A 71357-nucleotide genomic window follows, 5' to 3' on the forward strand; every position below is an offset into this window, starting at 1 on the left:
AAGACTAATCTTGACTTTACCGGTTTGTGCAGTTGTGGTGGAAATTGCAACTAAAAGAACCTTTTTTCAGCTAGTGTTTTTAAAAGAAGGCTTAGGAACGTTACAGCCAATGAAAGCTGTTTTTCAAAACGTTTCCTTCAGACCAAGAAGTTCAGTTAGCGTTGTGACATAGCTGATCTATTCCGGCATATTTAAAAGTTTCAAACGCGAAATAGAAAAGGTGTCTCAATCACAGTAAGCAAGTAACTCATGAAAATCATGTCAATCAAACCTATATAAATTGACTCTGTATGTCAGCCTCGATTTGATGCATAGTTTTGATATTACGTTTTTGGCACATCCAAAACATACATTCAAGGCTTGAATTTCCTAGTCTAGATAATAGAATTTACATTGCAAATGATAAAATTGGTATGTAAAAAATCATCATCATTCATCATCATTTTATTTCTTAATAAAACCTGCATTTTACAGATGGACTGGCCCGCGGATAGCTATGCTAGTCTAGGCGGGCCAGTCTATCAATAGTTACAAATGATTTATTATTATTATTACTTTTATTACTATTATTATTACCATGATAAATAGAGAAAAATAGAAAGTTAGAAAAAAAGTGAAAAAAGAAAAAGAAAAGTGGGAAAAGAATGTGATTTAATAGATAATATATTTTTTGTTTGGTTGCTTGATTGTTGGTTAGTTTTTTTTTTTACTACTGCTACTGGCATTTTAATTTAGAAACGATCCTGCAAACCTCAATTAAGGAATCTTCATCTTCGAGAACACTTAGTATTTTGTTTTTAATTCTGAGTTTGAATGATTTCTTTGGTAGTTCTAAAAATGGTAATGATTTCATCAGTGCGTATTGCTCTGCTTGTAATTGAACATAATGGTCACGTGATTATCACGTGACATAATTTAAGACTCAAAGGCAATGGTTAATTTGTTGTTGTATTACGAAAGCAAGACGCTAGGCATAGTAGTCCCAGAAGGCAAATAAAATTGGTATTTTGCATTGGCCTCGTTTCCATGTAAGGGCCTTGTATGCCATATTTTTGACATGCGCATTCCATGGTTCTGGAAGAAAATTTGGCATGGCTCTATATCAGGAAATATTTGTCTTATAGAGGTTAGTAACCCTGCCAAGTTTGATGCTTTTATCAAAAAACGAACAATTTTGTCCCTTAACAGCTGGACTATAAGCGCCCCCTTCGGAGAAGCGCCCGTCCTATCGGCCAGAATTTAAAATAAGCGCAACCCCTCAAATAACCGCCCTCTCCCGTCCCCCCATTTTGTGTACGAGTAATAAGAAAACAAAGTATGTGTAGTTTTCGTCGAGTAGTATTAGATTTGTGCATTGGTTTAGTTTGTGACCACGTTTAGCTTGGAAAAAAAATACAATTACTAACGGTGCCGCTATCTAAAGTTTAGGATCAAGTTTTTACGTCGATAAACAGCTTATATTGTTGGTTTCGCGCAGATGATTTACTAAACAAATGATCATGTCAGGCCACGATTTGGGAGAAATTAACTAAGCGCCCCCCCCCCCCCCTCCTCGATTAAGCGCCCCCCTCGAATAAGCACCCTTCGTCTTCTAAATTTGAAATAAGCACCCCAGGCGCTAATTCGAGGATTTACGGTACGCCTGTTCAGTCAACCAACTATGGATTTCTCAGTAGTAAAACGTCATCAGCATGATTAGCCCCGAATATTTCGGCTCCAGTGACAGACGTTCTCTCTCGAGCAGGAAATGGAACGAGCGCCAGACTGAAAATTAAGTTCTACCATCATTGTTATACTGGGAATTTTCCCTTTCCTCTTGCATGACTGGTCAAGAGATACGACAAATGAGTAATAGTTATCTGAGAAAACACTCTGCTTTCTTGAGTCTGCTCATGCGCATTAGCGTGCAAAACAATTCGGTGTTTCCGAATGAGTGTTTCCAACGAAAGCCTTGTTTTTCAGAAACAATAAGCTGTTTGCCAAATATTTCCAAACATTTTTTTTTTGTTTACTGAACCAAATTTTACGTCCGAAATATGTTTCCCGCGCGGCGAAAACGAGGAATGTTCTTATAATTTGTTCTTGTTAGTTAAGCGAACGGAAAACATTTTGCTTTGGGAAGCATAGTGAAGTATGAAAAACCTCCGCTTTAAGGGAATATTTCTGACCTTTTACAAAGGCATTATTTTCGCGTGCTTTCCCGACACAGTAGTAACTGCGCATGCTTTATTAGGAGCGGAAAACAATAAACCCCTGACTGCCCTTTGTTTAACTCTAGTAAGGAAATCAGGGACCAAATGCTTGCTTCTGCAAGTGCATGTGTGTACAACGCCAATAATCACCCGGGCTTCCGTAGGAAAACCTGAGAAACTGAGGATGAGAAGGCGACATCTCTCCGTATCGTGTGCTTGCTCCACGTGAACGATGTATTATACAGAATGGGGTGTTTTGTGATGAAATTTTTGGCTAAAATCACGCCTTATACCTTCATCTCTCATGCAAGCTTAAGGATGTCGATCGTTTTCAGAACGGGTCGGTCCACGAAGTATATTGCTTAAAAGCCTGCCAAGTAAGCAAAGTTCATGCTCGACTCGTTCTCACGAGATAACAAATGAGCCATGAACGAGTTCAAACAACGGAAACACTGAAAAAACAAAACAAAAACAAAACAAAAACAAAAACAAAAAAAACTATAACTACTGACTTAAAAACAAACAATGATGCTGAGGAGACGTGTACCTCAAATGTTGAAAAAAACCAAGTATCGTCGTAAACAGAACTTCGAAGATGAACATGAGATTGGATAAAGAGGACATTCGACGAAGCAACCTGAATAGTAAATATCTAAGCGTAAGTCTTGTGGTAAAGTACCCTGATTCTTTTATTTGTTTTTAGTGTTCAATCAGCTTATTTGTAAAGTACGATTTGATACTGCGGTACGACGCCTGAGTAAACGCTCGGAGAGATGTTTAAGAGCTTTCAAATTGAAATGAAGCTTATTCGTCCATTGACAAAACCAATGCTTCAGTTGATTTAACTTGTCAGGCCCTACAGATCAATAATTTACCTCTGCCTTCGATATCAGCAACTTAATTGCTAAAACTAGTAGTAATCGTAGATTAACTCGAGTTTTCGTAGGTTTGGTATGTTAAAAAAAAAAAAATTCTGTGGACAGCATTTTGTGCCTGAGCTGTTAGATAGGCGTGAAATTGGTCTCCCTTCAGCAGGGGTGAAAAGAAATGAAATGATCGCAAAGAACGTGCATACGAGAGGGTTTGTTCTCGTTTATACATGTATTATGTAATATTAGTTACGACCGGGTCAGTTAACTACATGGGCTGCAGCCGGTAGGCCGCATTTAGTCTGCAGTCCGCAATATTTAGTCCGCGTTTTATACCTATGTTCATGTTGTGTGCCCAATCCGCAGTCCGCAGTCCACAGTCCGCAGTCCGCAGTCCGCAGTCCGCAGTCCGCAGTCCGCAGTCCGCAGTCCGCAGTCCGCAGTCCGCAGGCCGCAGTCCGCAGTCACCAGTACATGTTTTATACTGACCGTGTAAATCGACACCAACCATGTTTGTTCCGTCGGTATGCGAGACGACGTGCTTTTATTACCAAAACTAGGACAACTATTTTGTTTACGAACACGACTTTGAATCGCCTTGGCTTTGGGGTAACAGCTACAGGGCATTTTCACTTCCGAAACAATGAAACGGGGGACATGTTGGTGTAGCGGAGCAATCCTGTGGGAGTTGAACTCTTTTCCTACGTAAACACTTTCGTCGCGCGTTGGGTTTATGTTATACATTTTGTGCACAGAAATCTAGGCGAAAGAAGTGAAACTACATATTTCCTTCTTTGATTTATTCAGCAGAAAGCAACGTTGGTTTTTGTCGAAGAGAAGAGGGTACACAACACGCAGCCAAACTACTGCTTTCTGTTCGTGCGAAAAGTCGTACGCATTTCGTGAAGACATGTCTGCAAGGTTTTTAAAGAGGGTCCACAATAGGGTTCTCAAATCCCGCTTTTCCCGCCCATTTTTTCCTGTTAATCCCACTTTCCCGCCCCTTTTTGCCTGAAAATCCCGATCCCGTCCACTTTTCAGACATCTCTGTGTTACTTATTAATTTGTTAAATTAATACTTTAATAATTGACACAGAAACCTTTTTTAAAACCATCAGATGAGAAATAGGCCACCACACCGGAAACTACGTCCCCTACTCTTTTCGATCAGTGTGTGGGTTCTTTTACGTCCCACAGAGTTAATGGTGAATAAGGTGTGAATATGGCGACGCAATTTATAATGTCACATAATTCGTTTGGTCAATCATTATTACCGCCATCCGGTGTGGCCATCCTGGCCAAAGCAAGCCAAGCGCCCAGTCAAGCGCTCTGGAGAAGGTCGAAAGACTAAGAAAAACTAGAAAGGATCGGGGATAGGGAGTGGTTAAGATTACAGGCGCAAGCGTCGAAAATGCCGGAAATGGATAGCCTGCGTAGCTTGACGGTTTTCAAGCAATTTGAGCGCGCTAAGAAAGCGGCGAAGCCACGATAACGAGCGCCAAAGCCGCGAGGAGCCAATGGACAGATGTCATTAATATCCGAGGCCAACACAAATGATTGAAATAGGGCTCAAAGACTTCATACAGTCTCATGATACTAAAGTAATCAAGCGATAATGAATACGTTTGACAGAACCTGACAGGGTAGAGAGTTGTTGCCATTCATTAGAAACCTGACACAGCTATATGCACAAAAGGTTCGTTTCTACCAGCTTGCGTTTTTTGCGCTGGTCAATTTATAGCCTGCGGACGCAGACGTATTTCCGGCTGTCGCTTGTCTCCGCCGAAAATAACGTCTGCGAACCCGAGCCAGGAAACGTTTCTGTGACATAATGAATTTTGTTCCTCTTTGGCCAATCAGATTCCATGATGGAATGAAACTCGAATGCTCCTCGCAGCGAATACCTCGCGCAGTAGTTCTGAGGCTTCTTGAGCTAAACTGTGATTTGCTTAAAAAACCTACGTCACAAAAATCGTTTCCTGGCTCGGGTTCGCAGACGTTATTTTCGGCGGAGACAAAGCGACAGCCGGAAATACGTCTGCGTTCGCAGGCTAGTCAACTTACGAGGTCATGTAAGAATTTAAATCCCGTATCCCATTCCCATAAAAACACGAAATCCCGCTCCCGCTCGTAATTGCAATTCCTGCTTCCCGCCCCTGTTTTCAGCTCAACTCCCGAATATCACGGCGAAAAAAGGCCAAATCCCGCATCCCGCCAAACCTATTGGGGACCCTCTTTAAATGCCATTAACACTGACTTCGAACTTTAAATAAATAACTTATCCGCTACGGTCTTCAATAAGCTGCCTCGAAAAGTCTTAAAAATTTCGTGAAGACATGTCTGCAAGGTTTTCAAATGCCATTAACGCTGACTTCGAACTTAAAAAGAACCAACTTCAGTATCCGCTACAATAAGCTGCCTCGACACTCGAAAGTCCACAATATTGCGCAACACTCGAAAGAAAGCACCTGGATGAACAAAGAGATGACGTCATTCCCTAAACCACACGGTCACGCTGACTCTTGTTCGAACTAGTTTTCATCCTCGAAGTTGTAATTCTGGAAAGCAATTGGTTATTTGCCACCGGCCAATAACAACATTTTGCTCACTTCGTCCAATAGGCCACTTTCGATGTTAAAATTCAGCTTGATAGTGAGGTCTTGAGGACAAAACAAAAGAAATTAAGAAACATGGTGATTCAATTTCTTTTGTTTGTGTCCTCTAAGCCTCGCTGCTAAGCTGAATTTTAATATATCGAAAGTGGACTATTGCTTGCTAAAAATCAACCCAGGATGCATTGCAGACATGTAGTTTATAGGCGGTCTCTCAAAAACGGACACCTTTGGAGTCAGGTTGGATAACTGCTGTTCGCACTGGGAAAGAGTTAGCCTACGCACACGGCCTTATGGCTCGTCACGCGATCTTTAATCTCCAGAGAAAGATTGCGTGACCAGTAGTAAGGATATCTGTGTAGGAGGCTAGGGATGAGTCCCTCTATGAGAGATTGGGTGCGAAAGATAAGTACCTATAAGCACTTCTGAACCTGGGATATGAATATAACCTAGAGTAGAGGGTCTGTGGATGGGAGTGCTGGAATCTGAGTTATTTGATCAATTTAGGCCATTTCTCAGCTACCAGTTAGAATTTCATCCCATTTCTCAGAAAATCTCGGATCTTGGCTATCAGTTAGCTCCATCCAGACCCACAGAATAATGTTCAGGGCTGTCACTAAGTTCTGAGGCAACTGTAGCGTTGATCTTCACACATGTAACAAACGTGTTACTTTCTGGGTGAATTTTATCAACTTTTGTCCAGTTCACCTGTAACATCAAGGGCCCATTGAACATACTCAGCCGTAGCAGGTGTTATGGGTTATGGCCCTTAATGACAGCTCTGATGTTCCTGTAACTGACTAGAATGAAAAAGGACAGCCATCCCACCATATTTTGATCCCCACTTGATTGTGTTCACGGAACGTGGCAGGCTTATAGATAGCTAGATTATGTTAAAGATGGAGTTCCTTTACAGAAACCTTTAAAGAAGTTTATTTACAGACTGAGATCAAACATTTCAATACATCATTAAATTAACCCGAGATCTGATCACTATGTTAACCTGCTGACCTTCAGCAAACAGAAAAACTAACTTGTCCATTCTAAACATGTTTGTCAAACTACCCACTTATTATTGTTTCAGTTTATGCACTAATATCCTTGGCTGTTCTGCAGGTTTTGATTACATGATCAAGAATAAAAGTTACCTAATGCCTCAAGTAAACAAAATATTCATTTTAACAGGCAGGCTTTACAATATACGTTTCATATCACTGGGTTTAAAATCGCCAATGTCTTCACCTTCATCGACAGGCTCACCCTTTGCAACAGCCTCTGCATAGGCGGCATCACGAGCAGCGACAATCTTTTCTGCTTCTCTTCTGGCCCAAACTTCAGGTCTACAATAAAGTACAGAGCCAGTTGATGGCAAAATGCAGAGCATTGGAAAATCAAGATACTTGCAAAATAGAAACTACATGTAGATAGCTAAAGTTGTTGACATTACATGGTGGATGGGAGTGGTGGTTGGGGGAGAGGACTTAACTTCCCTGGTTCCCTACCCCTCCCTAATGGTTTTCACCTCTTAGACCTGTTTCTGTCATAAAACACAGTAAAACCTCTGGTTGCAACCACCTCTCAAAAGCGACCACATCTCCTCAATGACCAGTTTTCCGAAATACCAAAAGTTTCCAAGTCAATTATTGTATTTGGAACCTCTTGTATAAGCGACCACAAACACTTTTAGAGTTAAAAGTTTGAAATTTTCTCTTGTTTTTAACTCCTTTAGGCGACCACATGACAGATAATAGAGGGGAAATTGGATAGTATATATGGGTTATTGACCAAGTGTGAAGTCAAGATGGCTGGATATTGGCCAAGTTCTGTTTTTGCGTGTTTATGGACCGAGACAGAGTCGAGGTCCATAAACTCACAAAAAAAGAATGAGGACAATATCCAGCCATCTTGAACGAACAACATTATGGCTTTTGGGGAAATTTTTCTTGCGGGACACGGACACAGGTAGTGCCGAGTGAGCAAGATAGCTCTATCTTGCCTGCTCGGGTAGCCAATCACAGCGCAGGATTTGATTCATCTTGCCCGTTCGTGGAGCTAGCCATATAATAAGGTGTTGTAAAATTTTTGCATTCCTGGGTAGTACAAGAGATGGAAATTTTCAATGGGAAGTACCAGATTTTTTCTTGAAAATGACTTTTCACTTGAATAAAACATTTAAAAGTTTAAAGAAAAAATGCACATACACTGTACTCTATCAGTTTTTTTTAAATGAGGCACAATCTTGACCCAATATGGTCTAAGCTCTCATAAGAGACCACCTCCATTCTTGATATTAGGTTTGATATTTTGGGTGGCTGCTTAAGGGAGGCTTGACTGTATCACACAATGTGGTGCTAACTTGTAAGTGTGTGGATGAAACCTAGTGTGACCATTCAAATGAAAGCTATTGAGCAGTACTTTCATGTGGTACTGTTTATTATGCTGTACAAGGTGGCTCTAACTTTTAAGTCTGTGGATGAAGCCGTAGTGTGTGACCATTCAAATGAAAGCTACTGAGCAGTACTTTCATGTGGTACTGTTTATTATGCTGTACAAAGTGCTTCTAACTTTTAAGTCTGTACATGAAACCCTAGTGTGTGGCCATTCAAATGAAAGCTATTGAGCAGTACTTTCATGTGGTACTGTTTATTATGCTGTACAAGGTGCTTCTAACTTTTAAGTCTGTACATGAAACCCTAGTGTGTGACCATTCAAATGAAAGCTATTGAGCAGTACTTTCATGTGGTACCATTTACTATGCTATACAAGGTGGTTCTAACTTTTAAGTCTGTGGATGAAGCCCCAGTGTGTGACCATTCAAATGAAAGCTATTCTGCAGTGTTTCCACATGGAATGGTTTATTTTGCTTTCTTTGTTTGTACATCAAACGGAAGTGAGAGCATTTAAATAAAATTTTGTATGCAGCATGTAAATGTGGCACTGTTTGTTACCCTGATCAAATAACATGGATGGAATTAACTTTCTTTCTTACATGTGAGCCATACAATAACCATCTCAAATTGAAATGAAAGCCGTCCAGCAACATTTCCTAGTGGTTCTATTTATCTTTTCGACATATTTTTGCAAGTGGAAGTGTTAGAAAAGTTGACAAACTTGTATTGTCTCACCTGGTCTCGGGTTTGTAGTAAAACAACACTGGCATCACAACAAAAATAAGAGCCCACCATCTATACCATGGCTCCTCCCAGTCTTCCCACTGTCTCTTCTCTCCTGGTTTTAGAGGCTGTCAACAGAGGATTAAAAATCATGTAACAAAGAAACAAACAAACAGAGAAAGAAAGGGATATAATATATGCACATTATCCAACTAGACTTTTTATAATTTTTGTCCACACCATTTCCTATGTTTTCCAAACTAAAGCCCTGGCCAAACGGACTCACAAGTATACTCAAGTTGAAAACTTGAGTCTACTTGCAACTCCGTTTCGTCAGGCCTTGTGTGTACTTGCGATGACTTGCGATGACTTGCACTCACTTTGATCGAGATCAAGTCAATGAAAGTTTTTCACCATTGTGCGGTTCCAGAAAATGTCCATACTCTGCCCACAGAAGGGATGGAATTTCCTGGTGGGTGGGGGGTTCTATGAGACCAAAAAATTTTAAGAAATGTATGAAGCTTGACTGGAATTTCCAGAGGGGTGGGGAGGTGTTAGAAAAAAATCCCTTCCCTGGGGGAGGTATGGATATTTTCTGGAACTACACATTTGGCCACACAACCCAAGTCAACACAAGTTAAGAGACATCCATTAACCTTTAGAGTGTGTGCATGTGACATCATCATATCCTCAAATCCAAAACTAAAGAGCCACTAAAGGTCTTATCCTCATCAGGCATAAGGGTACTAAATTTATATCTGTTTACAATTTTCCAGCTCAATAGGGTCTTTCATTTGGAAACCAGCGCATATTAAATGTCAGAGTTATGGCAGTGCGTGACATGAAGCCAAGATCACATTTGTCAACAAATATACACTTATCTCACGATTTTAGCCATTTTAGGAGTTAAAGTACTAGGAAAAGTACTTGTGTAAATGTTTTTTGGTTCGGTTCAGATAATCAGTTGTCTAGATAGCCAAAGTAAGTTCCAGATGTTTACACTATTTTCCAGCTGCCATGTTAGAGGACTAAGGAGGTCCTCCAACATGGTGGCTCCATACTAGGCTCTATAATTTTGCACCGAACATTTCAACGAATATATCAACTTTGGGACAACACACACACCTTAAACTTGAAGAACTGTCTTCTTTCTTTATCGTTTATAATATCACAATTTCTTGGCTTCATCCACTGAATGGTTTTTGATTCTAGTTTTTGTGTGACAATGCATGCACTCTATTATTGGCCAATAGGAAACACACAATGTGTCTGCCAGAATATGTCTGCCCTTGTCTGTTTGTTTGTTTCTTTTTGTTCTTTTTGCCGACTTGCATGCACATGTACTAGCAAGGAAACTTGCAAGTCCATTTGGCCACCCAACGCAAGTTTCTGTACAAGTTCAACTTGCAGCTACTTGCAACTACTACATTTCCAAGTCTGTTTGGCCAGGGCTTAATGATAGATGTAGCAAGTTCACACCAATTTCACTTGCCTGCTGACTTAAAGCCTAGACAAAATAACAGTCTCCTCGGGTATATACATATCAGAAATTGTGAAGTACAGCATTTGGGTTTTTCGAAAGTTGTTTAAAGCACACCCACAAAAAAAAAAGTGTGTTCAGAAGAGATAGTTTGAGACCACGAGTAGCTTTTGTTTAGCAACAGATTCTCTTGCTGTACAAATTACATGTATACATGTACAGTGTATGTACCCGTAAAACTACCACAGCCTGAGATCTAACCTGCACGTAACTTCTGAATTCAGTTTGGCATGTAATGTTCAAAAGTAAGGCTAGATTGTAGAACAACGGCCCACTCATTTGCATCTCATTGAATCTGAATGGTTTTTTTTGTTTCAGTCTATATGCTTCGTTCTTAGAAGCATTGAGAGATATGTTAATAAGTGGCCCGGTATTGTAAAATCACTTCAAAAGTAAATATGTCTCTACACTTCTGATCACCTATTTATGCCACAAAGAACGTATATAATTTCAACTTTTGGCATCTGAAAAATTCCTGTATGACCTGTATCAACTATTCCCGTGAAAGCAGGTGAAAGGTAAGCTTTCATCATCAAAATTATCAAGTCAACTTAAGCTTTAAATGGAAAATACTATCTAATCGTAAATTTTACTACATGTATTTAACAGAATGCCAAGAAATTCAGTTAAATACATTATTTGAAAACGAAAACAGATTTCTGGAAGAGAAACTCAGATCTTACAAAGGTTAAATATCAATCACTCGAGTTCGAATGAGCCATTCCATTTAATATCCGCACTCCCCCTATTGAGGTATTACTTGAAACCCCACTCAGATATCATTTATTGAGAGGGTACCCCCTTGGATTTAGATAAATTGGTTAACCCCCCCCCCTTCCCCGGAAATTTTGCGACTTTAATTTTCGTACTTGCAAACCTCTTCAGACGTCTTCAACACATCATTTATTGGGGAAAGTGATATAAATGATATCTGAGGGGGATTTCAAGTAATACCTCAATAGGGGGAGTGCGGATATTAAATGGAATGGCCCAATTCATCGAGCCTTGATATCGTACTATTAGCTTAAATTGTTAGGAAAACAGCAGCAAAACAAGTTACCTTCTCATTAAAGAGAAAACCGTTTGGAGGCTCCCTGTACCTTGTAAAAATGCTTTGTCGACGGGCAAATGTGGAACTCACTGCAAGATTTCGTCTGCAAAGAGAGGCAGCCCTCAGAAAACTGCGAGCCGCCATTTTGAAATGCTCAGCCTTTCCCGCAATGCCTTTCGGTAAGACACATTACCCAGCAACTCATGCGGGATGAGGGGTCTGGGGGATCTGGGGGATCTGGGCACGGTAAAATATTTTTGAGACGCATTTATGGGAAAGTCGAACCTCCGGTTGCGACAACCGACCAGTTTTCCAAAATACCAAACCTTTCCAAGTCAAATCGCTATATTTGGAACCTCTTGTAAGCGACCACCTCCAGTAAGCGACCGCGACCACTTTTAGAGCTAAAAGTTTCCTTTCCTTTTTTCGAACACCTCCCCACCCCTCTGGAAATTCGGCTGAACACAGTTTTTGATACCTGTGTTTCATTCGCTTTTTTCTCTAAAACCCTTGATCCCTCGGTCGCCAAAAATGGCACCAAGCAAGTTGACAACACAAACCTTGGTTTTTTGATGGTTAAGCTGAAGTATGTGCCGTTGCCATGGCAACATGAATAAATATAAACAAGCCTTTAAAATCGGTTTTGTTTATTTGTATTAAATATCGTCATTACATTTTCTTTATAATTTGCATGCAACGAGCTTGTAACGATTCTCACAAGTTAACATCATTTTGCTAATAATTTAACAGAGAGATCTTTAACTATCCCTTGTTGAAGGTTCACTGGAATATCTAGAATTTCCTTTGTTAAAGTTCAGTTATTTTCAATACTCCAGTTACGTATTTCCTAAAGTATTTTCGTGCCAAATTTCGTGAAATTCTAATGAGCGGTTCTCGAGAAATAGGCGTATTTCCGAGTGCAATGTCTCATTCAATCGCAATTTTTTTACTTACTACGCATGCGCTGCATTTAACTGGGTTCTTTCGGTAACAAAGCAAAAGCTGAGAATTGCTAAGTTCTTTGCATCGTTACCTTTTCTAACATAGCTTTGTAATAAAAGACTAAAGTCATCAATACACTGCGTTCAATTATAGAGAAAAATAACACAGATAGTGCGGGTGTTGAGTAAATAAAAGGATTTATTGATGGCATGTTTGTTTTTTGCAATCCTTGTGCGCGCGCTGAATTGCATCAGCAAAAGCGCGCGCGAAAACTGTGTTCGGCCACCTTAAACCTCCCATGAGCGACCACTTGACAGATAATAGAGCTGAAATAAATAATACTGGGCCACTTAAATAAGGTGTTGTAGTTTATCAGAAACGAACCATGATACTCTGAATAAATACCTTTCGAAAGCTTTAAATATTTTTGTAGCGCACGCCTAAAAGCTTTGAAATGGATTAAGATGGGCACTGACGCAGTGACGCATGGGACAAGTCTCTGCAGTTGCCATATGCTAATGAGGCAAAATTTTGACCCAATATGGTCTAAACCCTCGTAAACGTGTTTGACTTGTATTTGACACAAACTAATTTAAAAACGAGCTAATTGCATAAACAGTTTCACTAACACTTTGGAAAAATAAACGCATGAAAACAAATCAAGACAAACAACACTGTTTCCCACCCCCTCCCCCACCACCTAATCTCGTTGGGAGATCTGGGTTCGAGATAACCCACCACTACCATCACGCGTCGTTCTGATATAAATATTTATTCAGTTTATCTCTCATAACAGAAAGGGTTTGTTTCAGGATGTATGTCTGATGGAAAGCACTTTGAAAACGAAGTTTCTGTGATAGAAGTTACCTGTGATAAGCGTGGCAAAGACTTTTGTTGGCCTCACATACTGAGGCCTGCGAGAAGCTCTCTTCTCGCGCGTGTGTTAGCCCACGCGAAAAACACGCGAGTCTCGCAGCCAATATATTGGTGTACGAGTCATTTAGCCGGTCATCGTCCGCAAACTTTAGGTCGTTTAACGAATTTTCGAAGCTGCACTGCAAACAGAACGACTGAAATCTGGGCTAACTTTTAATCCACCGGATAAGTTGTAATCGGCTTTTCGGGATCGCAAAATGGTATCGTAAACACGAAGGACATGAAGTAAAAAATCGAAAGTACAGGACAGAAACAAGTATCAAAACGAAGGACTGTTGCAACCCGCATGGTCAATATTACATTACGATTACGATTTAAAACGCGTTATAAACCCATTTGATTTGATATGATATCGTTACAAAACGTTTATTGTAAAATGTGGGATTTAAAAGGTTTATCTTTGTGCCATACTACGTGGGATATCTATTTTTTTTAAAAGGTCTTCGCGGTTTGTGAATTCATCATTGAAAACTCAATTTCAGTTGTAAATAAATAAATAAATAAATAAATAAATAAAATTAAAAGCGCTCATGGTTTATAACAGGGCAATGCGGGGTCTCTTTAATTGTGATCAACTGAAAAGATAACATTTAACAGTAAATTTATTTTAGTTTCTTTCATTCAAAATATGCGTATAAGCAATCTAAAGAACGATCTTGAAGCAGCGAGGTTCATTTTGCGACCAGTCAAGACTCACTGTGTCCACAAACGAGTTCTTCCACAAGGTTTCTATCAAATTTCTTATGAAAAATGAATAGAGACTGACGTCTGTAACATCCTTGGGTGGTTTATTTACACTACAGAAAGCGGCAAATTAGTTTTCCCCAGACCAGGTGCAAACTGTCCCGAACTTTGTCAAAAGGAGACCCGCGGTGCGTTGATTGCAATAAATCATGCATAGCAAATGAGATGAAGTAGTGTGAAAACAAAGCCCATCGTTGACAGGAAAAGCAAACTGTCTGCGCTGATTTGAAGCACTAAAACTTCATCTCTTTCTTCAAGCACATTTTGCATATTTTACCAAGGACTCAGGCCTGCAACCGTGCGTACAAACAAACCCATTTGAGTGTTTACAAGCGAGTTATGGCGGACGTTGAATCGTCAAGACAAGGGGAGGCCGATGTCGAAGACGGCCGTGAGGTTAAAAAACCTCGAAAGAAGCGGTAGGTATCATGTTAGCGCACCAGATTGATCTTGAGTGTTTTAATGCGCTGGTTTCTGTGATAATTACCGAAAAGAGTCATTAGTGCGTGTAGGTCAGGGTGGTTTTCCGAGAAGGAAATTCGCCGGGCGCTCCTTGTATCTTTGTGAATTGTGACGGATAATTCTATTTACCAATGTTTGTACATATTAGAAAGTAGAATATGCGATTACAAGAGGAGCATTTAGCATATTGGTTTAACTAAACTGGTGCAGATATCACGACCGCCGGTAAATGTTTTTGAAAACGAGTTGCTAAACGTTTTATTGAAATGAGACTTGTCAGGTAAAAAAAAAAAAAATCAAATCTCGTGAGTTCAGCGAAAACGCGATGGAAATTTCAATACCACAGTCTACATTCAAAAGTCTGTTTATTATTGTGGGCTTATTGCTTTTTTGTCTTTCAAAATTTCCCTACAATTTGTAATTTTAAGTTACGGGAATCACATGGTCTACATAATTGACCTGTCGCGCAACAGTAACTCATATTTCGATTAATAATTCGCCAGTATTTCGTATTTATTAACTACTCATGACATTTTAGCATACTGCAATATGTTTACGAGGTGAGCTTTCGAACAAAGCCTTTGTAAACACAAAGCTTACAAAGATTGCGGGATTCTCAAGTCTTCTTATCGGATGAATGTCGCCAATTTATCTTATGGAACTAAATCTCCCTTCAGCAAAGCCTTGAACAAATTCCACGGTTATCAAAGAACTTTGGGCTGAAGATAAGTCGCGTGGAACAGGTTATTTCAAATGTGTTTTAATGAACGACGCCCGAGCGACTCGGTTTTACTCGATATGCTATTGAATTTGAATTAAGTAAACAAAATTACCTTTTAGCACCCATAAACAGTTTGGGTAAACCGCAGGTAAAACAATTAATTAACAAGAAAAAGTAATCATTTTCATCGGCTTCATCTACTCACACAATTTCCGCTTTTTATGAATCTTCCAAGATTTTTACCTTATAAATATGTGGATGAAGTCTGGATTATTGCTGACGCTTTGAATGCTTCAGGCTTGCAAAGAAAACGTCATTATAAGTTTTGGCTACAAAAATTGAAAATGATAATTTAATAGGTTAATAAGTTTTCTTATAATAACACAATTGTTTAGAATCTCCCAGTGCGGTGTAAAATATTCCAGGTGAAACGAAGAATTGTAAAAATTATTTTTTTCGGTGTCGTTTGTTTGGCTTATCTTTTATAGAAAATAAATGGTAAAATTATAACTTTGAAAACCGCAGAAAAGTTATCATTTGTGGGTTATTTCCGGTTTAAGTAATCGCGCGTGAACTCGCATTTTACCCGAGGACTCTCGAGTCACGCGCGACTTGGTCCGAATGCAGCATGCACACTTGGGGTGAAGCTAGAGGGGCCGGAAGGAAGAGGGTGCTTCGGAAAGGGGAAATGGGTATTCCTTTTTTGTCTTTTTACATGGCAAAGAAGCGTGCAGATTTCTGCAAGTTTCTCCAGTTTTATTCACATTATTTACAACTTTCGAAACTAGTGAAAAACAGTTTTGTGAAGAGAGTAGCGATATAGCTTAATTTTCTATTGGATTTAAAATTTTGTGGCTTGAGAGAGAGATCGTTTAGGGAAACCGTCAGAGCGACCGAGGATGCTGTCGTTGCCTGATCGCGCGAGAGACACGCTCGTTTTCGTGAACGCTGCAAATGACAGAAGTTCTTCTTCGATGAAATGGAGCGATTAAAGACATTACTGATGATATTCATTGCAAGTTTGTTCTAGATTGACATTTAATTCTAGTGTCACTGATAAAGACGTTAAAGAAACAGACACCATAGTATGCAATGCTTCAAACTGATAATGGGCTAACTGCTAACCTTTTGGACTGTCGAGTGAAATTTGCATATACAATCAACAACACATGCAAGAAAGAAATTGTAGCATTTAACCTTTACACTGATCAATTACGAGCGCGCAGACTTGCCGGCTGTTAATCACATCTAAAAATATCACCCTCGTATCAGACAAGACTGTTTTCCTATGTGAATAAAAATGACTTTCTGTCAACCGACTAAACCACATTTAGCTGAAATGGTAATTAGCCACCATATTTTAGGGCGATTTAACCTCATTCTCTTTTTCTCGTTGGCTCTCGAAACAGCAGCAATACTAAACAGAAACCATCGGATCTATTCGATTTTTTCATCAGTAGGGTATTGTGCAATAACGGCGCGTTTGTCTTGAAGATATTATATGAGCACTGACTAATTAGTCCATCATTTCGCTCCGCGTGGCGTGTGTGCGCCATTCTCGCGAATTCTGACCCAGTTATCTCTTTTTGCAAGCACCAATTGCAACTTTACCATCAGCTTTCGTGCAAGCAATCAGATACTAGAGATCTCCGATAGCATGCGTTTAGATTACATAGACAGATGAAGCGTACAAAATGAGACAGAAGAGTCTCTCCTGAAAGACAAGGATTAAGTCGCGCAAATAGAGAATGTTTCAAGCCACTGAAAACTCCTTTGGTATTCACGAGAACTTCTTTGAACAAGTGAATATTTTCCGATAGAATCTAAACCTCGAAAGTCACGGAAATGGAACTGGATAGCGCCCGAACATTTGTGTGATTCAAAAATAAAAAAGTAATAATAATAAAATAGATCTACAATTACGTAAAGCGGCCGAGGAAATTAAATAGTAGAATTTTCTAAACCAGCGAAAGATTGCCAAGCATCCCTTCATGCATGTTGCTAAAATTAAATGCAAAAAGTCCAAATGCCCCTGGCTATTTATTGAAAATGATAGATGGCAAATATTGATTTTTTTTTTTTTCTTTTCTCTTCTTCTTCTTTTTTTTTTTGTTTAGCACGGTTCAAAGCTAGCTTGCTGTCATTTTATTTAAAAATCCTCGAAACAATATAACACAAACAATGCTAGTAAAGCTTTACTTCCATTTCTTACAGATGTTCATAATTCCCAACATCATTTGCCTAATTAAACCTAAAGAAAATCAATTGATTGAAACTATTTCGAAATACAAATAAATCTATTTGTATGACGTGAACTGATAAACGCTGACGTAATGAAATTGATTATTAATAAGATCATCGACATCACGTTCGGGTCAAATATTTTATTCCTTCTTTTTTTTTGATCCCCTTGTAGCAGATATTTTCTAGTTTAGCGGTAGAACTAGAATACAACAATGCACGTGTTTTACAATTTTAATAAACTTGTTTCGAATAAACTCAATGCTAACACGATTTGACTGAAAATCTTTTTGGCGGTGTAGAAAAGCCATTTGAATGCGCGAAGCAAATAAGCCATTTCCGGTGAAAGAGTTTACTTGCTTCGAACGAAATTTGCCTATGTAACTTCTAGCATACTGCTTTTTTTTTCTTTTTTTTTTTCTTTAAAAAAAAAAAAAAAAAAAAAAAAAAAAAACAGTCATGCAATTTCGCAGCTGTTATTACAGGACAAAAAATATCTATACCAAACAATCATACGCATACTGATAGCAGGTAATCATTGTTGGCAAATACGAGTTTAAATCGGGATCACGCATTACTTTTCATGTGCAATTTTGAGAGCACAATCGGTGGGAAAATTTTGCGCAGATTGACGGAGATCAAGGGAAATCGAGTTTTTGGACAGTACTATTTTTAAACAGAATTACCGATTTTAGCTTTAAATGTGTTGTTCTGAAAATAATTTAGCCCCGACTTATGTAATTATGCTCAATTTAGCTAATTTCTTAATTTAATTCCTCTAATATTTGAAAATTGCTGTTCATTTTACGAATGTTCTGAGGTACAAGAAAAAATGTTATAAACAACATTAAATATAGCACCGATAAGATGCGAAATATATAAAAAAATATATTACACCAAAAAGGTTAAAACACGACTCCGGCTGGCAATTTGCAGTGATGCGCACAATAAATAATGACTTTTTCAATTTACATTTTATTTCTCGAATTACGTCAAAAACGCCCCGCACCCCACCCTCGATAGTACCACGCGTTCTTAACAACACATCCATGCAAGAAAGTATGCGACGGTTTTGAAGTCGAAGATTTATAATAAGTGTTGGTAAATAAGCGAAGATTCGAGGTGTGTTTGTTTAGCTTAGGTCGTGAGGCAAATGCTGCTCGTTCTTGTAGACAACCTGGCAATTCTCGCGGGCGACTTCGATGACTTGTTCTAAATGTTTTTCTAATTTCTCCTGCTCCAGAATGCCGCTGTTTGGGAAGAAAAAATTCGACGAGAAGATCACCAAGAAGTACGAATTTCGAGATGTTCTGGGGACGTAAGTAGCCTCCGAAGTTATCTTCTTTTGTGACAGATAAATTGACGTCGCTTTAAGCAACGTCGTATGACTTTACTGCGCGCCGCTTCGCATATAGTAGACCGTTTATAATAAGTTATCGGGACTCGTTTGCAGTTAATCCAAATATTTCGAGTGAACTTCGATTGTATTCCTGCTGAACCTGTAAACTTTTTCATTTCAGGGGCGCATTCTCCGAAGTTGTCATGGCCGAAGAAAAATCATCCAGGAAATTATTCGCTGTAAAATGCATCAATAAGAGAAACCTTTCGGGCAAGGAGGAAGCGGTTGAGAACGAAATCGCTATATTAAAGAAGTGAGTCAATTACTAATAAACAGTCTTTGCAATATCGTGATCAATAATGGCTATTCATTGAGCCAGGAAATATTTTCGTGTTGCACGCTTGCTCATGCGATATCGCCAATTCTGCCTGTTGCTCGATTACATGTTCTTTGCACAGTCATATAACTGATTATTTTATACTTTTATTGTGTCCTCAGAGTGAATCATCCAAACATAATTAGACTGTGGGAAATATTCGACAACAAGACCCATCTCTATTTAGTCATGGACTTGTAAGTACAGATAAGTTTCCAAATGTGTAAACGTTCTTAAACTTCGCATCGTGTTACGTTTCGTTTGGAATAATGGGTCTTTCATGATAAAATTGGAGAAGCATTCGTTCAATACTGTACCAGGGTTTAGGCAGCGTGGTGTGATAAAGTCAGTTGATTTCCTTGGCCGACTCCAGGGGCGGTTAAAAACCTGAGCGAAACAGTATGAAGGAAATTTTTTTTCTTTCTGACACCGCAGCATGTGTTCTGTTGACTCAATTCATATGATTTTTGCAGTTTCTTTATTTGCTCTGTTGTTGTGAAATTCTCGTGACAAAAAAGACAATTATGTTTTATGGATATTGCGGCATTGAAGGTGCGATCATCTCCGATTTGTCTCACTCGGATAGATATTTTTCGCACGCCAGGCCCGGTCGTATCGGATATCGAACTTTTGCAAGTAACACTATCCGCGCGGACACGCGTTCTTATGTCAATCGAACTGCACCAAAATGGTTTGAATGTGGTTACTAAAGTAAATCTGCCTTGAGATGGCTTCAGAATCTATTCATCCTTTGATGCCACTCGCTCCTTATTGTTTTCTTTTCTATGTGGAGTGAATAACTTTCAATCCCAAGGGGCCCTTGTTAATAGGCAGTTAATTTGGACGGTGAAATTCATCATAGGTTGAGCTGTCAAAAAAAAAAAATAGAAAAGTAAACACACGAGTGTAGAGCGATTCCAAAGTCTGCGTCGACGCGCCATCTAAGCTTCGAAGAATTTTTGCCGGATGGAATGAATAACATTTGGACGCTAAGCCTTTTCTTTTTTTTTTTTCCACTTTGGTAAACAGATGTTTCTTCGAAATGACTACAGCACTCCTCAAAGGCAGATTAAAACATTGTCAGATAACAATTTGATAAAGAAAAACTTCGCATCTCAGCGATGTGTCTCATTCGAGCCATTGAAATATTGTGGGTTCTCTTTGCGGGGGCGAAAACAAACTAAATGCAAGATACGTCGAAATATAATACAGATTAATCCGTTCACTACGCAAGTGAAACATATTATACACCGTTGATAAGATTTGAGAATGGGTCGTAAAGACTGATTTATTGTTTTCCTTCATCTCGTCGAAAAACACTGCAACTTTTTCAGGCCAGCCTCTTAAACTGTCAACATTTCTGGGTGTTAACTCATTTAAATGCGTTACAACTTCTCTTTCAAGCATCTGTTAATAAATGATCGAATTCAACCGCGGTGTCTGCAGCTGTTCTGCGGAACTCGTTATTTTATTCAAATTTCTTGTTAATTGGACGTGTGGAGGTTCCCAAGTAATAATTGGAGAAACATGCTTAATTAAAGTTGATTGTAAAGCTCCGATCTTATGTGCAAATGGACAAACTAGGTACTGATACTTCTGATTTATTTTGAATTACGCTGAATAATTTATAAACTGCTGCCTTTAGATGTTGTGTTCTGGCCGCGTCTGACAATATCAGAAATAGTACAAAGGGGTTTCATTATTTCAGCCAAAATCGCTTGTCATAAATTATAATAATTTGTCGGTGATGTGGGGGAGTGACTGGGGATGGGGATGGCCTGGTGGAGCTAAGGGGGAGGGGATGGTGGGATGTCACTCTGTCTCTAATTCAGACTTCCAGAAACAAAAACAAAAATAACACACACACACGAAACAAAAAACAACAACAACAACAAAAGGAAAAAAGAAAAAACTGGAAGAGGAGAGAGAGGAACACTTTCAATTAATTTTAGACAACTACCACATAACAGGTTGGGACTTACAGTCTCCCCACTACTTGAATACTGATATTAATTTTTTATTGCAGGGTTCAAGGAGGAGAACTATTTGATAGGATAGTGGAGAAAGGGAGCTATACAGAAAAGGATGCCAGTGACCTCATAAAACAAATTCTAGGAGCTGTTGATTATTTACATGGGCAAGGAATTGTGCACAGAGATTTAAAGGTATGTCAAGCATGTGCTTCAGCCTTGTTTAGCAGTGAAACAAGCAATATAAGCAACCCCTACCCCCCCCCCCCACCTTATTTTGGTGAAAAAAGAAGACATGACTGAAGGAAGAAAAGCCGGCAGGGCAAGTAAAACTAAACCGGGCCCTCCTCATAGCTCAAAACCTGGATCTGCCTCTGATTCTTGTGTTGCCTTGTGCATCAATTGCTAATGTGCTAGAAGTGATTTGGCAGCGGCATTAAGTAACCATAATCATGCATTTGCATAACATATATGTACACATGCATACTTTTGGAAGTCCAGTTTTAGATGATAAGTATCCCAAATTATTAGATTTTCTGGTTTGACGGACTCTAGTCTCTCCTATAAATTAATTCTACTATTAAATGTTAACACAAAGGTTGACCTATAATTAAACAAGATAAGTTACTACATGTAAATACCATACTCAACATTTCCCCAAGTTTTGATTTACAAAACTGTTCCTTAATGGCATGCCCAAGCTCCCCAAAATAGAAATTTCCTGAGGGGCATTTCACCTAACCTCCCTGGTGGCTTGCACCTTCATTGCTTGATTAAGGTTCTATTTGGAGTGTACTCCTGCAGTGAAAAATGTATGCTATGTCCCTGTTTAATGAACTGGAGTACATTAACATACAGACTGTAACTTTGCTTTGCAGCACAGGAACACATGAACATTGATACACTTTGAGTCATGGATCTGTTCATGTACACAAAAGCATATTCATTTTACAAAGCAGCAATTGTTGTTTATCTGAATGGAAGTCAAACTTCCAGCAATTTGCATGGTGTGTATCCTGTTTATATTTGACTTCACCATATGGGGGCCCCTGCAAGTATAAATATATTAGGAACACATTAAACTCTACATATCTTAATTGTTATTTGTGGTGAAGGGTTATCATATGACTTCTTTGTTTTATTCATTGCAGCCTGAAAATCTTCTTTATGACAGGTAAATATAACATGCCTTTATTACACAAATATATATATATATATATATATATATCTTCGTCTCCGTCACTGAATGACCATCGGTTGTTTCACATATATATTTAATTATAATAAAGTTTCCCTATAACGCACGCTCTGATTGGCTGAAACAGCATGCTTTATCAGAGAACAGAGCACGGGTTGATGACGGTAAGTTGGCTTCCAAAATTTTGCTTCGGAATTTTGACAAATTTGACCCAAATTAAACATCCCCTGTGACTCAGACAAATGCAGTGGAAGCGAGCTATTTTTCTGCAGTAAATATGGCTCACAGAGACCATTGTTAGCAACTTAACAGTAGTGTTAAAGCTGTACTAAAATAACAAGTTTTGCTAGATTCCCGCCGACAAAACATGTACAGCTGTAGCGAAATAAACAAATTCTCAACCTAAACAGTGCTTCGATAAAGACATTATATTTGTTACAAAGCCAGAAATTATTCTAAGAAGTAAAACAACGACAGAAAACAACAATTGAACTGTCTCTGTTTATGCTGAGAAACTTTATTTTTGTAAATTTGCAATTAAAAATGCTCATTTGCTCAAACAACACTTACATGCAGTGTAGTAATGCTTGTTCTCCAGTCATCTCAGCAAAGTAGACCGACGAGTGGTCAGTGCAAAACTTGCTCTGATGTTCTCTTCTGTGCTCGGAGTAGAACCAGTGGGAGCCGTTAAGTCTTTCTAACTTTTACGCTAGTTCGGGCAATCTTGCTGCATGCGGCTACAAGCCGTAAATAACTGTAGATCCTTTCAAAACCAACTCGGCATTTCGCATTTTCATCCACAAGCTTTGAGCTCCGCGTTTCGTAATTTCCATTGGAAAAGTGCTCGTTTTCATGGGCCACAATATGGCCGAATTCCTCTGGACTATAAACCTTCACTTGCCTTTAGCTCTTTATTTAAAAATTAACGTAAAAGCGAACTTTGAATGCATTGTTCTTCTCTCAAAAGCCACTCAAGCTACTCGAAACTCAAAGCTTAGCTGAAGTCCAGTTTGTGATTGACAGCTGTCACTTCATTAGCCAATCAAATTATTTGAACAATTCTAACAAGGATTGTGATTGGCTTATTTTAGCGTGCTTTATCAGAGAACAGTGCAAGGCTGACGCCACTTTTTCTTGTTTGGAAAATAAAATTTGGTTTGAAAATTCAGCCGAATGCATGGGGAAATTATCTGATTCTTTATCATAAAACAAATAAAGAAGCCTCGACTGTGCTCTGTTCTGTTGTAAAGCACTTAGGAAGTAGTAGAGCATTCAAGAAGTAGGGAAAAACACTCGACTACGTCTCGTGTTTTCCCCTACACTTCTTTTGAGCTCTACTGCTTCCTGCGTGCTTTACAACAGAACAAAGCACAGTCGAGGCTTCTTTATTTGTTAATTGGATTCCTTCCATTTCCTATAGTTGGCAGTTTGTTAATGAAATATATTGTTATGAGATAGATGTACATTTTCATCCAATGTCATGAGACATTATGTGAAGTTTATATGAAATAATTCATATATGAACTGCGGTTGTAGATGACAGTGAAGAATGATCATCGCAGTAAATTTTCCAATTTAAGCAATTGGAAAGAAGAAGCCTGAAAAAAATCAGGGCTTCAACGGGATTCGAACCGGTGAAGCCCTGATTTTTTTTTCAGGCTTCTTCTTTCCAATTGCTTAAATTGGAAAATTTACTGCGATGATCATTCTTCACTGTCATCTACAACCGCAGTTCATATATGAATTATTTCATATAAACTTCACATCATTTCACTCCTCACGGGAAGACATGAACTCAATTAATTGACCTCGCTCCCAATGTGTGGCTTCATAGCTCAGTTGGTAGAGCATCGCACTGGTATCGCGGAGGTCACGGGTTCGAATCCCGTTGAAGCCCTGATTTTTTTCAGGCTTCTTCTTTCCAATTGCTTAAATTGGAAAATTTACTGCGATGATCATTCTTCACTGTCGTCATGAGACATTGTCAAAACCTTGTGAAACTGAAGTCTTTGTGAAACAAATTATTAATAAAAAGCTATAATTTGGTCATTGGTAAATCTAATCATCACTTAATTGATCTGATACATCATTAGTTAAAGTTGAAATTAAGCATGCTTGATGGAAACAGGAAATGACAAAATGGCACTGCAGTTAGCTTAAATTAAGTGCCACTCCAGTTGGCTTAACTGGTGTCAGGTTAGCCTGAATGTCACTGACTTGACAGATGTTAGCCTTCAACAGGAGCCCATCACTAGGAGTATGCAACTACCCCATATTCCTGTCACAGCATTTTCACAAATGGATCTATTTTTAGTTTCAATTTACTGTGAATTCAGACCTCTGCAGGAACCTCAGTTATCAATCACAAGCAGAGACTTAATTTTTAACTGACATCGTCATTTCACTGGAAGATTAAGTGGACATGTCCACCTGAGGCCGCCGTTTTTTCCCTTACTGATGCGCCCTCATGTAGACTGAAACTGACCTATTTTGTGGGAAAAGAAGCCCAAAAATAGACCTGTATGGGAGTTGCACGTTCCTGGTGACGGACTCAATAATGCCTTCAATAATTGCAATGGTTTACCCTTATACCCTTACAAACATGTACACCTGTATCCCACAGTGTCTCTCATCCGTAGTGTCATTCCGTCATGTCATTATTTTGTGTGTTAATCTTGCACATTAAAATTATCTGTTAGGTTATGCTTTTTAAATTTTCTGCCCATTACAGTACAAAATAAGTATTTTTCTGATCACAGTGGATAGAATGGTCGCAGTACTCAAAGCTAAGAGGTCTTAAAGTTAGCAGCATTTTACCAAAGTTTCCAGTGAAGAACTCCAGTATATAAAGTACAGTAAAAACCCACCTGTAGGGACCTACACTTTTTTTCAGTCTGGCAAAAAAGGTTCTTGTATTTTGAGGTAGGTATTGGCAATTTAGGCTAAGTAGGTACCTAATTAGGTTCTTAGTCATGAAGGAGTTATATGAGCTGGTTACCAGAAAAATAAATAAACGTGGGTTTAATAAATCATTTGGTCCGTCAATGTGCATTATTTATTCACAACTCAGTATTATGTATTTTCTTTCAAAGTAAATTTGCGATCTGAAAGTCACACTCCTAGGTTTAAATGTTTATCATAATTTGACTGTACCCATGTACATACAAGAACCTGCTTGATCTTGTTTGTCTAAACAGGTTCTTATATTGTTGGGTATGTAAAATCATGGTAAATTTCTGCCAGCAGGTTCTCAAACCACTAGGTTCTTACAAGTGGGTTTTTACTGTCAGTATTGTTGTAGGCTGGCTGGCTTACCAGCTGCTCTTTAGGAACCGGACCTGATAGAGCCACAGAAATCGAGCCTAGCATTGCTGTGACTTGGTTTATTTGTAGCTTATTATTTATACTGTATTTTTGCTCATCTAAACAGTCCTGATGAAGACTCTAAAATAATGATCAGTGATTTTGGCTTGTCTAAGACAGAGGAAGATGACAGTGTGATGGCAACCGCTTGTGGGACACCTGGATATGTTGGTAGGTTCATGGAATCAAATTAATACTGCAGAATATGATGTCCAGAACATTGTGTTCTATAGATATCAGGTCTAGGGGTGACAAATGGGCCTTACAAAACTCTGGGTCTTGCAAAGATTTTGTCGAATTTCATGGGTCTCAGTCTCAGTTTTTTAGTGGTTATGTGCGTCTGGCAGTCTCGATTTTTCAACAATGCAGCTGTCTCTGGATCTTTTTCTTTTTACTCTGTCTCTGGATCATGATTTTTGCAAAGCTAAGGAAGTCGCGAGATCCCTTGGTATATTGAATTTTAATAATGCAACTTTCAAATTTCTGAGAAAAGGTTAACTAGTCTTAAATTTTCCTAAATTGTCTGAACTCCACAAAAGATACCCTCACTTATTGAAACAGCCAAATGAATTTAAAATTCCAGACTCCTTGGGATAATGAATAACTTAGTTGAAATTTTGTTGAATACATTATTCGATATTGCAGTTAAGGAGATTTGTTTTTGTAATTCCAGCCCCTGAGGTTCTGAAACAGAAACCTTATGGAAAAGCAGTGGACTGTTGGGCAGTCGGAGTTATTTGTTACATTTTGTAAGTAATTTCTACTCAGACTCATCAATCTATCATGTTGAAACAAAGGAAATCATAGTTCCTTGATGAAGTTTGGATATATCTTAATTGGCATTAAGATTTTAATGATTTTATTTCTCCATTTTCTTCTTAGGTTTAGCTTTGATCGATAAGAATCATGTACATTGAAACACACCTCAAAGTTTGTCAAAAATTTGGTCCTGCACACTGTAGTTTGAACTCCCTTCCCGGTGTGAACTGTAAAACCAAAAAAACATTGCAGTTTCTTTTGTCTGATGTATTACTTAAAAATGCTTCTTTCAAAGAAAAAAATAATAATAAATTTTTAAGCCATCTGGAAATACCACCCAGTTAGGCATACAGCTGACATTCCCAGGCCAGAAACACTTTTCATGCACTGACCATGGTGTTTAGACTAATAAATTATGAAGAAGTAGCTCATTTATCATCAGTTCATTTGCAAAATAATTATTGGTTTCTTAACCATTTCTGTACCTTGCACCTTGCATGAGCCAATCACATTATTGAAAATTCAGAATAACCACTGATAAACACAGATTGAATTTTCTCTAGTTGAATCTGGAAGGCCCCTTTGGCTTTCATTGCATTCATAGAATGCAGTCCTAATGCAGACTTCAGCCAAGTTTCATGGGACGGTTCTCCTTGGTACGATCTTGCAACACTGATTTGGCCGCCCTGCTGCAGGGGCGAAAATGAACTACATCATCGCCAAACCATGTGCTGTACATTTCGTTTGAGTTCCTGTGGCCTACCCAAATTCATTAGCTTTGCATGTACCTCTACACCTTTGCGGTGGACCAGAATGCCAACTTTGCCTAATTTATTGAATGCACTCATAATCTATAACTAGAGGAAATTGTTACCTCTAGTTTACAATCATGTATTTTATAGCTTTGGAAATTATGTGGCTTATCATGGGAAAATTCTGTAACTGATAATTACTGTTTTAATTTTGTCTTTCTGTTTCTTGTACAATGCATGTTTTATTTTGTAAAGGGTCAGCCTTATTTTAGTTTGACTAATATTTTGTATTTTTTGCTTGTAGACTTTGTGGTTATCCTCCCTTCTATGATGATAGCGATGCAAATCTGTTTGCGCAAATCATGAGGGGGGAATATGAATTTGATTCACCTTATTGGTAAGCAGTAACATTCTTGGACACATTCACTCCAGTAAAAATCCATGTGTAAGAACCTGGTGGTTTAAGAACCTGCTGGCAGAAATTTTAATACCCAAAAATATAAGAACCTGTTCATAACCAAGAAAGATCAAGCAGGTTCTTGTGTGTGGGTTGCAGTTAAGATCATGATAAACATTTTATCCAAGGAGTGTGACTTAAGATTCCATCTGTATATTACAAGAAAATACACAATCCAGTTGTGAATAAATACTCCTTCATAGAAATTAACTATTTAGACTAAATTGCCAATAACTACCCCTTCCCAAAATACAAGAACCTACCTTGCCAGACTTCAAAAAATGTAGGTTCTTGCAGGCAGGTTTTTATAGTAGTGTCTGACCTGGTCACATGGGTGATTTCTCTTGTTTAGATCGACATGTTTAACTTTTGATTTTAAACTGAATTCAGATTCAGTTGGTTTTCCGAAACTGGCAAGGGACAACTGAGTAAATTGACAAAGTGCAATAACAAATCTAATTAACTTTAAAATGAGTGTAAATATAAATTACTTACCTTCGAGAATATAATTGCGGCTGAAGACAGAAATTGCACCACACTAAAATGTTCTCCGGCTAGCTTGAATATCACTTTGGTTAGCCGAAACAGCACACGGTTAGCCTAAATACCACTTTCGTTAGCCTGAACAGCACTCCGGTAAGCCTGAGTGGCGTTTCGGTTAGCTTAAGTTAGGGCTGATTTGGGTCGTACTGTACTGGTTAGCTGCATGCGAGAATATGGTAGCCGCCATGTTGGCTTGCGTGACTCGTACCCAGTGTTTTTGACTCTTTCCTTTACACCCGGTCAACGCCCACCGCCCCATGCGCAAAGCAACCTGGTAGTATTTTACAGAAGATCACCTGAAATGCCTCTTTAAGGACACTAAATCACGGTCCGAAGGGTTCGTTAGAATGAAAATTGGCATAGTCTGTTGTTAGCTTTTGAAGGAGGGCTAGGGCGTTTGGGGCGAATACCGCTATGGTCACGTGACCAGTTGGGGAAAAGGACTGGCTTAAGCTGTTCGAAGGCTGGATAAGGCTATCCAGTCGATAAGTGTTAACAATACAAACCACGCTATCCGCTGGAGCGATAGTGATTTATCCGGTGGATAGCGTTATCCACCTTTCGAGCAACCTGAGCCTGGTTGTTTTGTTTTGGGCTGCTTACCCTATCATGTCTTCTAATTGATTACTGGTATATTTAATTTGCAGGGATGATATTTCAGACTCAGGTAAGTAGTTTTCAACTTGTTTTGGTCTGTTCGGGTATGGTATGTTGTGTTATCAGTGTCCGAAACCAAAAAGCGTAGAGAAAAAACACGGTGATTGCTATGTCCTATAGAAACCGAAAACAAAGCGTGGCTTCGACAGCGTATATTGATCAATATAGTTTTCTTCGTTCTGACTAATTTATACAGCACGTTATGAACCATTTATCGACCTCAGGAATTTTCATAATCGGAACACCAACTAGTTTCCTGTCAAAATCAAAATCATAATCATAATCATAATTATAATCATAATCATAATCATGATTTTAATCGTAATCATAATCATAATCATAATCATAATCATAAATTAGGAAAAATAAATGAACTTTCTACGGTTTTAGATGGGACTACAATATAAAAGTGTGGGAGGCGCGGTGGCCTCATGGTTAGTGCGCTCATCTCCGGATCGAGCGGTCCGAGTTCGAGCCCTGGCCAGGGTCACTGCGTCGTGTTCTTGGGCAAGACACTTTACTCTCACAGTGCCTCTCTTCACCCAGGTGTATAAATGTGTACCGGCGAATTTAATGCTGGGAGTAACCCTGCGATGGACTAGCATCCCATCCTGAGGGGGAAGTAGAAATTATTCCTGGTCGCTTCATGCGATTTTTCTTTCTTTTTTTCGGACAGTTACAATCGGAGGCTAATCGGATACCTACATGTGGCAACTTTTACTTTAGCTGTTGCATTAGGGGTGGCTCTCTTTTGGTACTGAAAAGAACCGTTATGGTTTCCGTGAAACGTGATCTGGACACCCATTTACCACCCCTTTACATCTTACTACGCTTTTTGCGAGGAAACGGTTTTTTTTTCGTAGTTTGACATTGATTTTCTTTCTATTTCTTGTCAGCAAAGAATTTCATAAAGTGTTTATTACAAATTGACCCTAAACGGCGCTACACCTGCAAGCAGGCTCTCGCTCATCCATGGTATGTTCATTTAATTATACCAGTATGTCCCTTGCACGTGTTTGTGTTTCTTTACGTACTCTACAACCTTGCATTTGTTTGTCACACAACGCCTCCCCGTTGCCGGCGCCACCCATGTGGCCCAAGGGAGGGGGATGTCTCCTCCGCAACCGTTATTAGGGTCGTCACGCAAGGTTTGCAAGGGGCGCGTAAGGCGCAAAAAAAGTAACGCCGTTTTGATCCTCGCCCCAGACCTTTCGTTTCAAGAACGCACGTGTTCGCAAAACCGCGGCTGTTTTGCAGTCTACGCATCAAATGGCGGATCCGTCTGTGAGGAAGTAGGAGAACGACGACGCGGCGGCGTGACTTTGCGTGACAACGTTTTTACCTTTCATTTGCAGGATTTCCGGTGGTATGGCCCTCCAGCGCGATATTCACGCGTCAGTTAGTGAACAAATAAAGAAGAACTTTTACAAGGCAAAGTGGAAGGTGATGTATAGAAAAGTTTTCTTAAGATTTAAGTCAAACAGAGGATGTTGGGGCCCTGTCTTTAGTAGCGAAAAGGTCGGGGGAGGGATGGGTAATTCTACCTGAGGAGAAGTTTACGATGGTATTTATGCATAGTTCCTGTAAGGCTTTTTTGAGAGTCCTTCACTCGTAACAAATAGAATGGATCGAGCAGCATAAAAACCAGGCTTGGGATAAACTAAAAAGAAAAACACACAGTACTGTCTAGCTATTTTTTTGTGACGGGCGTAATCGTGTTTCCTCCAAAAAAGTGTCGAAATACTGAGTAGAAAGTGATTACCTAATCAGAACTCGAGCACAGCTCATATATTGCAGTGTTGCAATATTACGGAATTAGGAGTTGACAAAATTTCTCTTAACTTGCAGCAAGCGTTTAACGCGACGGCAGCCATCAATCGAATGAAAAACCTTCAACTCGGATCTGGATCTGGATCTGCAAAACCTGATGAATCAAACAACAACGCCAAGGATGTCTAAACCAGCTTGGTCCGAACCCACCCTAGTTCCCAGGGTCTCTGTTTTATCGCTCCAGAGGATGACGGGAAGAGAGAGCCTGGTAACGAGACTTTCCTGGATTCCAGGAGATCAGGGGTTTACGATCGTGTAGATATATTATAACTCCTAATTTTTTAAAGAAAAATATGGAGCTCTGCTCTTTTTGTCTAGCGATTTGTTTTAGGCACCAATTACTTGTGATAATTTTAAAGACAACGAAAACTATGTATGAGGATTAAGAGGTATTTTCGCCGTAAGCTGAGCATAAAGTTCCCGATTTTATGTTTGCTTGAATAGCAATAGCTAGTAAAGTGTCCTCGCGTACAGGTGACGCGCAGCTTTAAGGTGTATATGACATAATTTTTTTTATTTACTTGATGGAATCCAGACGAGATCTGTTATGGAAATCGAAAACAAAAATGGATATTGTGTTTTATAAGCCGCGTTTTAGCCATCTGAAAATAGGAAATTTCACCTCCAGTTAGTCAGAAACAGCGTGAGGTGGAGGCCTTGGTCTAGTTAAGCCGTGACGTCAACGGAAGAACGTAGGTCGACATATCTTTCAAGCCAAACATAAAAAATTTTAAAAAAAGAAAAAAAAATAGTGAAATGTATCAGGCATTAGACGTTCGGGCGTAGTTCCAATAGTGGTTCAAAAATTGTAAACTTTCAAGTAAGATAAGGAGACCTGCGTTCTTGCTTTGATTTCACAGCCTGATTCTTAGGCCCTAGACCACACAGTTTCTGACCAAACTAGAGTGAAATTTTACGTTTTCGGAGGGCTAAAACGCGGCGAAGAAAAAACCCGATGTCCATTTTTTTCCGATTCTATATTACCGGTATGACTTCATGTAGATTCCATCAAGCAAAAAATCTTATTTCTGTCAAATGCACTTGCACTTTAAGTAGTTATGAAATTGATATAGTTTGAGATCTTCAGGTCTCGTGGCATCAGTTGGTTGTCATGGAGATACTGTTTGTTTCTTAGCAACCTGAATTGTGAGCTTGGGGCCCGCGGTATGAACGGCTAACCCAGAATTAGCGTGGAATGCGAATTAGCCTGCGTGGCTTACTTTACAAACAATTAGTAATCATTTCAACATTTTGAACTTGGGACAATGTCCAGAAGTAAGTTAAAATAAGCATAGCAATGAAAACAGTGAAAACTGTTTTGAAGGACAGATATTCATATCTTAATTTACTCTTAATAACTCCGAGTTAGCATCAACGATTTAATCGGTGTTGAATAACTTGTCCCAGCTCTATAAGTTTTCAAGGAAGGCTGATTGGACACATGTTTTCATTGGAGTTAATTTTTGCTTTTCAACCTGCAAACGCAGATATATTTTCGTTGATTACTTTCGGGGCTTAGAAACAAGACAAACTTTCGGTTGGGGAAACTCAAACTAATAAAATCAGCCGTGAAATCATAACTGAAGGGCCCAGTGACTGGAGACTTGTCATCTCCTTGACAATCCTGGAAGTGGGTTATCGTTTTGCGAACAACCTGCTCACTAATTTATGCACCGAAGACAATAAATTGCAACGTCTAATGTGACGATGGAAGTTGAAAACTGTCACGTTTTCTTGGCATCATCTTGAAAAGCTAGGCAAAGGGAGAAAGATATCAGGAGACCCAACAGCAAGCCAAAGCAAAATGAAAATAGCTAAATATCAAACGTAGCAATTGGAAAAATAAGTTCCTTCGTCACACAACGCTTTGCACAAGAAGCGTGACGACGAGGTTTCAAATTTTGCGCATCGATCAGGATAACTTTAATTTTTTTCAAACTTTTTTTTGTAATATTTAACTCCACAAAGATTTAGATCCTATAGTTATGAAATACTGCTTGTATTATTTAATTTTTTCAACATATGACAGGCAATGGTTGTGCTTTTAAGACAGGCCAATGTTTGCAGATAAGTTCTTGGAGAACGTACAACTTTATAAAAGAGCTGTATGTCTCTTTGTGTAAGTGCTAAGTCACTTGTTTCGCTGTACGCAATAGCCTTCAAATGGAAGAAATCTCAAAATATTGCTACAACGGTAGGAGAACTCTAAGTAGGTAATAATAATAAGGAAATAAGCAACAGGGCTGGTCAAGAAGAACTTTTCTGTTTAGTCAGGGCTTTGGTAGGGTTTTGGAGCCGGGGCAGCTCTTTCTGCCCTTCCCGCTCCTCCTACGTACTCCAAAACTATTGTCTCATTTAATTTACATGATGTTTAAAGCATCCAAAGTTGTTTACCTCAGTGATAATTACGTGTCAATCAAAAGATCACATGAAGCCAAAATGAGGTCGCACAATTCAGAATTTTCCGCCATCTTGGATCCGCCATTTTTGTTTAGAAACTGTCTTGCATGATCAAGTTTGGGAAAATTAACAAAGTTTAACTCCTATTGCTTGTATGATGTATGCAACAAAAGTCTGAGATCAGAAGTGGCAATTTGAGATCCCCCCTGGCAGGCTAAATAGGTGAACATGTCTTATGCTTCTTTTCAAATTGTGGCATCCGTAACCTAACTGAATTAATTAACAGAACAATAGGTGTCCTGGCAATGGTACATCTAGTAATTTTTGTATACCTTTGTTGCGTTTCGTTATATATATGAGATAATGTCATGTTTATATGACAGGTGCAAAGTCGATTACAAATAACTTACTTACGTAATTGTTGCTGTAGTAATGACAGCTTAATTTGTACTGAAATTAATTAAGGAACTTTATAAAAAAAAAAAATTGAAAAATAAGAAAATGGCTGGCTGTATTAATTGCTTCACTTCTTCATTGTCGGCAAGTTTTTTTGTATGTGTGTGTGCGCATGCATTTTGGGTTGGACAGAAGAAAGAATCACCGCAATTTTGTGCCCAGTTCTTGGTAATAACCAAAAGTACAGATGGCCAAATGACTCTTGAATTGTACGACAAGAAATTCTAACTGTGATTGGTTAAATCTCTTTGGACCATTTTTTGAATAAAAAATGCTGAAGGTTTACGTCTTACTTCTGCAGAAACGTTCAATAACTTTAAAGGTATCTTTTCAACTTTTAAACGAGGATGAGAGCGGTTTTCACGTGAGTGTCGAAAGCAATTCGCATTTTCCAAAAACAATCGTGGCTCGCACGCATACATTCCTATAATCATCTCAGACTGTAAGAAGTGAAAAATGTGAAACATTTTGTGTCCCGAACCTTGTAATTTTGGTGCCAAAGATGTGTCGCCCGCGTCTGGCAACTTCTCGTCACTCGTCGAGTATTGTTAGGTAGGAGGCAGTTGGTAGTTGGTTATTTTGAACAAAAGTATGTTGTTCCTCGTCAAATTAAACCTAGAATTCTTGATTTAAGTATGAGAAGAGGCCAAAGCAACTCAAGCATTATCTATTTTTGTGAGCTGCGGAGAAAAAGACTATGATCGTGTCGTTTCGGTAGGACGGCTCGGTTTGGACTGCCGCTTGTTCTGCGCGGGAGCAGTCACCGTATGCAAGGAATGATACGCGATAACAAATTGTGTGGACATTTTGCCGTGTAAAACGACGACCTGGTAACCTTTAGTTTACATATAAAGCTTTAACAGGTTTTTACTTAAAATTTGATATCAAATTGTTTCCGGATACTTTTCAGATATAGATACAAAGTTTGACGTTTTTTTTTTTTTTTAATTATTGAAGAACTTGTCAACAGTTCAAGTCCTCGTGAGTGGATTCTCTCACCTCCCCTTCGTCCGGTCTAAACGGGGTTAAAGATTTTTAACTTTCAGTTTCCACATTGTTGTAGAAAGAAAACTGCACCATAGAAATTGGAGAAGAATGTAAAGTCTGCCCCTGACTGCTTAGATCATACAGTCTTCCTCTCCGCATTGCAATTCGATCTTTGATATTCTCAACAGATTCCATTCTGCGCATGTTTATTTGAGAGTCTCTGAATCCTCGACGTTCACTTCTCTTACGAAAACACCACATCGAAAATGTTCTGCAAGTTGCCAAGAGTTTAAAGAATTCTCCTCTAAACTTCCTGTTTAAGGCAATTTCCAGGCAAGGATTCAGAGCGCTGCTCACATGTCCAATAAACACAATCAGCAGCGACCAATAGGAAGCCATGTTTCTCGTGAGTACTGGTTTGAAAGCTGTGCACATGTGAAAAACGTGAACAGGAAGCCAACATAGTGCAAACGTTGCTATGACGATGATGAGCATGCGGATGACGCGACGTTTTGACAGCTCAGCCGCCTGTCTGTGAATACTATGGATGTTGCCTGGAATAGTTCGAAACCACAGCTTCCGTCCAATTAGAATGTACAATGTCCCCATGAGAATAAGAGGAAAGGCGTACAAGAAAACGAACACGAAAGAAAAGTGGATTTCCATTATAATGCGATCGAGAACAATATAAACGCACTGCTTTTGACCAGCCATTTCTCTTACCCCGTACATGGCCAAGTATGGTGTCATGAAAATAACAGATGATATCCATATGGCCATTGTGATAAATCTGGTATTTCTTATAACCACTATCCTCTTCATGGGAAATAAAATGGCGTAGTACTGGTCCAGTGAAATCGCAATCAGACTCAGAATGGAGCCCGCAATGGATATGGCATAGGCAAAGTGGACCAGTCTGCAGGAGATCTGCCCGAGCACCCCTCCAAACCATGCGTCCGCAGCGAACAGATACCGTACAGCATACGGCATGATGAACACAGCTACCAGAAGATTGGCGGCAGCCATGTTTGCAAGCAAATGGTTGATGGTTGTTTTCATGGCTGGTCTTTTAAAAATGACGAAGATGAGCAAAATGTTAGCGCTCAACGCCACTGGGAATATAACGATGTACGCGGCTGTTAACACAGACACGGCAGCAACGTTGAACGGTAGATTAGACATTGTTCTGACTGATCGTTTACACCAAGATCTGAAAATAAAGTTGAAAAAAATTTTCATATTATTTACCGTGATCGGGGGGGGGGGGAGAGGGGGGGGGAGCGGTGGCCTCATGGTTAGTGCACTCGTCTCCGGATCGAGCGGTCCGGGTTCGAGCCCTGGCCGGGAACATTGTGTTGTGTTTTTGGGCAAGACACTTTACTCTCACAGTGCCTCTCTCCATCCAGGTGTATAAATGGGTACCGGCGAACTTAATGTGTTTGTGAAATTTGCCGCATGGCTTGATAAATATAGATCGGACTTCAGGTCTTGCTGTGCTGATAGTCTTAATACTGTTGTTGCCAATAAAACCCCTCCATTTATCCAAACCAGTGTCACTCAGCCTTTTCGCCAGCGCCAGGTGTCTGGGGACGAGCATGAAAGTGCTCTGATTTTTCTTTCTTGTAACCAGTGCGCTTGTAAAATGTTGCGGAGTAGTTAAGGTGGCCGAACACAATTTCCGCGCGCGCTCTTGCTAATGCCATTCAGCGCGCGCACAGGGATTACACAAAGCAACCTTGGCGTCGATACAGCGATCATTTTACTTGGTCAATGCCCTCGCTATCTGTGCTTTTTTTCCTTCATAATTGAACATAGTGCATTTACGGCTTTACTCTTTTATCAAAAATGTATGTTAAAAAGGTAACGATGCAAAGAACCCAGCAATTCTCAGATTTTTCTCTTTTTGCGAAAGAACCCAGTTAAATGCAGCGCATGCGTAGAGGGCCAAAAAATTGCGATTAAATGCGGAGTAGCTTTCTCGAGAACCACTCGTTAGAATTTTACGAAATTTGGCACGAAAATACTTTAGAAAACAAGTAACTGGCCGGAATACGGAAAAAAAATGAAAATTGACAGAGGCGATTCTAGATATTCCAGTTTCTAGAAGTGATAATTAAAGATCCCTCTGTTAAACTATTATTAAAATAGTGCTAACTTGTCAGCATTGTTACAATCTTTTTGCATGCAAATGAAAAAGAAAATCTAACGACTAGATTTTGTGCAAACAAACAAAACCGACTTTAAAGGCCTGTTTATATTTATTTATGTTGCCATGGCAACGGCACATACGTCAGGCTAGCTATGAAAAATCCGAAGTTTGTGTTGTTAACTTGCGTGTTGTCATTTTTGGTGACCAAAAGATCAAGGGTCTTAGAGAAAAAGGAGATTGAACCGCGGGAGATTGAAAAACTGTGTTCGGCCACCTTAACTTTATTTACTGGGAACTAGTAAATTTTCCGTCCACTTTTAGGAAATTAGTTGGCGCTCAGCTAAGTTCTATTACTTGTTTAGACAGGTATATAGCAAGATTAAAAACAGCTTCTTGGAGGTAAGCATAGCATAGCATAGTGGTAACTGGCGTCGTGAGATTTAAATGGCGCCCTTTTGGATCGGCCATCTTGGATTTCCTGACTTTTCAAAAGTTTCAAAATTCACTCGCGACTAGTTAAAATCAATACAAATATGTTAAAAATAACTGCATAAATTCAATTCTGCCAATAAAAGCAAGAAAATTCTAAATTTGAAAAGCACATCTGCTCTAAATAGTGTTGCTATAAAAAATATCAGGATATGTCAAACCAGATTCCTTGCTGATAAATTTCAGATAAGCCCGCAAATTAAAGTTTGTCAGCTGTTACTGTCATATGAATATTGAAAAAGTTATAAACGGTCAAATTCAGCCCGGGCAATAGGCCACGTTCGATATACCAACATTCTAACATTGCTCCGAGGCTTTCGGGTCAAAATTGTTAATTTTTTTTAGTTTCTTTTGTCTCTAAATTCCCAAAAGAGACCTGGATACAAAGAAAACAACACTAAATATGGTAGTTTGTCCTGAAGGCCTCGGAGCCATGTTAGACGGATATTGATATGTCGAACGAAGCCTATTTCTCCCAGGTCTCAATAAAGGTGAATCTATATTTTGTGGGTGGCTTGAAAAAGAGACAAATAGATTCGACCGACGAAGTAAAAAATAAACTGGTAAAAAAAAAAAAAAAAACCGTAAAGCTAAGATAACTTTAACATCGCGGGGGTGTTTCCTTATGGACATGATATACATTTTCAAATGTTACCAGTTTTCTTGTTATTATTTTATTTTTGTGCAAGCTCTACAAATCCGAAAATCAGACATGAAGATTGCCAATATTTTTTTTGAATACTCCACCACATGCACACAGCAGCTACAAACACAACAGGTTACGTCAGGCAAAGATTATTGATTTGGGCCACCGCCTTAATTAATCCCTTATTAATTCTGTAGGTCGCATAAACGTCGCAACACGAAAACGAATTTTGTTGTGTACATTTAAGAAATGATTGATTTAGCCTGAAAAATGCTTGAAATATTCTGTGACAATCTCATCAATTCTACCTAGTTTGATCTTTTTTTCCCTCGTGCAATTTGCGCGGTTTTTTTTTCTGCGAGAGCAAAAAATCCCCGAGGAGTGATTCGTTTTCTTATGACATTACGTTTTGGCTCTTAGTACTCAGTCTTTCGTATGTAACAGAGCTAAGCATTCACTGTCTGTACTATACATTGCGAAAGGTACATAAATAAATGTCGCAGCTATAAATTGAGTAAGCATATTTTTCGTTTGAGTGATTGCCAATGTTGTTTTCCTTAAGATCGCTCGCAATAAAGAAGTCGTGTACTTAAAATAACTTCTGTTTTGTGTAGGACCTTTACCCAGAAACGTTTTTCGCAGCACTCTTAGCTTTTAAATCCCGCAAGCCAACAAATCACATAAAATCATTACACCATCTCAATACCCATTGGTTTGTAAACCAAATATGTTTTGGTTACGTGAAACTCACTGAAAAGCTAACTATTTTGTACTTACAAGTAAGATGAGTGCTTCTCTTAATTTCTTGAGCTCTCGACTCGAAATTCTTTTGCGACAGTTGTGGAACAGTTTCTTTGTTCCAGATTGTTAATTTCCGAGGTGCGTTGCTGTATTGAAGAGTTTTCTTTGTTGAGATCGTTCAAACAACGATTTTTCAAGGCGAAACAAGGTGGGCAAACAAAAACGAAGAAATGTTTAAAGCTGGGGTGTCGCTTCCTATTGCTTCAATTTGAATAATGCCCCAATATGTTAATTATTTTGACAAATATCCGTCTTAGCAATTCTTGGAGTCTATTCCATATCCAATAATTCAAGCTTATGACCTCGGCGGTAGATATCAAAGGATATCTAGCGGTGCTATAAATGCACTGAAATAACCAGCAATAAGTATGAAGTTCACGTAACTGTGGGATAATAAACCTGATATTTAGGTTTGGTAAGAATACATGACAAATACAGACTAAATGGGTTTAATGTAGCGGGAAAATATTTATTTCATAGTTTGCACCTTGCTGCGTCAATTCGTAACCCACGAGAAAAAAAAAGATTATCACGTTTCGTCCACTTCCTCAATTTTAAATTGTTCCCATGTAGTTGGTAATATTTCGTTTCCCTTAATACATTTAACGACCGGATTAATTTTGTCACCCTTGTGGGCATATTAGTTGCACAAATCGTTATGTTACCTAAAGCCTTGCCATTTATATCCTTTATATAAGTTTCGTTCATTACATTTCCTTCTTCGTGAAATCCAAGCTTTTCAATACTGACTGCATAAGTTTGATCACGTTATCGTTTGAAAAGATTTAATTTTCTTTTCCTGACTCAAAAAAGTTCATTAATCAGCGAGCTTCTTGCCTTAATTTGGGAAATATCACGAAAAAAATTGAAGTTGAAAATACAGCAGGGAGGTGATAATAAAAATACAAAGAAAACTCTGCCTTCAAGCGTGAACAAAGTTGAAATTTTTTTGTGTGTTTCTCTCGTTGATGCATGACATCAGAGCAACCCATATACCGTGGAGCTCGTGACGAAATTAATATTTTGTACCAAGTTTTTAAAAACAGAATCACATGCGGAGAGAAGGATAGCTTAAGGCGCTGCACGTTCACTGTTCACTTGAAAAAAATTGCGCTATTTATAGCAAGAAAGTAGTATTCTTAACTTAATTGTCAACTGCTTGCCACTAACACTGCTTGGCATCTGTCGTTCTAAATGACCTCTTGCATTGTAAAGGCGAGTAATATTGTAGAAGGCGACTAAGAAAATACTTCCTCCTTCCAACACTCCCCCCCCTTCCCCCTTCTACCCCTCCTTGCAATGAATGAGGGTACTTGTGTAAGTACGTACATTTCAAAGTATTTTAGGTCGTTATTCTTCACATTTACAAGAGGAGAGGAGAGATAACAAAGACCAAACAAGGACTGTGACAATTAAGAAACAGAAAATATGTACCGTGTTTCCATCGAGTTTTAGCATAAATTACTAGCGTTCTAACACAAATGCCGTTCTCTGATTGGCTACGTTACTCACTATCTATTCTGTGATAGATAGTGAGTAGCGTAGCAGTGTGCGCTTGTTAACAAAATGACGGCCGCTTCTTGGTGTTTTTGAAGTGTCTGTGAAAGGGATTTAGACAAAGTTTTGAACGACTAGTAGATTTATACCGAAACAATTAGACTATTCGCTCCCGATTTCTATGCGTGATGGAAATCTCGACCTCATAATCTAATTGCTTCATAGAAACACGATTTTTAACCAATCAGCGCGCGTATTTTCTTGGGGCTGTTTTCTAAAATGCACTTAGAAGTCTACTCAAAGAGTTCTACTTAGACTGGAGGTGGGGCTTTCGAGTAACCCACAAACTTTGAATGCTTAAAGCATTGAACCAATTAACTCCAAACTAGTGAACTGTCCCAAAATTTAACTAAGACATTTTAGCATGACAAGTAATTCGTTAAGGAACATGATGTTCCTAAGGTAGCTGTTTTTTGACATTCGAGTTTTTCAAACTTTGAATTTCCCTGCCCTTAATGATACACATTTTAACTTTTACGCAGTAACTATTTAAAGATAAATTCAGCTTTTTAATCCATTTTTGACAATTTTGATTCATTTTAAGGTTTTCTAAATTTATTAAAGTCACGGAATCCAAGATGGCGAATCCAGAAAGGTGGCTGTTCAGAAATAATGGCGTCATTTCTTTTCCATGTGGCGTCATCAATCCATGTTAAATATCTCGAATGAAGTGTTTTTGGACATACTATAAATACTCGAAGTTTCCTCTTATCCTCTAAGGGTTACGCGGTAAGGTTTCAGAAGCCTCAAGACGAAAAAAGCCTTGGAATAAATTTAGGTCGAGGTGCAATGACCCCTCAAAAGCAAGGATACACAAATTGTTGTTTAGGTAGGAACAAACTAGTCGTGTCTAAGCTGTGGAATTCTCTTGAGTTAAAGCAACAACTGGTTAACTAGGGACTTTTTGATCACTCCAGTCTGTGTCTTAACACGGTACGTAAAGTCTTCATACTGAAGACGAGACTGAAGGCCATCAGGACGGAGCTTATCCCGGTTTCTGTAGCATGAAGCGACTAGGAGTATTTCTACTCCTCCCCTGGATGGGATGCTAGTCCATCGCAGGGTTACCCCCAGCATTAAATTCGCCAGGTAGCACCCATTTTACACCGGGGTGGAGAAAGGCACTGTGAGAGTAAAGTATCTTCTTCAAGAACACAACGTACAATGCACAACGTACAGTGTCGTATTTTTTAATTATTATTATTATTTTCCGCCGTCACGGAGATAGCCTATTCCATGCTCTCGGTCAGTGGGGACGATCGAAAAAGCGGGCGGAGAATGCCAAGAGTCCAAGAAAATTACAAGATGGCGAATATTAATGACGTCATTTGTTGCCATGTGACATCATTTTCTCTAATCCCATTCCCAGGTTCCTCGTGCGTAAGGGCGGAAGAGAGGACCCTGGGAAAGAGATCCATACTGAGAGCTATTCTGAAACAAACAAAAAAAACATTGTTTAAAATCACCCTTCATTACCACATGGCAATATACATACGAGACAGACTGACGAGAGAGCATTCTGTTCTTATGTGGAGAGATTAAGGTCTAATTTCCTGATACCTTACTGCCACTAATTAATACAATTGTCAACTATGAGAATATGAGCAACCATCAATTTCTAAAACCGGCAATGGATATTATCCTTGATTCGCTCCTCGCCAAACTTACCAATTTAAATTTAAATTGTAGAAAATAACATCGAAAGAAACATGAAATAGTCGGTTTAACTTGGGAGTGAAATTCAAATAACATCAACCATAAAATTGAAGGTGTTCTTATAAGTAACTTAACACATTTCTCGAGCGAGAACCGGGGATTTCAAATTCGGTTTGAATTTGAAATTCAATTATCGAGATTATAGAATTGTGCAACCCAATCTTGGAAAGGTAATCCATTGGGTATAAACAGATTAATTTCCACAGCAATTTCATCGGCTGGTTTACTTAGCGAGTCGAAACTAATAACTTCAATTCAGAAGAAACACGTTTTCACCCGAAAAGTGCACTCGAATTACATGCATTGTGTACTTAAGTATTAACAATAAGAACCCCTTTCGCCGCTTTTGTCACAACACAATAAAAGTAGTTGACTTTTACTCGTAAGTAATATTTTTCCATGTAAATTCTCTCTTCACCACACTAGCCAGACGAATTCCGTCGTTGCTTAGTTTTATTACATAACACCTCTCTTTTCAGTCGAGAGAGATTTTAGCTTACTCTTCATGAAAAGACATTTGAGCTTTCTTTCTGACATTTTCGATTGCGTTTATTCCTCCCAAATCCAGTGCAGAGCCAGCGAGAAGTCCCAATCAAGCAGCTCCGGGGAAATAAAAGGTGTGTATTTTTTACTTGTTTGCCAAATGCTATCGTCAGATAAAGGCTCACAGTTTTCGAAATGTCAACAGCTGCAGTGCTTCGGAGGAAACAGTACCGGTTCGATTTTGATCTTAGAAAAGAGCCTGAAGACGTTTTAAACCTATCTCACTCATCTTCTTAAGTGACTTCATAAGTAATCATTGCAGTGAATAATTACTCCTTAACCTGGCTAAATCAGTTAGGCGAAGCATTGCAGTTAACTTCAAATGCTTTTTCTTGGCCGTTTCATATATTCTGACTTTCCTTCGACTGACTTTTTATTGGCAGGAATAATATAAGCGAGTAATGTGACGGTTTCGTGTTACTAGCGAATGTGTTATAGAAACCCGTATAGCTTGTTTTATCTGTCTCGATGTTGCCTTTTAATGACTCACTGTGTAAAAGATTAACAAGAACAAGGAAATTACAACACTCAGTCACGTGTTTGCATGTGACGAGTCAGTCAGATCACATCTGGGTAACTTGCATGAGTCACTGAGCTCTATCAAGTCTGGAAAATGGAAAGGGGAGTGGAGTAGGGGCGCCCAATCTTTATCCGCACGATCAGAGACTCAGAACCGGAGTTGAACATGTTATTCAATTTCAGCAGCGTTTTTACAGTCTCTCAGATTTTCGTTCTTCATATATTTCCATTTCGCGGGATAACAGCCTGATTTGTTAAATAATAATAATAATAATAATAATAACAACAACAACAACAACAACAACAACAATAATAATAATAACAATAATAATTTATTGATTTGTAGTGCGCTTTTTAACATACCAGGTGATCAAAAGCGCATTACAACAATAAACAACGTAAAACTATACAAGTATTAAAAATCTACAATAAAATTTAAATACAAAAAAGAAAAAAACATTACATCATTTAAGCAGAAACTGACGTGTGGAGCATCTAGGACTCGGACACAGTTGGGTTTAGTTTGGTGGCCATCCTTGGAAAGTCAAAAATTGTATCCACCGTCGTACCGGGGCACATCCTCATGTTATACACGCTTCATGAGACCCTGTGAAGCATGTGTAACACACACCCCGCCTCCTCCTCCTCCTCCTCCTAGAGAGTCTGGCAATGATTTCCCACAATTTGTAGCGAGTTCTAGTTAAAGCTGAGATTGAAGATTAATAGAATGCCACGTCTTTATTCATTTTTAGCTGTATTCAGTTTCCCATTAATGACTTCTGTGATTTGCCTGAAGTTCCAGCAAACTGACAGTATACAGAATGAATGATACAAGGATGCAAGTTGAAGCAATGTTAGACCGAATCCAAACCCACAAGGGAGTCATAGGTCTTGTAATCGTGAACGAGGACGGAATTCCGATCAGATCCACACTCGACAACTCCACCACCCTTCAGTACGTGGCCATGTGTAATACCCTCTGCGGGATAGCCCGCGGGATCGTACGGGACACCGACCCGCGCAACGACTTGAAGATTCTGCGCGTACGAACAAAGAAGAACGAAATTATTATGGCGCCCGAAGAAGGAAAATACCTGATCGTGATTCAAACAGGAGAACAAACTCAGCAAACTTTGAAATCGCTGATAGAATAAGGTGTACAATAATAACATAGGTAGAAAATAGATGTCTATAGACAGACGCAAATGATAGCTCCGAACACTTTAATTAGAGCAACTTATTGAGCAGACTCACAAGGATTAGTATAGGTAATCATACGGTTTTTCTCGTTCAATTTGGAATTAATTTGCACGAGTGAGTTTTTAAAAGAGCTGAAATTGCACGAGCCGCTTAGGCAACCGAAGCCGTACGCTGAAACGATGTGGCCCGCCGGGCCGGTGGGTAGGTAAATAAAAACTAAGCTAGAACGATGTCTGAATAGAACTGATGAGCTATCATATGACCAAGCATTTGTGTTCATGTGTGAGTCAATGATTAACCCGCTTCGTAACTTATACCGCTTTTAGTCAAATCCAATACCATGCATGTATGTAGATGTCAAATATACTACTTTTCTTCGATCTGACCTCGAATTTATTATTCACATTTCTGCATACGCAGCGAGGTAACTGAGCTAATGAAAAAGTTTAATTTAAAGCTCAATTCATCCTCTAGCTACGATTTTCTCACATTGCGATGCGCTCAGTGCCACAGTGAATGAGAGAACAGTTTCGCCATGTTGCTTGCATGTAAAGCCTTCCGTTTTTCAGCCAAAAGCTGATAGAATTTCGTTTCTGTGAGGGCCTATGTTGCGCTCCATTCATTTCGAGCCGGTTTTTCTAACCTTTTCCCCATCCCGTGCGTCAGGAACACGGGAGCCGCTTCCCCGTGAATAATCGAATGAGCACCCCCCTCCCTCCCTCCCTTCCCTCCCTTCGACTTCTGAAACAGAATTCAAAAGTAAAATACTAATGCTGATCGTGTTTACTCACTCGTCCATTATTTCTTTGCAATCATTGGTAACTCAAAAGTAAAGTTAAACTGCTTTTGAACACATCGTTACCTAAAGGATGTTCGCGCTACTTGTTTATGCGCATCCTTACTGCGCACGCAAATTCACACGCCACGACATGAATGAGAGCGCGCGCTAAGTAATAAATTGAACTATGATAGGGCAGATGGCCATTGCTATAGCTTTGCCTGGATTTAACGATCTTGGACGTTCGGTTACCCCTTCTTTTCTTTCCAGAAACAGATTTTATTTATAATTATCTCTAAATTGTCCAAAAATGAGCAAAAAATCAATGTCGCAAGTAAAAAATTCAAAATTTTTGTCCACGGGATATCGAATTCTGCCATCTTGCGGCTGCAAGGCGGGTGAAATTATGATCGCTAAATGCGAACTTGTCCTTTAAGGAACCTCACCAGTTGACTAAATTCACTTAATAGGCCCATGTAAACAATATTTGGCAGAGAACATTTCACTTCAAAGGTCTAATTGCAATATTTTCTTGACCTCGGTCGTTTGTACAGACCTCACTGCGTTCGGTCTGCATTCACGACCTCGGTCAAGATTCTCCCATACAGACCTCCTGCTCGGTTAATAAGAGCTAATTATAATCCATCAAATATTTTCGCTTGTGCACGATTGGTCTAAACACGTCACGTGACTAAAAATGCCCCAGCTAAAACTGGGGAATATCCAAGTGCTATTCCCCAATTTCCAAAACTGCGCGCGCAGCGAAAAATATTTGAAGGATAATAAACACAATAGCCTCTATTTGGAGAGAAAATGGTTGAACAATAGCCTCCATTTGGCGCGGAAATATGCTAGGATATTTGTCCGCGAAAATTATCTGTTCCGAATAGCGAACAGTTTTCCTCAAGCTACGCTGTCGGCCCGCGGATAAACATCTGTGCATATTTTCGCGCCAAATGGAAGCTATTCTTTATGTAAGCGTAATCAGAAATTGGAAAATCATGATTTTGAAGTCTTAAAATTTTTGGTGTGATTGCCAAACCCTGAAAAAGGGCCCCTGAAATCACGAACTTTCGACTTTTTGACGAAGTAAACTGCCTGATGATTTCCGAAAATTTTGATCGCTTCGAACGTTAGGCTTTCCTTTTTAGTGAATGGCAACTCGACTTCCGGGACTAGTGATATTTAGCCGAGCAGCATAACAGTTTTCTTAGACATTTGTATTTCTTTAAAGCTCGGAGAGCTAACGAAAATTTTCATCCAGAAGCTAAGTCCCCGGCCCCTCCCTCAAAAACTTCACTTATGACCTTCGTGGAGAGGGACCAGGGGTGGGGCAGAAGACTCCTGAAATTTTTGTACTGGATCATCCAACAAAAAGTGACGTCACATCCGGTTTAAACGGTGCCGCGCAACTCGTTTCACAAAGCGAAAAAATGGCGTTTCGATTGGGGAAGATTTTCTTCTATTTGCAAACCATCAGGTCCGTGTCCTTCCATACTGAGGATAGAAATATGGTGCAGGCACATTTCTTCGACTTTTGAAGTAAAACTGTTGGCAAAAGAGAACGGTTTAGTATTGTTTTGAAGGAAAATAACGGAGAGCCTTCTGTCATCGAATGGCGGATTTTACACATTTGCAAAACTGGTGTTGTTGCGACTTTTGGTTCTTATTGTTCATGATTCGGTGATAACACTAAGTGCAATAGCCTATAATGTTGACAACAACCTGGATGAAGTATTGCTGGCCATAGTTTGCACTGTGTACAACGGGAACATATTTAACAGAAGCCGTTTTTTTCTGAAAGTGAACTCAGTTGAAGCTCTGTATACACGTGCGTGTGGTGGAAAAGACATGCTGAAGCGTATACTCAAGGTTAGTATCCTATTTCCGTATCTCTTGTTGAATACGGTTTTTCTCTGTAAGAAATAAGCAGTGTTGAGAGTTAGAGGCGAGCTTTGGGGATATCAGATTTCCCCGAAGAGATCAACAAAGGGGTGAAGCACTCCCCCACCAAATTTTTCTGGGAGTATCCCCCCGGGTACTGTGAAGTTGTTCATAAATATATGCTGGACAGAATTCAAATTTTATCCAGTCCTCTGTATTGTCTGAACTGCAATGCTGGCCTGGGGATCAACTTCTTTAGGCAGTTCCAAAAGAGGGGGGTTGGCCTGTTTAGGGTTAGCTCTTGATGGTATGGTATATCCTTAGCCCTTAACTTTACCTCCGCTTTTGACAGGTACCCACTTCTACTGTGACCTGGGGCGGGGGGGGGGGTACTCCCTTATGTGCACTATAGGGGTATGTGTTGCCCCAAAAGGTATGGTTTTTCAGTCGTTTTGGTCATAAATAGGGTATCAGTTTTGGCCATTTTGGCCTTAACTAGGATATGGGTTTTGTACTCTAGTCTTGAATTGGGCAATGTTGTTTAGAAGAAGCTACTTTTTCATCATTATTGATAAGACCATAAACAAAAGGCCTTCAAAAATTATGTTTAGGGCAACTGTGTCAGCTACCATGGTGGTAAATAGGTTATCGAATTTTTTATTCTGGTAATAAATAGGGTAGGGAGAATCGCAGATTTTGGTATTCATAATTAGTTAATTTGACTATTTTGAGATTTTAAAGATATGTTCTATATATCAAATGAAATTGACTCAACAAGACATGCTGTGGGACCAAAGGCCGCTGGTGATTGTTTTCACAGCTTTTTTAGTTCTTCCAAAGATCTGTTTATAACACCTCATCTTCTGTTAATCTGGTGGGGATACAATGAAGCTCTGTAGCAATGGGACCTTTGTTTATTATTTGATCAATGTTTAAATGGCATCTACCTTCCATCTTGTTAAGAAAGAATGAAAAATGGCTGTCTCCTACGCATGCATCAAATAATTCACAAAGGTCAGTTGTGATTGCTCCATTGTGGGTGGGCTGAGAATTCTAGCTTGGTTTGATCTTAAAGTCATTGTGTGCCATTTATTTCCCCATGCGTTTGACTGAATTTGACCCTGCATGACTATTCAAAACCCTTATTGGATAATCAAATGTGCAATATCCCTCTTTGTTTGAGTTTCCCTCAGTCATTCAATCACAATGGGTTTTGCTGAGTTAATTTTCTCTTCTTTGTAAATTGATATTTCTACTTTAAATTCTAAATCTAGGCATCATGTGACACTTGCCATACCAAGAGTTGTCCCGGTTAGCCGAGCCAAAGTGTTTATATAAAGAAAAGTTGTCCTGCCTGTCAGGGTGCCAAGGCGTGACATGAGCCAAGGCTAGACAACTCACCCACCCCTGTTGTCTCGCAGGCAAGACAGGTTCATGATCCTAAATGTAAACGGTTGGTTGAGTTTTCAAAGAAATAAATGAAAAGTTAGCTTGGCTAGGGTAACTCAGGAGAAGGGTTGTCTTGGGTACCCAAGACCATATAAAAGGTCCCTAGTAGGGCCATTCTATTTTATTTCCACACTCCCTCTTCCTCTGTTGACATGAGCTTTAGACAGGGCTATGAAAGAGTTATTTCTGCACTTTTATCTTTTCTGTTAGGTAGTAAATATTGACTTATTTAGTGAGTGTGGCTGGGGGAAGGGGGTGTGGATATAAAATAGAATATTTCTAGTCAGCTCTGGACCCAAGTTGTGTGTTGTCTAACTGATTATACATTCTATACTTTTCAAAATCTTTATGGGTAGGTGTTTGAGAGGATCATCTTATATGTTCATCGCTACAGTGGAACCCTGCCTTATGGCCACCCCATTCCCATAGCCACCTTGTTATTACAGCCACTTGATTCTGGCTTGAACAAAGGCTCAGTCAGTCAGTCATTTTCTTATTTAAAGAACCCCTGTAACCACACAGAGGTGAAAATGAATTTGAGCTATTACCCACAAAACAAAATTCTGGATCGTACATTTTAGGAGTGATATACACAATTTATAATAAGCATCAGGCATCACTTTGATATTGAAGTCCCATAACTCTATTATTTGGAGATTGGTTATCCACTATCCCTGAAATTACCAAGGCTGATATCTCTATTATCATGTCATCAAAGCCATAATATTTTGACACCTACTGTACCAAACACAGTTTACTTAAGCAGTAACAGGAGTCTTTCTTTAGTAAACCAAAATAGTACTTGCTTTATAAAAGTATAACCCTTCCATAAGCCTTCACAAAGTAATATCAGTTGCTAACAATTTTTTTTGTGGCTGATTAAAACTTTGTAATAAATCATACTGAACTGGCTCAGGTTTAATATACATTTTGTTGCATTTAGCTCACATGTTTTCAGTTAAAAGGAGAAGGTCACTCCAAAAAACTTACTTTTTCTGTCTTCACTTATAGCAAGTGTATATTCAGCATTTCCACTCACCAAAGGTTCAGCCTCTGAAGTGCCTGCTATCCTTAAGAAATTCATCTCGAAATTAAGAAGCGACTTCAGAGGCCACCATTTTGCAACTGTCTTGGCAGCCTGAGGCTGTGTTTACCAGTATGTGCCTTCATTCTGTCCAACTTGAAATTGGTGGGAAGAAGAAGAACCTGCAACTGACTTGGCATCGTCACAAGGTCAGCAAAATCTATTTTTTTCCAAGCGATTATCCTCTTCACTATCTTCAATGCTATTATTTCGGAGTTTAGAGCATGTTTAGCTCAAAATAATATGTCTCAAGAGCAGCCATAACCCAGAGTGGTAGTCAAAATCTGTCGGACAGAGTGATGTCATGAAAACTTGGCCTGGGTGCTTCTTTGGAGGCGAACTTCATAAGGAAAACCTGCACTTTAGAGGCTGAAACTTCTGTGAGTGGCTAACCGTAGTGCAAGGTTTTCATTAGCGTTGACATAAAATTTATGTTTTTTGGAGTGACCTTCTCCTTTAAAATACACACATTAAGACTTAACTCAGTAGCAAGGTACCTCTTGTATGACCAGTAACAGTATACATGTATCCAAAAAACAAAATATATATTATCCAAACTCAGTCATTTTAGTAGTGTTAATGTCTAATGAGTTCCTGCGAAGAGATAATTGTACAGTCATTCTAGCAACTCTCCTCAATATTCTGGGAGTCTCCCACCTACCGTTTATATCATCCATCCCAGGCAAGTTTTGAACTATTGTCCAGATACAAGGGACCATGGGCTCCTAGGGACAGTGCTTTAAAGTGCTATTATGATGAAATTTGCGGATGTCCTCCATAATATGAGCATAACAGTTTTGTTACCATGGCAACATACTGGGTTTCAACCTTCCCTGATGATTATAGGCTTTTCTGGCCACCTTTTGCTTTCCATTTTGATGTTTGCCAATGGTGCCTCATCAGCATGATCTAGGAAGCATATTTATATGCAAGGTCAAAGTCGTATCCTCATTTAACTTTTTTCAAGCTGAAAATCACTGAATTAGTGAAATCAGGTTAGAGGAGACTGGAAAAGAGCAAATTGCCATGGAAAAATACAGGCTGTAAATAATTTTTATAGCCATAGGTGTGTTTTCTGTAGTTCTAAGTCTAGAGTCTACCAAGTCTACCAACCTGATGTAAAATTGGGTTGACTGTATGACAACATCAGTCACGTTATTTGCATATTTTTATTTTTCAAACCTACATATCGTTGGAACTGATGCAGATATATGCAAAAGGTAAACAGCATTTTTAATCTTTTGTGGAGTTCTATGTGATACACCTGAAAATTCTGACGCAAGGGGTAAAAATTTAAGGATAGAAGCACTTTAAAGCATTGAGTTGAATTTATGCTGTTGGTAAAATTTTACTGTAAGGCGTCGAAAGGAATTTGGAGGGGAATTTGGTGTGTTTATTGAATTGACAGACATTGGCTCTGTTATTATTGTCATTATCTTCTGTATTTTTGAGGCAGAATGGTTGTTGGCAAAAGCAAAACTGGCAATATCCTCACTGACCTGTGTTTAGATGTTTTTAGGTTTTTGTCTCTGACAATGAAGGTCAATTTGAGTAATTACACTGTCTTTACAATAGAACATATGGATATTAATAGTATAGTTATATTTCAATATTCTCATACTAAAATTATAGTAATTTTATGGCTCAACTTCTACCTATGCTTTAATTTGTGTAAACCAGTTTATTTTTTTAAACCAATTTAATGTCATCAAAGGGAAAGGGGGAATCTGAGAGCAACAATAAATTAGACCAACAAATGTAAGGAAATTTGCAATGATTGCTTTCATGGCCTAGTGGAGATGAAGTGGACCAAAAAGTCAGAGATCTGATGTTTGAATCTAGGTCTGTCTGTACAAAGATTGTATTGTAGTATAGGAGTATTGTGGTAAGTTATCACTCATGTTGGGGGCTGATATGGGATCATGGCTGTACTGTTGTAGGGTAGGAGTAGGGACTGAGGGGTGGGTGGTGTGCTTGTGATCCTTTTTAAAAACCACTCTAAAAGTGAAAACAAACTGATTTCAATTGAAAAATTTACAGTACAGGTAAAAATGATACATTATATCTTGTTTTTTATAGGTGGTAAATGAGCAAATACCCTCAAGAGACCTGCAAGTGTGATTTGTTTACTGATAATGGAAATCATAATAAAGATACAAAGCCACCTTGGTGTGATTTCTTGCTTGATAGTGAAGTGCAACCTAACCAAAAGTTGCATTCTGTAAGAGGTGTACAAAAATTAAATGGAAAATTAAATTACACCAGTTTGAATTAATTTTATAAGTACTCCTCTCTCCAAAATATATTTGGTATGTTGTCGTACTGGCAAGAATATAATGTAAAAATTTTATGGGAAATGTTTCCATTTAAAAAATATGCAGCTCAGACACAATAACAATAATTCTCATTTCTGTGGTGTTTTCTTTGGTGTGAAAGTGTAAAAACAGATTCTATTACCCTACATGTAAGTTGAAGAATATACTGCAGGAGCTCCTCTGAAAAAGTTTGTTGCTTTTTTTCTGTTAATTTTTTTTGTTGAACATTTATATTTCCCTGTAAGCAGTTTCTTCACAACACATTGTAAGATAATAACTAGCCATAAAAAGGACGTTTTTGTCTCAGAGATCATTTCCAAGATAAAGAAAGTGATTTTCATTTATATTTTTTATTTTCTTTGGGCAGGGACATTTTGAGAATTTCCCTAAAAATATCACAAGGTACAAAGGAAGGGGCAAAAATAAAAGTTATGTTTTCATTATCAGTTTGAGTCTCTCTATGAAGCTGCAAAGTATGGTTATTTTATACTATTGTGGATAACGTTAGACCCATTTTAATTCAAAATACAAATGGGAACTTACATTGATAATCACACAATCCCTTAAATTGGCGCTGTTTTGGTTTTTGCTTCTTTCCAGAAAACAATTTGAACATCCTTGTTACACAAGGGGAGGGGGGGAGAGGTATTCTACTTAGTTTTAAATGGGGAAGCTCCATCTCAAGGTCCAACCCCTTAATACTGTACCCCTTTTCTAAACCCTTAGAAAGTAGTTTTAAAATATCTTTTTGAACAATATATCAGAATCCCCTCATTCTGGCTCATGAGAGTAAATGAGAGATTATCAACAACATTTTAGAGCTAGAAGAAGGGAAATCCCTAAAAGAAAGGTTTGCGTACCCTTTCATTATACACCTGAATTCAACTTGTCAGAAATCCCTTACTCTTTAATAGTTATATCTGAAGCCTGAAAACTTTTGAGCAGAGCTTCCCGATATGTCATCACTGGAGTCCTCCCACATACACAATCCAGGAACTCTTGACAAGCTGTGATGAAGCTGGCTTTAAGACTGTCTGATCAGGCAGCTTCAGTTTTTGAGTACAAACTTGTTACTCTCAGTCAACTTCTAGTATGGAACCTTTTCTGGTCTGGTCTGGTCCAAGTTCACAGACACTACGAGCTAGCAATCACTTTCACAACACTAACACTAGCAAAGTCAGTCACAGTCTGGTTGTTCAGTTTCACTGCACCATGGTCACTCATCATTGTCAGACATGAGTTCATAATAGCTTGTAACATTCACCAGCCTGGCAGTGTCATTGTTGCCATTACCTGTTCCCAGACTTCCTTTTATGGCTGGGTGTTTGGGGGATGATATTTCATTACTGTTTGCAAACAGTTTGTTAAGATCGCACATTGAAAGCGTGATGAATTAAAATAATTGAACTTTATGAGAGAGAATTGTCAGACTTCTAGGGTTCTCTCATTCCCTGGAACTGAAATGTCTTGATGTAAGCTTATATAGAGAAAGCAGACTGAAAATAGGGCAAAATGTTTAAGTAACCTTTCAAAATAAGTTGCAAATACATATGATAGCTAGGGATTAAAAGATAGGGAACTTGGTCTGTAAACAAGGCAATTGAAAGGAGTCGAAGCAATTAAAGGTGCATGCTTGACCTCATAGGATCGGGGGGGGGGGGTGTATTGAAACTTTATAGTGTCACTGACATTTAACACTGTTGAAACAGAAAAATAAATTACATTATAACTGGAAAAAACAAACAAACAAACAAACAAACCACGACATGCCCCGATTACTGCATCGCCCATAAAAATATCCTCTTGTTTATATTTGAGGGGTTCACGGCCTGCGTATGTACTTGTGAAAGGAAGCGTTTACCATAATTGAGGGATTACCAAGGGAAAAGTTAAGATATCTCGTTTAAGGTTCTTAACAAGTCGTAACAGAATTTATAATGTAAGTTTGACTCACAAACAAGAACAAGAATTTGAGTTAGTATCGATTGGCAAGAAATCTCCGCCCCGTTATGTCTTTACAGTGTGATACGATTAACAGCTCTCCATTACTCTCAAGTGTTTGTCAATGGTAAATTTCAAAAAATGGGCTTCTGTCAAATGGGTTCTCCCACGGATAGAAAACTGACATTGCGCTTTTCTCTCAGTGTAATGCCTACTTAAGAGAATAGGATATTTGAATTGAGTGCAACTTACCTAGAATTCATTATTTCCACGTAAACAATGACTCCTGTGGAATACAGCTACGAAGAAACGACGACATTTCGTAAAAACACACGCCTTCAAAACAGCGTCTTTTTGAATAAATAATTGTTCTGTTCCTCAAACAAACGATATGGCGAGGAAGAAGACAAAATTTTGTTTATCATGGCCAAATAAAACGTTAGAAATATCCCGCCGATTGCGAAATATTGCTGTTTTACTTACAGGGAGAACGATTATGTCGCAGTCAAATTTTATTTTGCCGCTCAGCCCGCTTTTTTACCGGATGTGACGTCACTTTTTGTTGGATGATCCAGACACAAAAAAAGTGCCAGGCGTCCCAGAGTGTTCTCCCCCGCCCCTGAGAGGGACAAATGTAATCAATGTTCCATAGCAACCACTTAGCAACAGACTCAGTAACAAAAAGGTTCCAAGATGGCGGACGAACGATGACTTTTGAACTGCAGTTGTTTAACTCGCTGTTAGTCTTTTAATATTTTATACTTCGTGTTATACTCGATGAATTTAAGAATATCGGGACCCGAAGGTTATGAAGGGGAAGGAATCAAACCGCCCAAGGCTAGAAATCTTTTGCCATCTAAGAAATATCGCGAAAGTGTGAAGAGATGGGGAGAACCAACAGAGCTCAAAAGAAAACGAGTTATTATTGTGCCTAGCATAAAATGCGCTGCTAGAGATGTTTCTGCGACAACAGAAGACAAAGGTAAGAAGATAAAAATTACAGGATGGCTGGATCAACTGTTTTAGTATTTAAAAAAACATCGCTCAGTGTTCGATCGAATCTGCAGAATTTAAGCCAGTGAAAGTCTCTGAGATTTAGAATCTGTTTGATTTACTCTCTAATATCTTGAAAGCTTTGATGTTTAGTAGATGTTTATTACGGATAACATGCTAAGCCAGAAATGTCTTACATATTTAGGGCCTTCTCTGTACTTGATGCGGCTAACTTAAGGTGTCAAATCTACGAGTTTTCTCAATAAGCTGGTACATTACATTTAACGTTAGTTTTAACTGTCTTGAATTTTTGAACAGGCAGTGATGTACCACTGCATTATAAAACCTCTTACTGTTCCCTCTTTCAGTTGCATGCAACTGCTTCCTCCAGACAATTGGAGTGAAATAACTAATATTCAATAATGGGAATCTTTCTTACTTTCTAGACAAGAATGTTCAACACGAGTCAGAAACCGACAGCTTTAGTTCCAAAGTTGAAAGATACAAAAAGCAGTTGCAGGAACGTAAGAAGACAAGAGAGATTTTAAATAGGTGTGGACTCAAGCAAGACTGGCTTACAAATAAAACAGGCAGGACTGAACTAGAGAGCAGGGTGCTTAAAAGAATGCTTCTAAAGGGAAGACCGGAGATCACAATCAAACAGGTAAACTAATGATAGCAAGTTAGACTTGAGGGCATGTCTGGCAGGGGTATCCCTAACCTGTTGTTGGGTAACCCGCAAACACTGATCCCCGGTCCGCAGACCCCCACTACGGACCGGGTCCATGGACTACCTATGGACAGGTCCATGGACTCCCTCTACAGACCCCCTCTATGGCGCACCCCCCGAAATATAATAAAAATAATAAATAAATATTTCAGGTATGGGTTGTCTAATAGATTACTCATGACGGTGAAATTTCGAACGTTACATTGTGCAAATGGGCAGACCTGGATTCAGGCTCAGGTGCAATTTATATAATTACACATTACCATTTCCTTTGTTGTGGTCATTAAGTATACAAAAGACGCATACGCAGAAGCCTCTGGGAAGCCTCAAAATCTGTGTTCTTTCCCCTCTGCCATTTTGTTCAGCCCGTCCTCCTGTGGGTTTGTGAACTTGTTCCAGGCTTCACAATTTACTCAGCAGAATAACAGATACAAACAAGAATAAATGGCCTAAAAATAGCCAATCTGTCATAGCCAGATTGAGCCATGAATGGAAGGTAAGAACTTTCCTTCTTACCATTGGCATCTCCTTATGCTGAAAACAGCTTTTAGGCATTTTTTTTTTGGGGGGGGGGGGAGGAGGGTGGTGGGGTGTTTAAAACCTAAGTCTGTTACATTTGCACAGTGTAACACTCGAAAAATGACCGACACGAGTCTGACTCCATTAGACAACCCATAAGCAAAATCTCTATTTATTATTTTTACACTATTTTAGGGTGGTCCATAGAGGGGGTCCGTAGAGGTAGTCCATGGACTGGTCCATAGGGAAGTCCGCGGACCTGGTCCGTTGTGGGGGTCCGCGGACTGGGGGTCAGTGTTTTCAGGTTACCCCCTGTTGTTTGCCGCAGAGGTTACATTTAGCTTTTGGATTTATTATTGGGTGGCTGGAAAACTTTAGCAGTGAATAGCAAACACAGAATGGTTACAAATTTGTCATGAATAGTGGGAAATTAATAGTTGCAGTAAGCCCGAGTGATAGTAGCTCTACAATTAGTAATAGTAATTGGACCGAGTGGAGTACAATTCAGGGAGTAACCACGCAAGTAATCTCAAAATCGGACAAGCACAAAGAGCAAGACCGATTTGAAACTATGAGCTAAATACTCCTTGACTTGTATGACACAAGGTCCAATAACTAACTAATCTTTGAAATTATAAAACAACAACAACCATTTTATTCTGCATAATACAGAGAATATCATACAGCAGAAAAAGTCTTTTGAGATTTTCATTTGAGCGGAAAAGTCAGTAGCGCTCTCTATAAGTTTTAAAACTGAAACTAAGAAACATTGAGAAGGAAGCCATTAAAGCATGCGCACTATATGTGCAAATGGCTTAGGTATCCAAGTACAAAAAAGTCTGTCTTCTTCTTGTTCGTCAAACACATTCCTGGCCACTGCGAATCGTTATTCGATACTGTACCTGTAATTGGTTAGCCTGATATTAGTCCAATAGTTAGCCTAAAAGGGCACTGAATCAATTGTGGCTAAGCTCTCAGTAGTTGTAAGACTTGAGACATGTATAAAGCCTATTAATTTGGTAAGAATGTATGGAACAGAAAACATTTACTTGGAGGTAGAGTTGGTGTACTACAGTATATAGAAAGTTTGAGCTTAAGTGAAGTTGTGTCCAAAAAACAGAAATTTGGGGCATGAAATACACAAATTATATGTGACATCATCTTTTCCTCTCCAACAAGTGACCCTCACTGTTTAGTTCACCAACACCGTTCCATCAATAAATCTTGAAAACTTCTCTCTAATACCTCCTTTGCTCCTCTATGTAGTTTATCATGTAGAACAGGAGTGTAGGATATCTGCAGTTCTCCCCCACTTATCTTAATTCTGGGCTTTGAGATCCATTTGTTCCATTGCAACCCAGCCTGTCTACTGCAGTTCTTGTTTACCTGACCCCCTGAAAAGGAAGAAGCTCTTGAAAAATGGGAAGGAGTGGGTTGGAGGAGAGGGAGGGGGTGAGCCAAGAGGTGCTTATAGACTTTTACATGTAACAGAAAGCATGATAAAGAGAAGGTAATGTTGGGACTGGATTCAAGGATGCTACATGTACAGTGTATGTTTTTTGTTTTGTTTTGTTTTGTTTTTCTTTTTTTGAGGTACACTGTAACTGCAGATATCCTAGAATAAATTGTATATCTAACAACCTACTTTGATGCTATGTCAGCAGAATTTTCTCTCATGATTTTTTCCTTTGTTTCAAACAAGGCACCAACCCCTCCCCCAGAAATTGAGGAGGACACAACAACAGTAACAGGTGAAGACAGGGGGGTGCCAACTATCCGCCAGCCTTCCCCCGCTGCCTTAGCAGTCATTCAAGAATACTTGGATCGCAAGAGGATGCGTCTGTTAGATCTGTTCTCTCAAGCAGACAAGGACAAAAACTGGGTGGTATCACGGCAAGAGTTCAGAAACATCATCCGATCATGGCGAATTCCACTGAAGGAGGTTGATCTGGAGGATTTGATTCTGGCGCTTGACAGAGATAACAGTGATGCCTTGGATTACAGGGAGCTGGCTGTGGGGAGACAGTCATACCTAGAGGAGAGGTGAGGATGATGGTCCCTCCCCCCAGGGGATGGCAGATGATCGGTGCATAACAGCGTAATTGAAATTCAGAATTCAAATTTAGATTCACACTTGTGTACTACGTAGTTTTAACCTCAGTGAAAATCTTGAATCAAGTGGAATCAAGCATCCTTCTTTCATTGTATGCTCCTGTATAAAATCCATTCATAAGGATTTTCAAAGATTGTGAGTTTATTAATGATGTTTTCTAAGACTTTGGCAAGATGTTTGTGAGACCTACTGACTTACATACAGTCATACATGTGGTATTACATAACTTGTACCTGGCGTATGAATCTTCTTAAGATCCTCTAATAAACTGTTGATTGTTAAAATAGTATCCTGTAAGTATTTCACCAAGTAAATACCGGTATATCCTGGGTAGCAACATGTATGTTTCTTATTTTGGAGATTTCAATCTCAATATTAAACGAAATGCATTGCGGAAAAATTTATTATGCCTTGATCAGGTCATGTTTATATATAGAGGCCAATGTGCATGTATCTTTTTCAAGGGTCACCAAACAAACGGCTGAAATTGTCCATACTCCCAGTGCTAAAGCTACAAAAAGACCGGAAACCATTCCAGAGGAGCCAGAACCTGTGGCTGATCCATTGCAGGACAAGTGGCCCAATACTGGGGCGCAGAGGCCTGCATCCCCTCAGAGACCCTCCTCACCACAGGCCACCACCCAAAGGAGGCCCTCAACATCACCTCAACGTCCTTATTCTCCTTCTTCAGCCCAGGCTCAGCCTGTGACCTTTGTTGGGCAGCGACCAGGCTCTGAGCCCCAACAGCAACATCCTCGTCCTGCGTCACCAGTTAGCAATGGTAGTAGCGAGAGCAATATGTCACCAACCCTGCTGGAAATACCTGCTGTTCAGTTGTCGGAGAAAGTTGAGCAACTGACACAAGATGAGGTAGGCTTTATGGCTGCTTTCCATTCTCGTCCCCAGAGGCGGGGTTCCTTTTGGTCAGCACCAAGAATCACGACCTTTGGGCTGGTCCAACACCGGAAGTCGGTGATTCACGGACTTCCTGTCAAATCTGGCAAATCTGATTGGCTTAGAATACGAAACGAACACTCTGCGCATACTCAGAAAATCGGTCCGGCAAGGGGTCGAGATATCTTGGTGCTGGCCGGTGCGGCCTATGGGGACAAGAATGGCTGGTTTCCATAAGCATAAGCCGACACACGCAGATGCAGTAAGACGTTGATAATTAGCGCCTTGTGTTTGGGAAATTTCCAGCAAAAGGTGCTAATTATCAACATCCTAATGCGTCTGCGTATGTCGGCTTATGCTTATGCTTATGCGATAGAGGAAAGCAGCCGTTCAACTTGTCAATAAATCGATAGGGCCTCGTCCTCGTCCGTGACCTCAGGAGGAAAGGCAACTATTTTTGGCCTTCAAGGTATCTTTTAGGGTTACACCCGAAGAGATCATTCAATAATTAAACAAAAATAATAATCTGTGTGTCCGTTGCAAAGTGATATCTCTTAGGGGAAGAAAACGCCTGAGCCACGCTCAGACTGGTCTCTTTTAGAGGTTTCATTAACATTTTCCTACAAGCATCCCCACCCTTTTTAAAGGGAGTTCCCCTGTGGGTTACGCGGGCAAACGTATTGTACACTACCGGCCTCAAACCATATGAATGGTTGGGAGCTAGTCCATGCCATTTACATGAAGTACCTTTTGAATTCTTTCTTTCTTTTTTTTTTTACAGATAAAAAACAGACGTATGAAGAAACAACAAAAACGCAAAGAGAAAGAAAAAGCCAAGCAGAGGAAGCGAGCAGCACCCGAGAAAGTGTCAGTGGCACCTTCCACTCTAGGGGGTAGGGTGGGGGAGATGGTGGATCGTTACCGAAAGATGACGGTGAAAGAATACAACGATGTTGTGGAGTTGTGTCACATGCATGGAGTGCAGTTAAGCAAAGGCGTTCTGGGACGAGGTAGGGCTGTGTTTAACAATTATTTTACTCAGTATTTTACTGAACCTTTCAGTGACTTCACTTACACGCGAACTCTGAAGTTTAAAACCTCACTAACCTGGGGCGGATCTGAAGGGGGGGGGGGGGATTCGGGGTCCCCCTAAATAAAAAAAGAGACATTTTACCACGCTGACTTGGCCTCTGAATGCCAGAAATCCCATTTCAAGGAATTTCAATTCTAAAATTTTTGGTAGCCAGGATGCCCCCGAACCCCCTTATAGGGGGGCGCCTTCGGTGTTCCGAATCTCGAATCTTCTTCTCTAAAATCCTACATCCGCCCAAGCTATAACGATCTCGATTATTGGCTGCCGTCAATAACTGAGACGACATTCAACGTGTTATTGAAACGTCCAGTAACGTGACGTTGGAAAAAAAAAAAGAAACAAAACAAAACAAAATAAATACAAAACAAAACAAATAAACAAACAAACAAAAAAAGTGTTCTGTTTTCAAGTCGTACATATCTGAGTATAGGTTTTTAGTCTAGTGGGATTGTTCGGGCAAATTAGTGGTCAAAATCGAATAAAAGAAGGAAAAGAACTAAGATTTTCATTATTTTAATCTAACTGACTTCTCTATCGATTTCTCTCTTTCTTTCAGTTCTTCTTCAACCAGAAGATAAACCACTATCACAAATGAAACTGACCTCGAGAAATCCTGGACTCTTTGCTGTTTCCACCAGGCATCACATACCAGCCAGTAAACCCCAGTCTACCACGACCGCCAGCAACCCACGGCGACCAAAGTTTAGATACCCGGGTCCTACCACGTGACATCTGAACAAGACTCTCGGAAAGAGAGTGCAACATGTAAAGTGTTTAAATTTTATATAAAAAAGTGTAAAATAAAGAAGAATAAAATGTAAATGGTAGATTAATACGCCTCGCAGTTATTTACATATTTTTGCATTTTTTGGCATAAAAAATGCAATTGAAGCCAATCAATAAATTAAAGTGAAATAAAAAGCTATTTTTAAGTTTCTTTGGGTGCCAACTGACCACAAGAACTGCACGTTCTTCGTTTTTAAACAATTTTTGTGATTTTCTAGAGCAGCATTGGAGAATTGATACTTTGTTTTAGCATTCCATTATAATTTTTGCCACCAATTTACTCATTATTTTCTAGCTCCCTGATAAATTTGTGAAGATAAAAGTAGTGTTAAGTCTGCATATGAGCCAAGTGGCCCATCAGACCGGCCCTTATCTCCGGTTTCTTTAGCATGAAGCGAGTAGGAGCATTTATACTCCCCCCTGGATGGGATGCTAGTCCATCGCAGGGTTATCCCCAGTATTAAATTTGGCGGTACCCATTTATATACGTATACCTGGATGGGAAGTGGCACCGATAGAGTGAAGTGCCTTGCCCAAGAACAGAACAAAGTGTCCGCGGCCAGGGTTCAAACCTTGACCACTCATCCGCCGCGGTCGAGCGCACTAGCTATGAGGCCACCGCGAGTGATGGTAATCAAAACTTTAACGTTTAGCTGGAAAATATACTGAAATTTAATTAACTTATAGGTGGGAAAACTTGGGTATTGAAAGACTTGAATGCAACATTTATGTAACCGCCTTTCAATGTTGCCCACCCCCTACCCCACGCCCCTAGGGCAAAGGGTTGATTTTAACTCTCAGAGACCTACGTAAAACTTTAATGCTGCTGATGAAATTGTCATCTTAATGTTACAGCGTTTCCCTGTTTTTTTTGAAACTTGTAGAACTTATTGTTGCTGAAATTTCCTTGAACTACAACCACTGATTATACAGTTAGACGAGATCACTACACCGAGATTAAAAGCAAGCGGAAGCTAGAGTTGACATTACCGGTTTGCCAACCGATCAGAAACTATACTATTCTAAATTATTTGTTTGAGTAGGTCCAAATTCGGAGTCTATGGTCCCGTCCACACTACGCTGGAGACATTTTGAAAACGGAGGTTTCACTCTGGAAACGCATCAAATGTTTTCTGTCCACACTACGCCAGAGGCATTTAAAAACGCAACAATCATCGATCATTTTGAATTTGTGTTTGAGGAAAACTCAGTCGGGGAAATCACATGATTATCCTGACAGCATCGTTTTCGAAAAGCTCCGTTTTCAAAATGTTTTCTGTCCACACTAAAACGCAAAGCCGGTGTTTTCAAATTCCTCCGACGCAGTCCGGACGCTTCCTCCGAGAGCAAGAGAATTCATATTGAAGCGATGGAGAACAATTTGAATGCTTGTCAGTCAGCTAGATCTATTTTTACTTAGTATAGTAATTACAAATGCAGATCTAGTTTCTTGTATTCCAGACCGTAAATGCTGGGGTATGCATATTATGCCCACTTTGGCGACTATCGTGTCGTTTTCTTTGATGTCTCCTATATTGATCATGACGAGTAATGCTCTCCGTCCCAGGCCTTTCCGAGAATCGTTGTAGACCATTATTTGACCTTGTGAAGCCCAGATGTATTTCACTTGTGTCGTTATCAGCCGATATGTGATCCAGGGAAAGTGAATTATACGCATTTAGTTCCTCGCCGCGTGGGTTGAACGATAATTGAACTCTAGGATTTATAGCGGCAGGTTTTTCTCTTCGAAAATTTTTCATTTCCGAAAAACTTTCTTCTTGCTTAGTCGTGGTTCGCAGGCTCGATGCATAAAGATGATTTAATTCTTCGATACGTGTGTCGTGTTGACAACGAACTCTTGAATCACCACCAATAGCAACTTTTTCGCTGCGCAGATTTTGCGCGTTAGAACGCTTTCCTTGCTTAGTAGTCTGTTGCTGCCAAGATGAGAAAAGTGGTTTAAATTCCTTGACGTGTATGTTGCTTGACAAAGCCAGTTTTGAATCGCCGCATGGATCAAGGCTGACAGGGCTCTCTCTAAGAGAAGTTTGCGTTTTAGAATGTTCATGTTCTGTGATCTTATTTTGCTGCAAAGCTGAACAAATTGGCTTCGATTCCTTGGCATCTGTAACGTCGGGTGAACAAATTCTTGACTCGAATTTTCCTGGTGGATTCTGCCTCAGAAAACGTTGCTCTTGTCTGGCAGTTTTCTGAAAAGCTGAAGAAAGTTGATTTGATTCTGGGACTATTGAGTCGCGGGGAGAACAAAATCTTGAATCTCCCAAAACAGATTCAGTGTATCCTAGAGGATTTCGAAAGCGTTCCGCGGTTAATCTGGGCTTTTCTTGAGATCCACACAACTGACAATGCAGCTGGTCTCTTGGAATTTCTGCCATTGTTGTCTGTGTTGATCGAGACTCTGTCACTTTGGTAAACGTAGCACCGATATGGCTCGGAAGGCAAAGTGACGTTTCACTGGTGTTACTGTCGAACGAGATGCCATCGAGCATTGACAAGCACGGATCTGATAGCAGTTTTTCTGGGTCTCGGGATTTCTCCGCTTGAGATCATTTAAAGAAAGGTCCTCTGGTTTGATCCTCTTTTGCTGATCATTTGGAAAATCTGAGGCGACTGTCTGAGTTGAACTAGAGGTTGCCGTGATTTGGGCTAAGCTTCTGTCGTGTAGACTATCAGACCCAGTTTCATAAGCAGGATTCTTAAAAGTACCCCTTAAATTCATGTTCTCTTGAGACCCTTTTACTCTTTTGCCTCTGCACGCAGAAATGATTTCTATTACTCCCACTGCTATAGCAATGACGTTCTTTGCTACAAACAATGAGGCATCTAAGTTAAAATCGAATAATAGAACGAGCCTTAACACCAGAAACGCAGTGTTCACGAACAACAATTGACACACTTTAGAAACAATTCGTACCCTCGAGACCAGCCGAGTCCTTTTGTGGACTGATGAATTATTAGAACCAGCAGTTTCGGAAGGTATCTTTCGACAGGCTTGTAACTCCCACAGCGAAAATGCAGGGAAAAATAAACTGGTCGATCCGAAGATTAGCATGGAAGTTTTCGTAATTTGATTTAGGGCCAAGAAGATGTTTCTATCCGGGAGCAAAATCTGCAGTAACTCAACCGTGTCAAAGAGATCGAAGACACGCCACCACTCCACATTTAACTCGGGTTTGACGGCGTATTCTATAGTGTCCAACAACAGAAACACTCCAGATGGAAAGCACAAGATGACTCTCAGAAATCTTGGGCCAAAGGACGATGAAGGTTCTATATCTTCTACGAACGTGCGTAAAATCCATACATACTGAAAGATCGACGGTACCACGTATAGAAGCCATGTAAACATTTTGTGATACCCTGTTATCAGCCGTTTGAGCTTTACATACATTGTGAAGTTTCCATCGAACTCTTCTTGTTCTGTCGACTGCACTGGATCTTCGTCGAAAGTTTCTACCATTTACTGCAAAAGCAATAGGCCAACCGCGGGAAGGTAAGCGCAAAGGAACGATTTCCAATCGTCTTGTTTGTAGTAATTGTAAAAATATTGATCTAGACAGACTCCTTGAACTATCATCAATGAAACTAGCAAGAAAACAATTGTCCATCTAGAAACGATCTTACATCTTCCATCCGCCATAGTGGAAGGATTCTACGCACATTTTTCAAAATTCTGAATTCTGCAGACCAATAAGGGGTTTTTCCCTAATATATGTCTACCAATGAGATATCTTTACAGAAATACTCATGGCCTTTTATGGAATACGAGGCAGTTTCCGAGAAACTTGTCTACCTTCCAAGAAGTCACTCTCGATTGATGACGCATTCCTTACTCATTTTTTAATTGTCAACTCGAAACCAAGTTACCATTGGCCGAGATAGGCTCCTGATGAGATTTGAGTGGGTTTTTGTCGATTGCGCTCGTAGAACTGGCATATTATGGTCTTCATGACCGAATTATGCTCGTTTCCCTAAATTATGCTCCTCGTATCAAAATTATGCTACTTGGTTTTTACGCAAATTAAAGACAGAATAGGGCGAACTAAGACAAAACAAGGTATAACACTGTTTGGAACCGCCGTTTTCTACATTTCTAAGTATCCTGGCTTGACTTTGTGTTAATTTCTGTTATTTCTTGACTTTTTAAGAAAATATTGAAATCCAAGATGGCGGGTCCAAGATGGCGGGTCAAATGACGTCATTTGACGTCATGTGTATGACGTCATAATTAACAGAAATGGTTATAACCTTGTAGAGCAAGCTCAGGGCTATCTAATCCTTGTAAATTTATTTCTTTGTGCCTAAATAGAACGAATTAAATTGTAAGCTGCTGAACCATCTGAACTTGAACTTAGGAAGTGCTCAGATCTACGATAACAGAAGTTATAGAAACAGAAGAAGTAAAAAGAAGTATATTCAAAACGAAATGACGTCATTTCGCGAAGGTCAGAACTCAGAAAAGCCAGATTATGCTAGCAGTGCTAAATTTAGATATAAAAGCTAAAAATTATGCTAGCACAACCGACAAAAGCCTAGATTTGAATCGAAATATTTAATCCTGACTGAAAAAGTTTCGTCAACTATTTTTGTTCATACCAATGGATGCTTTCACAGAAGTGTTCAAACTCAATTTATTTTTCACATTTACTTCGACCCCGTCGACATTACGCTGGGAGAAGTTGAAAACGGAGCTTTATTTCTCTGGTTAGGCCTACCGTCCACATTAACCGTCACGAAAATGGCGCTATTCAATATTTAAAAGCGGGGGAGTTTGAAAAAGAATTTTCGTTTTCGCGTGGACGAAGAACATTTTGAAAACGGAGCTTTTCGAGAACGATGGCGTCACGATAATCACGTGATTTCCCCTGGCGAAGTTTTCTTCAAAAACTGCGATTGTTGCGTTTATAACTTCCTCCAACGTAGTGTGGACGGAAAACTTTTGATGTTTTTTCTGAGTGAAACCGCTCCGTTTTCAAATTCCTCTGGCGCAGTGTGGAAGGGGCCTTGGCATCATTTCAGTACATACTGAGCTTAGGTAGCACACAAGGTCGTGTCACTTCAGTGTCCTAATATTATGTTCTCGGTTTTGGAAACAAATAGGCTGCTGCAAGAGATGGTATTCATGGAACGAAAAAAGCCGCACTGGAAACAAACAAACAAACAAACAAACAAAACAACAAACAAACACAAACAAACAGACAAGGACGTAAATCCATCTTCACTGGCGAGGGTTGATTTATTTTGGAATGCTGTTTCTGAAATTTATGACTTTATTTTAATGCGATATGATGTCAAAATGGATTTTTTTGGATGCCTAACATCTCGAACAAGACATATTTATATAATGAGTCAAATTGTTCTCGCATTTTGATTGGTTCTCACCTATGATCTATTAGAGGACAGACGCACAGATGACGTCAATATAACAAACGTTTTGCCCCTGTTTCTTTTAATAGCGGGAAGTTTTGAGAATTTAGATAATATTTTAGGCGACTAGGCGAAGGATAAGGTAGAAAAGAAGACTTATCGAGGCTGTGAACTCCAACAGGTACCTCAGTGAAGCAGGCAGAAGGAAGAAAAACACGTTTCTTTTAAAGAAAATGACTCGAAAAAAAAAATTCGAGCAGTCTCAGTCGGCAGTTAAGTGAGACTAAACCAAACACAAAATTTATACTCTTGAAATTGTTTCAAGCAAAGAAGCCATTGCTTTGCCATAACATTTTTGTTTTTGTTTTAATTGTTCACGGTTACTGGAAAGGAGATTGAGAGGTAAGATGGCGGCTAAGACGAAGGAGAGATAGAGAGAGGGGGAGTGCAGGTAAAAACTAGGCGAGGGATCAAACATTCTTAAGATAAATTAGGGAAATACAGGGAAGTGGAGAGATGACAAAGAGGCCTCCCAAGAGCTTGTTAAAAAAATTTTGAAACACTATTTCTTATTTAACGGTAGAATCTATTTACATTACATCATTGTTTGAAAAAAAACTAACTAAACTTATCATTCGATGCATTTTTTCTTCCTTTTCATCGCATAGAGCCAATTACATGACCTGCAAATAACTGCCTACAAATGATGGTCTGCGTAGTACCGTTTAAATGTGTTTTGCTGCAAATAATATTCTGCTCGTGCAAAAATTGGCAGATTGCTCCCCTGAGCTGTCAGAGAGTGATTTAAATAAGAAAACAAATTTGGTGATCGAATGATAAAACAGTTACTGAGTGCGGTTATCGCAAAATATCGTTATTTGTCAGTGACTCGCAGATCAATTTGCCTCAGCCTTCGGCTTCGGTGTATAATTGATCTGCTCTCCAGTCACGATCACGGTATTTTGCTCAACCTAGTCCACTATAATTGTTAAATACTTTCACTCATTGACAACCGAATACATGTATTATTTTGTAGAAATTTAATTTAAAAGAAACCTGAGCGATCCGAGGTAAATCAAATGTACTCTCATAACACAAAGCGTTGCACTATTGCCCTCCGTTGATTTCCAACATAAGGGAGCCTAGGCAACGAGGACGACGCCTATTAAAAAATGAGTTTATATTTTATCAGCGAAGTTCGCGTATTTTCTAGGTCTGTTCAGTTCGGCAATAACTCTAAAAACGTGCTCAGGCTAAAAATATGCCATGACAACGTTCGAAAAAAACAAAAAACAAAAAACGGAAAATTAGCCGTCTTCGCTCGCGTTGCTCAGATTATGTAGAACTAAGTCATTTAACGTTCCTGTTTTGCAGAGGACGGCAAAGAAATGTCCAAAGATTTATAACGCACGTGCATAGCCGTTGTTTTGTTCATTAAACGTCCTTTTCTCTGGTGACTTTCTCGTTGCCGTCGTCCTCGTGGTTTGCTTTATCTACCTTATAATAATTTGACAATATCGGCGACGTTCGACCTGACGATTTGGTCTTATTCTCTTTATTCGTCCGATCGGGTGTTTTCTACTCTCAGTTGTGCCTGGGGGGCTTGTGGTACGGCATGGACAACACGGTTTGGCTGCCTTACTCTGAGCATTTTGAAATGAAGAATTGGATTTAACACGAAAGGAGAATACATCGTCACGCCTGTCAGAAGAGAAGCGGTGTTGAGCGCCGTCCCTTGAAATTCCTCGTTGCGTCCAACAATGCTGCAAATGAGGAATGGAAACCTGAATAAAATGTAAGTTCCACAGAGTTTGTACGTCAGCCACGTAAGTTGTTTCTCCTGGCGCTGGTAAAAGGATGAGTTGGTCGATTGTAGAATAGTCGGCGCGCGAAGCGTCTTAACGACACGAAAGAGACTTACTATGATCAGCACTATCGCCAGCGTGTCTAGCTGTGCAATTGCTGTTATGAAATTTAGGATAACATGACCTTGTTTCGTTCGAAGAGACTCAGGCTGGTTATAAGGAAACCATGTATAGCAAACAGACCTTTCTTTTCTCAACAATACGAGGAGTACACCAGAAATAACGAAGGCCAAGAGCCAAGTAACAAGCAGAATTTTCTTAACATTCTCCCTTGATAGGCGGCGCCGGAATGGACGAACAACGCAATCGTGGCGATCTATTGTCATAAGAGTTAGACTCAACGCATTTAGCGCTATGCAGCCGATAGAAAGAGGAAAACCAACTTTACAGAGTATCTCAGCGACTGGTAAATGGCCAGCCTGACGGTAATTGATAATGGTTGCTAATAACAGGGACGACATACCGAGGAGCGATGTTAGAAGTCCAGTCAAAGAAAGGTTGGCGAGCAAGTAGTGGGGCACTTTGCGAAGGTCACGGCGTCTTCGAAGCCGATTACAGACGAAAGCGTTTCCAAAAGCTCCCGCCAAAATCAACATCGACAACATCACGGAGACCGCGATGGCGAGACTTCTTGGTATTGATGTCGAAGGATAGCTTCCCTCTATCATGGCAGAAACATTCACTTTTGCGGCCCAGTTAGGCATTCTCCATGAAAGGACTGTCCAATCGGTTACGAGTGTTGTACTGGAGTGAGTGTGATCGTCCTTTTTCTTTCCACGGCCAAATGTCTTGAGTGTTTTTCGGTATAAAATCAATCTGCGTGCAGACTGATATGCAGTCAATCAGTACAACAGTTGTTCAGCTCAATGTTTGTGCTAAAGTGGAGTTTGTTTCCAACCAGGAATCACTGACGTTTGTGACGCCCATTTTATGCCGCGAAGACTGTGATTTTGCTCTTTGAAAAGGTTATTTTTAATGCGTTTTAATTCATCTTTAATTGGGCCGTGTTTATCCGGTCTAAACTGATTTTAAATTGGTCGAAATAAAACTACACATTTTGCCTTTATCCTCAGCCGCACGAAACAATCCAAATGTAAATTTGTTTTGCCTTATCCCTGAAGATATCTACGAGAACGCGTTAAGATTACGAGGTTTTGGAAGAGGGCAATATTTTACTCCACTAACAATTTCTGATAACAATCTTAAGTGGTTTTAAAATTTCATTCAAGTGCAATGTTTTGGGGTTAAAGACGGTTCAGTAAAATTATCTCCATATAGAAAAAGGAAAAATCAACATTTTCCGGATGTTACTAAAATGGGGAATGGGGCTCTTGTCCTTCTCGGCCTTTGCTGATACTCACAATATTGTAATCGCGTCCTCAGAGTGTGACCAGTGCCCCGTTTTTTGGTGTTCACCAACATTATTTTTGTTACAAATTCGTTGATATTCTTTTCAATACTTGCTTAGCTTCGGGTAATGAAATAAAGAAACAAGTCAGGGTGACCTCTGCCGTTATCATATCCTTTTATTTTGGCGCAGCACGTTTCAAAAAAAAAAAAATAAAACGTGGATATCGATAATCGTCGCTGAATTTTTTTTTCCACATTATAAAAATTTAATGTAAAAAAAAAAAAAAAATTCAATTTCCAATTTTCAATTTCCTATTCCCCAAGCCCTATGCCCCATGCCCCGTGCCCCATACCCCATGCCCCATGCCCCATGCCGCATACCGCATACCCCATGCCCCATGTCCCATGCCCCATGCCCCATGCCCCATGCCCCATGCCCCATGCCCCATGCCCCATGCCCCATGCCCCATGCCCCATGCTCCATGCCCCATTCTCCATGCCCCATTCCCCATTCCCAGTTTTAGTAAGATCAACATTTTCCTTCAGTTGGGTTAAGTTCTCGGTCTCAACACGAAATTCAAGTTTGTTTCGTGCTCAGGGTTTATGAAAACAATAGCCATGTCAGCTTTATTGAAACTAGAACACTGACTCGTTAAATAGTCCCTCATTTAAAGAGTATGGAATATTTTTATGACTGCCTGAAATGTGCACGAAATAAACTTATTTATCGTAATAATCAGGTTGTTTGTTTAGTGGTCACAGTGTACGTAAATAGCCATGATTATGTTTTCTGACATTGCTGTTTAAAGAGAAACAGTACGTAATGAAACTGACAAATGTTTTTCACGCTCGATGAAGGCAACTCGCATTTGATGTTTTCAAAACAAGGGACGTTTTGAATTTAACCGGAATATTCCCTGCAAATTAAATGCAAATGAGCCTGCATTATCTGAGATCATCGAAAGATTTTCAGAATCAATTGATCTTTTTAAAAGGTTCGGTTGTCAGGACTGCTCCAGGTGTTATAACTGCAACAATGAACAGTCATTTGAATTAGTTTATTCACAACAAAAACGGAATCGAAGAAAGACCGTTTTGTTATCTCGTAACCATCAGTTGTTACTGATTGGTTTCCTGAACGTTCCGGCCCTTGCGAGATAGCTCAATTCGATGTAACTCTCAGCTGCTGTAACGCTCACGAATTCAATTCAGGGTATTGCTTGTTCATGACATCGCACAAAAGCTTAAGAAGAGAGTTTTTTTCCTTCATGCTTGGCGGCCAATTTCAGTTTAACTCTCCCGTAAAACGAAAATTACCTGTAAAACGAAAATAAATTCTTAGAGCTTAAAAGGCGCCTACCATGCATAACAAACATGGAGATACCCATCACTCTGTAGTTTACTGTTAAGCTCTCTGAAAACAGTTTTGCAAATCAACTCGTTTAGATACATCTATAGATAAATAATGCTTAAGTAACGTAAACAAAGAAAAATAAAAGTGGTTTTACACAATCGTAGGAGTTTGCTAGATACAAATACACGAGTGAACATGTCAACTAGTTTCTATCTTAATACGTAATATTTGTAAAATACATAAATTTAGTCAAGCCTAAAAACGGAGCTCTCAAAAAATACTTATCTTCTACTTATCTTATCTTCTAGCCAATCAGATCACAGCATTTGCATTAGTACACTAGTAGAATTCTATTAAAACTCGATAGAAACACTGTACATGTTTTCTATTCCTTAATTAAAAAAATTCACCAATAAGCATTTTACTAAACCGAATGAATTCAACAACAACAACACCAAAAGAGAGGTTCCGAGCGGAAAGCGCGAAGTTATCAAGCTTCACTTAACGGCAGCAATAAGGCTACTATCTATATTCCGCTGCGTAATAATAAATTGGTGAACGACATAAAGATTGTGTTCATGAAAATTAGTGATATTCTATAGGCATTCTCCCATTCTCCTGTCCAAATACGTGTTGTTGTCCATCTGTTGAGAACGCAAAAAGAAAAAAAAAAAACAAAAAACCTATGGCC

General features: G+C 39.3%; 5 protein-coding genes and 1 non-coding gene across 7 annotated transcripts; 3 read left to right on the forward strand and 3 right to left on the reverse strand.

Annotated features, from left to right (window-relative positions):
• Positions 1-6582: 6582 nt before the first annotated feature.
• On the reverse strand, positions 6583-11555 carry LOC145502891 (uncharacterized). The gene is made up of 3 exons (XM_081482292.1): positions 11387-11555; positions 8799-8914; positions 6583-7013 (listed from the first exon to the last, which is right to left on the reverse strand). The coding sequence occupies exons 1-3, from the start codon at positions 11519-11521 to the stop codon at positions 6866-6868; spliced, it is 399 nt and encodes a 132-aa protein (XP_081338418.1). The 5' UTR covers positions 11522-11555; the 3' UTR covers positions 6583-6865.
• Positions 11556-14194: 2639 nt separating this feature from the next.
• Positions 14195-33613, forward strand: LOC145502987 (calcium/calmodulin-dependent protein kinase type 1D-like). Of its 2 annotated transcripts, none has more exons than XM_081482406.1 (13): positions 14195-14418; positions 18667-18741; positions 18944-19075; positions 19261-19335; positions 21165-21303; positions 22260-22282; positions 25737-25840; positions 26343-26418; positions 27485-27577; positions 28828-28847; positions 29734-29812; positions 30193-30280; positions 30686-33613. In XM_081482406.1, the coding sequence occupies exons 1-13, from the start codon at positions 14339-14341 to the stop codon at positions 30794-30796; spliced, it is 1095 nt and encodes a 364-aa protein (XP_081338532.1). In that variant the 5' UTR covers positions 14195-14338; the 3' UTR covers positions 30797-33613. The 2 variants fall into 2 exon arrangements, with proteins under 2 accessions (XP_081338532.1, XP_081338533.1); XM_081482407.1 differs by lacking the exon at positions 14195-14418 and adding an exon at positions 18441-18545.
• Trnat-ggu (transfer RNA threonine (anticodon GGU)) lies at positions 24131-24203 on the forward strand. The gene has a single exon. It is a non-coding gene; the product is annotated as a tRNA-Thr (tRNA).
• A 275-nt stretch (positions 33614-33888) lies between the features above and the next one.
• On the reverse strand, positions 33889-35764 carry LOC145503038 (neuromedin-K receptor-like). The gene has a single exon (XM_081482464.1). It carries the CDS (start codon positions 35747-35749, stop codon positions 34559-34561), a length of 1191 nt encoding a protein of 396 aa, XP_081338590.1. The 5' UTR covers positions 35750-35764; the 3' UTR covers positions 33889-34558.
• An 18444-nt stretch (positions 35765-54208) lies between these two features.
• On the forward strand, positions 54209-60812 carry LOC145502838 (EF-hand calcium-binding domain-containing protein 12-like). The gene is made up of 6 exons (XM_081482231.1): positions 54209-54563; positions 55021-55238; positions 57526-57866; positions 58401-58806; positions 59612-59840; positions 60480-60812. The coding sequence occupies exons 1-6, from the start codon at positions 54359-54361 to the stop codon at positions 60650-60652; spliced, it is 1572 nt and encodes a 523-aa protein (XP_081338357.1). The 5' UTR covers positions 54209-54358; the 3' UTR covers positions 60653-60812.
• A 6663-nt stretch (positions 60813-67475) lies between these two features.
• LOC145502017 (tachykinin-like peptides receptor 99D) lies at positions 67476-68813 on the reverse strand. The gene has a single exon (XM_081481315.1). It carries the CDS (start codon positions 68664-68666, stop codon positions 67653-67655), a length of 1014 nt encoding a protein of 337 aa, XP_081337441.1. The 5' UTR covers positions 68667-68813; the 3' UTR covers positions 67476-67652.
• Between the last annotated feature and the right edge of the window lie 2544 nt (positions 68814-71357).

The sequence above is a fragment of the Orbicella franksi genome, chromosome 11 (genome assembly GCF_964199315.1).
Source record: "Orbicella franksi chromosome 11, jaOrbFran1.1, whole genome shotgun sequence".
Lineage (NCBI taxonomy): Eukaryota > Metazoa > Cnidaria > Anthozoa > Scleractinia > Merulinidae > Orbicella > Orbicella franksi.

Bases quoted from the DNA above. Each gene is read 5' to 3' on its own strand.
- LOC145502838 (XM_081482231.1), top strand. From the start codon at position 54,359: ATGAATTTAAGAATATCGGGACCCGAAGGTTATGAAGGGGAAGGAATC. The intron at 58,807-59,611 runs GTAGGCTTTATG...TTTTTTTTACAG, and splicing joins AGCAACTGACACAAGATGAG to ATAAAAAACAGACGTATGAA. The intron at 59,841-60,479 runs GTAGGGCTGTGT...TCTTTCTTTCAG, and splicing joins CAAAGGCGTTCTGGGACGAG to TTCTTCTTCAACCAGAAGAT.
- LOC145502017 (XM_081481315.1), bottom strand. From the start codon at position 68,666: ATGCCTAACTGGGCCGCAAAAGTGAATGTTTCTGCCATGATAGAGGGA.
- LOC145502987 (XM_081482406.1), top strand. From the start codon at position 14,339: ATGGCGGACGTTGAATCGTCAAGACAAGGGGAGGCCGATGTCGAAGAC. The intron at 19,076-19,260 runs GTGAGTCAATTA...TTGTGTCCTCAG, and splicing joins GAAATCGCTATATTAAAGAA to AGTGAATCATCCAAACATAA. The intron at 26,419-27,484 runs GTAAGTAATTTC...TTTTGCTTGTAG, and splicing joins GGAGTTATTTGTTACATTTT to ACTTTGTGGTTATCCTCCCT.
- LOC145503038 (XM_081482464.1), bottom strand. From the start codon at position 35,749: ATGAAAATTTTTTTCAACTTTATTTTCAGATCTTGGTGTAAACGATCA.
- LOC145502891 (XM_081482292.1), bottom strand. From the start codon at position 11,521: ATGGCGGCTCGCAGTTTTCTGAGGGCTGCCTCTCTTTGCAGACGAAAT. The intron at 8,915-11,386 runs GTAACTTGTTTT...CTCTGTTGACAG, and splicing joins GTTTTCTCTTTAATGAGAAG to CCTCTAAAACCAGGAGAGAA. The intron at 7,014-8,798 runs GTGAGACAATAC...ACTTTATTGTAG, and splicing joins TACTACAAACCCGAGACCAG to ACCTGAAGTTTGGGCCAGAA.